The following is a 72,089-nucleotide window of genomic DNA, read 5'->3' on the forward strand; positions in this document are numbered from 1 at the left end:
TGACCCCTAAAAATGTACGAAGACATTGAAGTCAATGGTGGTATCTGAAGATATTCACATTGAAGACTATGACAAGAGAAGACACCACGTGAAGCCTATGGAACTCGAAGACTTAGATCTTTCGCAGTTCTCTTTCTTTTTGTGTTGAGTCATAGGAACCACCGTACTGTTAAGTGGGGTCCAAGAGAACCAGTTAGAATGACTGAAGTGATGCCTAATTAAAAACCTATGTCTTCGAGTGAAGACTATGAGAGCTAATCTTGTCCAGAGTCGGACAAGTCAGCTTTACTTGTAGCCCAAGTAAAGTTGCTGTGTGAGTTTGAAATCTGACCGTTGGAACACGTGTCAGTTCCTTAGTGACTCAGGGTCATTTTGGACAAATCAGGTCGGGTTGCCAAGTGGCTATAAATAGTCCACCCCCTACAACCATAAATGGTTGGCTTCTCAGATTTAGTGCACGGCTTTTGTCATTTGAGAGCAACCCACCTCGAAGCCTTTGAGAGAGAATACCTAGCGAGGATAAAGCCCTAACCACCCAGAGCCAGAGAGAATTGGGCATCACTTAAGTCTTCTTGTCTGAGTGATCTGAAGACTTATTACAGTTGAGGACTGTGCATCCTCCAGCCGGTTAGGCGTCGCGTTCTGAGCATCCAAGAGACATTGTGGATTGCCGGTGAACGAAGTCTGTGAAGGTTTGGGAGTCTACCTTGAAGACTTACCAGAGTGATTGGGCGAGGTCTGTGTGACCTTAGCTCAAGGAGAATACGGTGAGGACTGGGTGTCCTGAGCTGCGTGTTCAGGACTGGGTGTCCGGGACTGTGTGTCCTAAGGTTTAAATACCTAGCCACTCCAACTAGACGTACAGTTGTCACAGCAACTGGAACTGGTCCAACAAATCATTGTCTTCAACGAGTCACTGGTTTCATCTTCACTTCCTTTTTACTTACTATTACTCATTGTGAAGTCATTGCATGTTTGCTCTATCTTTTGTCTTCACAACGTGAATGTATGATCTGTTTGGCTTCATAATATCTTCCTACCTGATCCTCATTACACTGCAGCTGTTTGTCACTATGCTTTCACTCTATTGAATACTTGAACATGGCTTGCCTAGTGTAGTCTACCTTCCGCTCCATAGTAATAGGCATATGTCTACTGTTTGTCTTCATAACTTCCACGTTTTGAAGACTTTCATAAAAATCGCCTATTCACCCCCCCTCTAGTCGATATAACGCACTTTCAATTGGTATCAGAGCAAGGTGCTCCCTTGTTCTGTGTGATTCGGTTTAACCACCTGGAGTTTTAGCTATGTCGACCGCAGGGATAATTAAAGTCTCCGCTGCGTGCCCCGTCTTCGATGGAACTGAATATCCCTACTGGAAGAATAAGATGCGCATGCATCTTGAAGCCATTGACGTCGACCTATGGTATGTCGTCGAGAACGGCGTTCCCAAGGCTGGAGAAGGTGTCACTGCTGCTGATGTCAAGAAATTCACTCAACTAGACTCTACTGCCAAGAATATCATCTGTGGTCATCTGACCAAAGGACAGTATGGCCGTGTGAGTGCTTTGAAGACATCCAAGCTGGTCTGGGACTGGCTCTCCAAGGTTAATGAAGGCATCTCAACCCAGAGAGATCAAAGAATCAGTGTCCTTCGCAACCTCTTCAACCGCTTCAAGCGAAATGACAATGAGAATGTCCAGCACACATTTGATCGACTCACTGACATCACAAATGAGCTTCAAGCCCTCGGCGCCACTGAGATCACCAAACATGAAGTCGTCAAGACGCTGCTGAGATCACTTGATAGTTCGTTTGACATCCTAGCCCTGATGATTCAAGAACGTCCCGATTTCAAGACACTCGATCCGTCTGACATACTTGAGAGGCTCAACACACATGAGTTTCAGCTTTCTGAGAAAAGAGATATCTACGGTCCAAACTATGGGCGAACACGTGCCTTGAAGGGAAAAGCTGTTTCCTCATCTGAAGAAGAATCTGACAACAGTTCTGATGATCCTGAAGACATTGGAAGGGAACTTGCAATGCTTGTGAAGAAGTTCCAAAAATTCACCAAGAAGAAAGGCTTCAGAAAGTCCTCACGATCAAGCTCAAGGAATGATGAAGCTTCTGCTCATGACTACAAGAAGAAAACATGCCACAAGTGCAAGAAAACTGGACACTTCATCTCTGAGTGTCCACAGTGGGACAATGAGAACAGAAAGAAGAAGAAGAGCAAGGAATATGACTCTGACGACAAGAAGAAGAAGAAATACTCAAAGTCTTCTTCCAAGTCTTCCTCAAAGTCTTCATCACACAAGAAGAGCTCATCTGGCAAGGCACATGCGTTTGTTGGCAAGGAAATGAATTAAAAGGAGGAGTCCGCTTCTGAGGAGGCAGAGGTGGAGTCTGAGGAGGAGTCTGATTCTGGCATTGCAAGTCTGACTACAGCATACGTCGCCAAGTCCATCTTCAACACTGAAGACAATGACTTCATCACCGACACCAATGCAAATGACAAGGACTACTCCACTCCTACCTACTGCTTCATGGCACGCGGTGCCAAGGTAAACACACGCACTACTCACTATCAAACATCTAGTGACGATGACTCTGATTGTGGTTCAAAACCCAGCTACAAAACACTTGCTAAAATTGCAACTGAACAACAGAAAGCTATGGAACATATTCAAAAACTGTTAGACAGAAGCGATGATCTGTTGGGTGCTGAAATGACTCGGTCCGAATCCTTAATTGAAGACATAAAAAATCTTCACGTTAAGTATCAGGAACTTGAAAGTCGTCATGATACTCTCTCAACAGCTCATGAAAAGCTTTCCTATGATTATCTTCAAAGGAAACACGATCTTGAGAAATTGAGAGCGGCTCATGAAGATCTTCAAAAGGAAAATGAGTCACTTCGCGCCAAACAGATCAGTTCCGCTCAGGAAGGATTTGAACCACCATGTCTTAAATGCATTGAGCGTGATAATGCTACTTCTGTTGCTGAATGTTCCACTGCTACTGCTGTTGCAATATCTTCCACTGTTGATGTGGTAACTAACCCCTCTGCTGAGGATACCATCGCTATTGCTGATGAGAATGCTAGGTTGAAGACATTGCTCGAAACAGGGATGTACAAAAGTCTTAAAGGGCATCAGACATTATGTGATGTCCTCAAGAAGCAGATTCTGAACCGAAACCCTAGGAAAGAGGGTGTTGGGTTCGTAAGGAAAATGAATGCAGATGGCTCTTACTGGAAACCTGAGCAGTACCCCAAAACCAAGTGGGTTGCTGCAAAGGAACCTTCAGCAGATCCATCCAATTTATTTGGATTCACTTGTGCTAACCCCATTATCATTGATGAATCCTTTGATGCAAACGATGTACTTTTTAAGAATCAGAATGGTGAAGTGTTTGCAAGGTACATTGGTACTAACTGCAGGAATGGACCGCCTATGAAGAAGATCTGGGTTCCGAAAAGATGTCTGGAAAATCTTCCTGTGAGTGTCTTCATGACACCTCACATGAAGAAGACAAACCTCAGGCCAAAGGCTTCATACGGTCCAAAGGCTTCATACAGACAGAGGACTCACCTGAGTCGCACTAACGCAAATGTTTTGCAGGGAAACCACACTCAGGCATATGAATATGAGAGCGGTTCATCAAACCGCCATGTTCATATGACCAAGAATTATTCTACCTATTCTTATGAGTACTATTGTCCACCTGCTAGACTGTTTGCTCGGGCTCCAAAGCCAAAATTCTCAGATGCTGCACTTAGACTTATTGCTTCTAAGCCACCCTTGAAGATGTGGGTGTCTAAGAAAGCTTAACTCTCTTTTGCAGGGAAAGGTCTCCAGCAGAAAACCAAAATCTTCTGACGCTATTGCTGGGGACCTTAAACATCTTGTAGGACGCAAGATAAAATGCCCGAATGGCATCACTATGTACTTCGTTCCTAAATCGCATGCTACTCTCCCTATCAGTCCTAATCTGGATCTAAGTTTTCATAAACCACTGGTTCGTCAAATGTTTTTGCTTCACAATTCTCTTCGTGAAGCCTATCCCCCTCACTGCATTGTAGGGTACGACACCAGCGTCTTCAGAATGGATTATTGACAGTGGGTGTACAAATCACATGACCGGCAAAAGAAGCCTTCTTATGGACTCAACCTTACGTCCATCTGACAAGAGCCACATCACATTCGCTGACACCGGTAAAAGTAAGGTATTGGGTCTAGGTAGAGTTGCAATCTCAAGGGATCAACATATGGATAAAGTCATGCTTGTTGAATCCCTTGGCTTCAACTTAATGTCTGTCTCAATGCTTTGCGATTTGAACATGATCGTAATATTTGAAAATATCGTTGCCTGGTACTAATGGAATCTGACAAGTCCCTAGTGTTTGAAGGGTATCGGAAAGATGATTTGTATGTGGTAGATTTCTCAGCAGGGCCACAGCTTGCAGTATGTCTTCTGGCAAAAGCTTCAGAATGCTAGCTTTGGCATCGGAGGCTTGGGCATGCTGGCATGAGGAACCTCCACACCCTTGCAAAGAAGAAGCATGTCATAGGCATCGAGGGCGTCAAGTTCAAGAAAGATCACTTATGCGGTGCTTGTGAAGCAGGGAAGATGACAAGGGCAAAACATCCCTCGAAGACAATCATGACCACTACTCGACCCTTCGAACTGCTTCACATGGATCTTTTTGGTCCCACTCACTACTCAACTTTTACCACTACTGCTTGCCTCTATGGCTTTGTCATTGTTGATGATTACTCTAGATATACTTGGGTGCACATAATCCTTTACAAGACTGAAGTGCAGGATGTCTTCAGATGCTTCACCAATCGAGCTATGAACAATTACGGCGCCAAGATAAAGCACATCAGAAGTGACAATGGCACTGAATTCAAGAACACTGGACTTGATACATATCTTGATACCTTGGGCATCACACATGAATTCTCAGCCCCGTACACGCCACAGCAGAATGGCGTCGTCGAACGCAAGAACAGAACACTCATTGAGATGGCCAGAACGATGCTAGATGAATACAAGACTCCAAGAAAATTCTGGCCTGAAGCCATTGACACTGCATGCCATACAATCAATCGTGTTTATCTTCACAAGCTTCTGAACAAGACATCTTACGAACTCCTAACTGGCAAGAAGCCAAATGTCAGTTACTTCAGAGTATTTGGCGCAAGGTGCTGGATCAAGGACCCACACCACACCTCAAAGTTTGCACCAAAAGCACATGAGGGTTTTATGCTTGGATATGGAAAGGATTCACACTCCTACAAAGTCTTCAATCTGTTTCATTACAAAGTGGTTGAAACAGTGGATGTGCGGTTCGATGAGACCAATGGTTCACAAAGAGAGAAACTGCCAAATGTGCTAGATGAAGTTCCATCTAGTGAATCAATCAAGCTAATGGGAACTGGAGAGATTATACCTTCTGAATCTCATCCTGAAGAAGAACATATCATCTCAGCACCTAATCCACATGAAGACAATGCTCAGCCTGAAGACATTCCTCCCAACAACAACACAGATCAGCAAGAGCAAAGTCTTCGCCCTGTACATCCTCGTGTTGCCAATGAAGTGCAGATTGACAAAATAATTGACAGCATCAATGCACCTGGTCCACTCACTCGTTCAAGGGCAACTCAGCTGGCAAAATTTTGTGGGCACTTCGCATTCGTCTCAATTACACAACCCAAGAAAGTTGAAGAAGCCTTCATGGAACCTGAATGGATTGAAGCTATGCAAGAAGAGCTTCAACAGTTTGAGCTGAACAATGTATGGGAACTGGTTAAGCGTCCTGATCCACGGAAGCACAATATAATAGGCACCAAATGGATATACCGCAACAAGCAAGATGAGAATGGACAAATTGTCAGAAACAAAGCTCGTCTCGTTGCTCAAGGATATACTCAAGTGGAAGGCATTGATTTCGATGAAACATTTGCTCCTGTGGCTAGACTTGAAGCTATACGTATACTGCTGGCCTATGCAAATCATCATAACATACTTCTATATCAAATGGATGTGGAGAGTGCCTTTCTCAATGGCAAGATTGAAGAAGAAGTGTATGTTGCACAACCGCCTGGGTTTGAAGATCCAAAACATCCTGACATGGTATACAAGCTTAACAAGGCACTGTATGGCCTCAAACAAGCCCCTCGGGCCTGGTACGACACAGTCAAATATTTCCTGAAGAGCAAAGGCTTCATACCTGGTTCCCTAGATCCCACTCTCTTCACGAAGACATATGATGGTGAACTGTTTGTGTGCCAAATTTATGTGGATGACATTATCTTCGGCTGCACCAATCAGAAGTTCAGTGAAGAGTTTGGCTATATGATGCAAGAGCAATATCAGATGTCTATGATGGGGGAGCTGAAGTTCTTCCTCGGTCTTCAAATACGACAACAACGCAACGGCATCTTCATATCTCAAGAGAAGTATCTCAAAGAGTGCCTGAAGAAGTTTGGTATGCAAGACTGCAAAGGCTTCACAACACCAATGCCAGCCAAACATCATCTGGGTCCCGACGACAATGGTAAAGAGTTCAATCAAAAGGTATACCGCTCCATGATTGGTTCTTTGCTTTATTTATGTGCATCTAGGCCAGATATTATGCTTAGTGTTTGCATGTGTGCTCGATTTCAAGCGGCACCAAAGGAGTCGCATCACTTAGCTGTGAAGCGAATTCTTCGATATTTGGCTCACACCCCAACTCTCGGATTATGGTATCCAAAGGGCTCAAAGTTTGATCTGGTTGGATTCTCGGATGCTGATTATGCTGGTGACAAGGTTGATCGGAAATCTACATCAGGCACATGCCACTTTCTGGGACGATCACTTGTATGTTGGTCTTCAAAGAAGCACAACGATGTATCCCTCTCCACTGCTGAATCTGAATACATTGCTGCTGGATCTTGCTGCGCTCAGCTTCTGTGGATGAAGCAAACTCTCAAGGACTATGGCATTCATCTGAAGGAAGTGCTACTTTACTGCGACAACGAAAGCGCCATCAAGATTGCCAACAACCCAGTTCAGCACTCGAAGACAAAGCACATAGAAATTCGTCATCACTTTCTCAGAGATCACATTGTGAAGGAAGATATTGATATCATACATGTCAACACTGAAGAGCAATTGGCAGATATCTTCACCAAGCCCTTGGATGAGAAGAGATTTTGCAAGTTACGATGTGAGCTAAATATCCGGGAATCCTCAAATGTCCTGTGATCAGGCACACATCCTAACACTTATGCATATTGATGACTTAGATGTGCAACACACGAAGTAACGTATATCTTCAATCAATGAAGACATACATTCTAAGTGTGAATACATTAATGTGGAATTTTACTTCGGAGCGCCACGATAATTGTGCGCCATGTTTGGGTCTAATACTTCCTATACGGTGGGTAACGCCACCACCAAACGTTCTATTTTGAAGTGTTTCACTCATGGCGTTACCTTGCAATGTCTTCACATTTGGTTTGGCTTCAATCTCAACATGTCTTCATGATTATCTTCACTATGTTGATTATATATATATATATACTAGTGTTCTGTCCTCTACAACATTCACTTATAGCTATGTCTTCTTGTTTGAATCTTTTGAACTAAGTGAATGTGATCGGACCCTAACCTCTCTATGCTTTCTATCTCAAATTCTATCTCTCCAAGTCATATGCATTCTATTGAAACTGTCGAATGTCTTCTCTGCGCCCTTGACAGCAGAAGACACAGAGACAACCTTTAAGTCTGTTTTCAATGCTCATTCATCCACATGACATCCGGAGAAGTAGGAACGACCACCCGACAATCCAGGCGTGCGTGGGATGTGGAACAAACCCCAAAATTCCGCATGATGGCCACGTGTCACTCAGATGCGAATCGCCAGGGGCACCTGTGTAATAGTGCAGTGCCGCCCCTGTACCTATAAATACACACTTACAGCGGTCATTATCCCTTCTTCCACCCTCGCATGAACCCTAGCGCCACCGCTAGCCCTCGACGACGCCGGCGATAAAGCGCTTCGCTGCCGCAACCTCTCCGACACCGTCTTCACGCCGATCGCGGACATCGTCCTCTCCGCCGTCGCCGTAGGTGTCCTCCGTCGCCAAGTTAGGGCATGGAAGATTGTACTGCTCGGCCTCATCTCCCACTCCGTCTAACAGTTCTTGGTGTGGTAAATAAAACTCCCTTTTACAGCACTGTTGATCCTATGAACTTATCACTTTCTACCACAAGCAGTTTCTGTTCACACAAGTTAGATCTCCCTCATACTACATCTCATAACATGCCTAGTATATTCACTTGTGCTTCACAAAGTAGTTAGATTCCTCACTTGTACTGATCCGTGGATTCGTACAAATCTGGAACCAACTTATTATCTATGAGTGAATGTCTTCGCACGATGAGGTCAATGTCTTCTAAACTGATTTATCTTCCAAATCTTCTGAGAATGCATATGACCTCTTCCCCTTCCCTCGCACCTTAATGCTGTCACAGGTACATGTCCGTGGGAGAATCCTTTGGTTCTTATAGTCTGCATTCATTTGCAGAATTCTTACAGCATCACATAAATTCTCCTGAAGCCAGTTCCTGTTGGTCCAGCAAGAGAAAGCCTTTGAAGCCTTTGAATGTCTTGAAGCCTTTCAAGTTAAAGTTTATGGCTTCAGAGAAAGCAGCAAGAAAGGGGGGCAGACAGCGTCGTGGCGGAACATCCATAGATCTGCCAGATGAACTCGCAGAAATGTACAAGACAGATCCTGAAGAGGATTACAGTCAGCGCAAGACCCGAATCCAATGGATTCGACGATATTGGGTAGAACAATGGTTCAAATACCGCTTCACAACCCAAGAGTATGCTCAGAAAAGTGCCATCAAAAGACCGTGGGGAGACATCCTATACAAGAATCTTCTACCCAGGTCCAGAGATGAAGCCATTGCCCAAGGCTTCTATCCATGCATGGTCCGTGGGCCACAGCCTGCTAATGCACATCCGTCGTCCCTACTCTGGTGTCGTGATGACAATCTGTTCAAGCGCAACTTTCAGTTTGCCCAAAACTCAGCGAAGCAGAACAAGAAGAAATTTGGGTTAGACTTCAACCCTGGTCCCTCCGCACCAAGGGTAGATGGCACACGCGAGGCAGAACCCAATGTCCTCGGTCCTTATGCCAACCTTGAAGGCCTCATCACCCGCATCTTAGTTCAAGGGACCGCAGTGAATGAGCCTCCAGCTGACTCTGAATCAGAAGAAGCTCCTGCAGTGCTGAAGCCAAAGAAGATGAATAAGCCTAAAGCTTCAAAGCCTGCCCCTTCACCCAAAATTTCAAGGGCAAAGCCACTGGCAACTGCACCTCCTGAATACAGTGTGCCGTCTGAAGACTTATCATGCATCTCAAAGCCCCAGAAGGCCAAGGCGCCTCTGCCACACAGCGGCCAAGAGCTCACAGCTGCTGCCATTCTGCGCAATGATGACATTGACCTGTCAAGTGATGAAGACCTAGCAGATGACGCTCTTGAGCAACTCATCAAGAGCAAAGAAGAAGCAGAAATCTTCAATGATTTGCCGCTCTTTGACGTCACTATCATCCACAACTTCATTGACGAGTGGTTTGACACGTCAAACATCAGCTTTGATGATCTGCAGCTGCCCATTGGCCTCAGTGTCGCCTTCCAAGGAGCCATTGCTTCAGAACTAGCCATCGCCCAGCGCATTGTTGAACTAAAGCAGAAGATTGACTATAAAAAAGCTCAGTTCAAGAAGCATATGGCCAAGCTCAGCGTGCAAGAAGTGAAGAACTTCAAGATCATGATGCACGAGCTCAAGGAAAACTTTCTAAAGAAACGCGCCGAAGCTCAGGGTTCACGTGAGCGCATGAAGACTCTGGCTGACAGATGTGTGCAAGCCTATAATGAGGCTGAAAAACGCAAGGCCCTTAGGCGTCCTGGCATCGACCCCAGGATGGCCGCAAAGAAGAAGAAGTAGCCCGTTACAGCTGAACCCGATGCACAAGGGCAGGAAGCAGTTCTGATTGTCTTCCCCACAAGAATGACTGGCTCGAAGCCAATAAGCAGGTCAACAGCTTCAGAGGTCAAGAAGACGAGGACTGCTGAGGCTGAAGCGAGGAAAAAGGAAATATCCTGAAGCCTCTCCTACTGCCCCCTCTAAGAAGAAAAGGAAGACCAAGAAAGATCGGGCTGTTCCCGCAGAGCCTTGATGGTTGAAACCCTTTCTGTGGTCTATCCTGAAGCTGAACGCCAACTGACTGTCCATGAGCCTGCTTCCACAGAGGCTCATGAAGCTGAAGACATTCCAGCAGCTGATCCCATCACTACTGAAGACATTGGTCAACATGACAATGTAGAAGATGATGCAGTACTTCCTCAGCAAGACAATAGCGAACTCATCAGCATTGGTCGTCCATTGACGCCAATTGCCCAGGATGCCTCATGGGCGGATCGCCCACAAGAGGAAGAAGACAATGAGGCCCAGCCCACTCAATATCCACAGGCGTCGCCCGGGTTGCACAGGCTTCGCAAAGGTCCAAGGCCTCAAGTCTCTGCTGAAGACATTCCGGCTGCATCAGCCGAAGACGATGAAGTACCCCAAGTTCCCCCGTCTCACCAAGAAGCAGTTCTTATGGAGAACGTGCTTGTGTCCGACCCTCCAGCTCGTCAAGTGGAGGATGAAAATCGTGAGGCTGCCACAACTAACAGTGAAGCTAATGTGGAGCCCTCCCCACCAAAAGCATCAGAAGAAAGCGAAGCCACTGATCCTGACACTTCTGTTCCTGAGTCTGCTGCCGGTCCCCAGTTCGACTATCATGTTGAGCACAGGCCTCAAGTACAGAAGCCAATCCCAAGACTGCCAAGGTTCCCAGGTCCTGCATCAGCACCTGGCTCCTTCAACATCAATGGCTTCAGGGCATACAATACATTCTTCAATAGCTCCAAGAACCCCTACTCAAGGGAAAGGATTTCATCAGATCGGTTCTGGAGGTATCCTCAGCAAAGCTATTACTCATGCATACTATACAACCAAGGTTGCATCTTCCCACACAAGCGCCTTGACATTGAAGCTATAGCTGGTCTGCCCTGCCTAGAAGAAGCTTTGGATTGCTTCAAGCAAGTTGGACTGCTGCCATTCATAACTGACCAAGAGCATTGGAATGAAGAGCTGCTGCTCCAATTCTATGCCACACTCCACATCTGAGGGTACAACAGGGATCCGAAGACTTGGGTCCTGGAGTGGATGACCGGAAATGTTCATCACGAAGCCAATGCATTTGACATCATTGAGCTCACTGGCTTGCCCACTCGTGGGGATCTCTTCGAGCAAGGCTATCAGCTGCATACTGAAGCTATTGAGAGCATCTTTCAGAGGCCTGAACCTGATATGAGTCAGATGCTCAGCATGATGAAGCCATTGCCCCAAGATGCTGCTTATCCCATAGCATTCTTCGTCGAAGACCTTGAGTATCTGCCAAGAACCATCTATCACATCATCAGGCGGACTCTCTGACCCATTAAAGGCCACTCTCCAAATGCCAAGATCGAGGGTGCAATGAAGACTTTGATATTCTGTATCCTTCATGGCAAGTGCTTCAATGCACAGGACTTCTTCATACGCCAACTTGCTACATCAGGCTCTGATCTGTTTGGTTTGAAGTTCTACGCCCCTTGGGTAATGCGGCTGATCAAACTTCACTCTGCTATCTCGTATCAGCCCTCAGCCCGCAACCATCGTATCTTCTTGCCTGATGTGGATACCTCTGCTGAAGCCATCTATCCCGAGCCTGCCAAGCAACCTCTAAGTCTTCAGAATGCAGAACACCAGAGCTTCACTCAAAACATTGAAGGAGTTGAAGCAGTCTCTCGGGTGTATCCGTTGGCTGGCACTACACGTGCACCACGCCCTGCTTCCACTGAAGCCACTGACAGCACAACTGCTCCAAGACCCAAGAAGCGCACTCGTGTTCTCAATGACCGAGAGCTTCTTGTGGCCCTTCATCAAAAACAGGATAGGCATCATGACTGGCTGAAGCGTCAGATGAAAAGCCTCTTGGTGGATGTTAATCGCATTCGAAATCTTGCCACCAAGAATGCTTTCGTTACCCATGAAAGCTGTCGCCATACATGGAAAGGGCTAACGATGATGTGTTCTGAAGCTGATCTTCAAGAGGATGGCTTCACCGAGCGATTCAAGTTTGACTCCACACCTCCTAGAAGGGCTGTGTTGCGAGGAACACCATCCCTTGAAGACTCTGAATTTTCTTCCTCTGCTGCCACAGTGACTGCCAGAGTTATCGAGGATGAAGATGATGCTACTTCACCGCCACCTCCTCCAGCACACATTGATACTGTTCCAAGTTCGTCTGCACCGCCACACACCACCGAAGACCCTGCTACATCACCTACTCCTCATGGGACCAAGTAGATGCTCTATGTCTTCAAACCTTTTTGGTCCTCACTGACAATAGGGGGAGAAGCATATGAGGTTGATAGTCTTCAAGCGGGTCCATATGGGCGGGTGCTTTATATTTTGCTATATTTTGCTTTGTGCTTACAACTCTCGTTTTGCTACATTTGGTTCTTTGAGTTGTAACACTTAAACTCGAGGGTCGTCTGCTACTTACTTGCCAACTTGTTTTGCGATGATAAATTCCGCATGTGCGACGATAAATTCTGCACTTAGATCATTCTACAGACGTCCATTTTTCATTATGCATGTCATTATCTTCATATACTTTCACATGCATAGTGGAATGTCATCATAAGGTGAAGTGGATCTCCACAAGTACAACCTGCCATGTGCATTTACATTCCAAAAGCAAATTACTCATATGCACATCTTCAGGGGGAGCCCTTGCAACTTATGAAGACAATTTCTTATCCTTTAAAATTTCACAGACTATATTCCCAGTTGAAAACTTCAACTAGTTTGTCATCAATCACCAAAAAGGGGGAGATTGTAAGTGCATCTAGTGCCACCCCTAGTTGGTTTTGGAGTATTGACGACAAACCTAGTTGAGGGACTAATGTGTTTGTGAGAATTGCAGGATAACACAGGTAGAAGTCCCTCATTGATTCGGTTTTCCTACCAGAGATGACCCCTAAAAATGTATGAAGACATTGAAGTCAATGGTGGTATCTGAAGATATTCACATTGAAGACTATGACAAGAGAAGACACCACGTGAAGCCTATGGAACTCGAAGACTTAGATCTTTCGCAGTTCTCTTTATTTTTGTGTTGAGTCATAGGAACCACCGTACTGTTAAGTGGGGTCCAAGAGAACCAGTCAGAATGACTGAAGTGATGCCTAATTAAAAACCTATGTCTTCGAGTGAAGACTATGAGAGCTAATCTTGTCCAGAGTCGGAGAAGTCAGCTTTACTTGTAGCCCAAGTAAAGTTGCCGTGTGAGTTTGAAATCTGACCGTTGGAACACGTGTCAGTTCCTTAGTGACCCAGGGTCATTTCGGACAAATCAGGTCGGGTTGCCAAGTGGCTATAAATAGTCCACCCCCTACAACCATAAACGGTTGGCTGCTCAGATTTAGTGCACGGCTTTTGTCGTTTGAGAGCAACCCACCTCGAAGCCTTTGAGAGACAATACCTAGCGAGGATAAAGCCCTAACCACCCATAGCCAGAGAGAATTGGGCATCACTTAAGTCTTCTTGTCTGAGTGATCCGAAGACTTATTACACTTGAGGACTGTGCATCCTCCGGCCGGTTAGGCGTCGCGTTCTGAGCATCCAAGAGACATTGTGGATTGCCGGTGAACGAAGTTTGTGAAGGTTTGGGAGTCTACCTTGAAGACTTACCAGAGTGATTGGGCGAGGTCTGTGTGACCTTAGCTCAAGGAGAATACGGTGAGGACTGGGTGTCCTGAGCTGCGTGTTCAGGACTGGGTGTCCGGGACTGTGTGTCCTAAGGTTTAAATACCTAGCCGCTCCAACCAGACGTACAGTTGTCACAGCAACTGGAACTGGTCCAACAAATCATTGTCTTCAACGAGTCACTTGTTTCATCTTCACTTCCTTTTTACTTACCGTTACTCATTGTGAAGTCATTGCATGTTTGCTCTATCTTTTGTCTTCACAACGTGAATGTATGATCTGTTTGGCTTCATAATATCTTCCTACCTGATCCTCATTACACTGTAGCTGTTTGTCACTGTGCTTTCACTCTATTGAATACTTGACCATGGCTTGCCTAGTGTAGTCTACCTTCCGCTGCATAGTAATAGGCATATCTCTACTGTTTGTCTTCATAACTTCCACGTTTTGAAGACTTTCATCAAAATCGCCTATTCACCCCCCTCTAGTCGATATAACGCACTTTCATTAGGCTTCTTCAGTTTCTTTGGCTTCGGCGGTACAGGCGCTTCATCAGATTCAGCGTCATCTGCAGGCTCATCCACGGCTGTCCCCTGAACCATGATATGAGTTATGAGACCTTCCAGGTTGTAAAAGGGCCCAACAAGATTGGGTTCAGATTCGCGTGTGCCATCAACACGAGGATCAGAGGGGCCTGGGTTGAAGTCTAAGCCTCGTGACTTCTTGTTCTCTTTGGCCGAGTTCTTGGCAAACTGAAAGTTGCGCTTGAACAGATTATCAACGCGGCACCACAGTAATGAAGATGAGTCTGCATCCGCAGGCTGCGGTCCACGGACCATGCAAGGATAGAAGCCTTGTTCAATGGCTTCAGCTCTGGACTTGGGTTGAAGATTTCTATATAGAATGTCTCCCCATGGTTGTTTGATGGCATTATTCTCAACATACTCCTGGGTCATGAACATGTACTTGAACCACTGTTCTGCCCAATATCTTCGAATCCATTGGATTCGAGTTTTTCGTTGATTGTAGTCCTCCTCTGGATCTGTCTTGTACAGCTCATAGAGGTCAGGAGGCAAATCTCTTGAGGTGTTGCCATGACGCTGTCTGCCACCCTTTCTTGTAGGTTTCTCTGGTGCCATGAAGCTTAAACTAAAGGGCTTCAACACGTTTAAAGGCTTCAAAGGCTTCCGCTTTCTGGTCAAATAGGAACTGGCTTCGGGAGAGTTAATGTGATGCTGTAAGAATTCTGCAAACAAATGGAGACTATGAGAACCAAGGGTTTCTCCCACAGACATGTACCTGTGACAGCATTAAGGTGCGAGGGAAGGGGAAGAGGTCATATGCATTCTCAGAAGATTTTGAAGATAAATCAGTTTAGAAGACATTGACCTCATAGTGCGAAGACATTCACTCATATATAGAGAGTTGGTTCCAGATTTGTACGAATCAACGAATAAGTACAAGTGAGGAATCTAACTTCTTTGTGAAGCATAAGTGAACATACTAGGCATATTATGAGATGCAGTATGAAATAGATCCAACTTGTGTGAATAGAAACTTCTTGTGGTAGAAAGTGATGAATCTATAGGATCAAAGGGGGCCGTAAAAAGGAAGTTTTATTTACCACACGAAGAACTGCTAGACGGAGTGGGAGAGGAGGCCGAGCAGTTCGATCGTCCGTGCCCTAACTTGGCGACGGAGGACACCTACGGCGACGACGGAGAAGACGATGTCCGCGGCCGGCGTGAAGACGGCGTCGGTGAGGTCGCGGCAGCTAAGCACTTCGTCACCGGCGTCGTTGAGGGCTAGCGGTGGCGCTAGGGTTTGTGCGAGAGTGGAAGAAAGGATAATGTCTGTGGTGAGGCGTGTATTTATAGGGATAGGGACGAAACAGAGTTATTACACAAGTGCCCCTGGCGATTCACATCTGAGGGACACGTGGCTATCATGCAACACATTGGAGGTTGTTCCATGTTCCCACACACGCCTGGATTGTCGGGTGGTCGTTCCCACTTCTCTGGGTTTCAGGTGAAAGGATTTAGCATTGAAAACGGATTAATGTTTGTCTTTGTGTCTTCTGCTAACATTGAGGCAGAGAAGACATTTGACAGTGTCAATAGAATGTATATGATTTGGATAGATAGACTTAGGAAAGAAGCATAGAGGGGTTAGGGTCCGATCACATTCACTTAGTTCGAAAGATTCATCAAGAAGCCATAGCTATAAGTGAATGCTGTAGAGGATAGAAACCAAACCAAATCAGTATATACCAGAAGATAATCATATCAACATAGTGAAGATAATCATTAAGACAAGTTGAAAATGAAGACAAACCAAATGTGAAGACATAGCAAATGTAACGCCATGGGTAAAACACTTCAACAGAAGAATTTGGTGGTGGCGTTACCCACCGTATAGGAAGTATTAGACCCAGACACGACGCACAATTACCGTGGCGCTCCGAAGTCAAATTCCACGTTAATGTATTCACACTCAGAATGTAAGTCTTCATTTATTGAAGATATACTTTACTTCGTGTGTTGCACATGTAAGGCATCAACATGCATAAGTGTTAGGATGTGTGCCTGATCACAGTACATTTGAGGATTCCAAGATATTTAGCTCACACCGTAACTTGCAAAACCTCTTCTCATCCAAGGGCTTGGTGAAGATATTTGCCAATTGCTCTTCAGTGTTGACGTGTATGATATCAATATCTTCCTTCACAACATGATCTCTGAGAAAGTGATGACGAATTTCAATGTGCTTTGTCTTCGAGTGTTGAACTGGGTTGTTGGCAATCTTGATGGTGCTTTCGTTGTTGCAGTAGAGTGGCACTTGCTTTAGGTGAATGCCATAGTCTTTGAGTGTTTGCTTCATCCATAGAAGCTGAGCGCAACAAGATCCAGCAGCAATGTATTCAGATTCAGAAGTGGAGAGGGATACACAGTTCTGCTTCTTTGAAGACCAACATACAAGTGATCGTCCCAGAAAATTACATGTGCCTGATGTAGACTTGCGATCCACCTTGTCACCAGCATAATCAGCATCCGAGAATCCAACTAGATCAAACTCTGAGCCCTTTGGATACCATAATCCTAGTGTTGGGGTGTGAGCCAAATATCTGAGAATTCGCTTCACAGCTAAGTGATGCGATTCCTTTGGTGCTGCTTGGAACCGGGCACAGATGCAAACACTAAGCATGATATCTGGCCTAGATGCACATAAATAAAGCAAGGAACCAATCATGGAGCGATATACCTTTTGATCGAACTCTTTACCATTGTCGTCGGGACCCAGATGATGTTTGGCTGGCATTGGCGTCGTGTAGCCTTTGCAATCTTGCATTCCAAATTTCTTCAGGAAATCTTTGAGGTATTTCTCTTGAGATATAAAGATGCCGTTGCGTTGCTGACGTATTTGAAGACGAAGGAAGAACTTCAGCTCTCCCATCATGGACATCAGATATTGCTCTTGCATCATATATCCAAACTCATTAGTGTATTTCTGATTGGTGCAGCCGAAGATAATGTCATCCACATATATTTGGCACACAAACAGTTCAACATCATATGTCTTCGTGAAGAGAGTGGGGTCAAGGGAACCAGGTTTGAAGCCTTTGCTCTTCATGAAGTCTTTGACTGTCTCATACCAAGCCCTAGGGGCTTGTTTGAGGCCATACAGTGCCTTGTTGAGCTTGTACACCATATTAGGATGTTTTGGATCTTCAAATCCAGGCGGTTGTGCAACATACACTTCTTCGTCAATCTTGCCATTGAGAAAAGCGTTTTCACATCCATTTGATGCAGAAGAATGTTATGATGATTTGCATAGGCCATCAGTATGCGTATGGCTTCAAGTCTAGCCACAGGAGCAAATGTTTCATCGAAGTCAATCCCTTCAACTTGAGTGTATCCTTGAGCAACGAGACGAGCTTTGTTTATGACAACTTGACCATGCTCATCTTGCTTGCTGCGATATATCCATTTGGCGCCTATTATATTGTGCTTGCAAGGATCAGGACGCTTAACCAGTTCCCATACATTATTCAGTTCAAATTGCTGAAGCTCTTCCTGCATAGCTTGAATCCATTCAGGCTCCATGAAGGCTTCATCAAATTTCTTGGGTTCGGATATTGATACGAATGTGAAGTGCCCACAGAAATTAGCTAGCTGTGTTGCCCTTGAATGAGTGAGTGGACCTGGTGCATTGATGCTATCAATTATTCTCTCAATCTGTACTTCATTTGCAACACGAGGATGTACAGGACGAAGATTTTGCTCTTGCTGATCATTGTCATCATTAGAAGGATTGTCTTCAGGCTGAGCATTGTCTTCAGGTTGATCATGTGCGGAGATGATAAGTTCCTCTTCAGGCTGAGCTTCAGATGGTATGATTTCTCCAGTTCCCATAAGTTTGATTGATTCACTAGATGGAACTTCATCTAGCACATTTGGCAGGTGCTCTCTTTGTGAGCCGTTAGTCTCATCGAACCGCACATCCACAGTTTCAACCACTTTATAGTGAAAGAGGTTGAAGACTATGTAGGAGTGCGAATCCTTTCCATATCCAAGCATAAAACCTTCATGTGCTTTTGGTGCAAATTTTGAAGTGTGATGTGGATCCTTGATCCGGCACCTGGCACCAAATACTTTGAAGTAACTGACATTTGGCTTCTTGCCAGTAAGGAGCTCATAGGATGTCTTGTTCAGAAGCTTGTGAAGATAAACACGGTTGATGATATGGCATGCAGTATCAATGGCTTCAGGCCAGAATTTTCTTGGAGTCTTGTATTCATCAAGCATCGTCCGAGCCATCTCAATAAGTGTTCTGTTCTTGCGTTCGACGACGCCATTCTGCTATGGCGTGTACGGAGCTGAGAATTCATGTGTGATGCCCAAAGTGTCAAGATATGTATCTAGCCCAGTGTTCTTGAATTCAGTGCCGTTGTCACTTCTGATGTGCTTTATCTTGACGCCATAGTTGTTCATGGCTCGATTGGCGAAGCGTCTGAAGACATCCTGCACTTCAGTCTTGTAGAGGATTATATGCACCCAAGTATATCTTGAATAATCATCAACAATGACAAAGGCATAGAGACAAGCAGTAGTAGTAAGAGTTGAGTAATGAGTGGGACCGAAAAGGTCCATGTGGAGTAGTTCGAAGGGTTGAGTCGTTGTCATGATTGTCTTCGAGGGATGCTTGGCCCTCTTCATCTTTCCTGCTTCACAAGCACCGCACAAGTGATCCTTCTTGAACTTGACGCCCTCGATGCCTATGACATGCTTCTTTCTTGCAAGAGTGTGCAAGGTCCTCATGCCAGCATGCCCTAGCCTCTGATGCCAGAGCCAGCATTCTGAAGCTTTTGCTAGAAGACATACGGCAAGTTGTGGTCCTGCTAAGAAATCTACCACGTACAAATCATCTTTCCAATACCCTTCAAACACTAGAGACTTGTCAGATTCCACTAGAACAAGGCAACAATATTTTCCAAACATCACAATCATGTTTAAATCGCAAAGCATTAAGACAGACATTAAGTTGAAACCAAGGGATTCAACAAGCATGACTTTATCCATGTGTTGAGCCTTTGAGATTGCAACTCTACCTAGACCCAATACCTTACTTTTACCAGTGTCAGCAAATGTGATGTGACTTTTGTCAGATGGACATAAAGTTGAGTCCATAAGAAGACTTCGCTTGCCAGTCATGTGATTAGTACACCCACTATCAATAATCCATTCTGAAGCAGCTGGTGTCGTACCCTAGAGTGCAGTTGGGGGGATAGGCTTCACGAAGAGAGTTGTGAAGCAAAAACATTTGACGAGCAAGTGGGTTATGAAAGCTTAGATCGAGGTTAGGACTGATAGGGCAAGTAGCAAGCGACTCAGGAACAAAATACATAATAAGACCATTTGGACATTTGATCTTGCGCCCTACAAGATGTTTAAGGTCCCCAGCAATAGCTTCAGACGATTTTGGTTTTCGGCTGGAGACCTTTCCCTGCAAAAGAGAGTTAAGATTTCTTAGCCACCCACATCTTCAAGGGTGGCTTTGAAGCAATGAGTCTAAGTGCAGCATCTGAGAACTTTGGCATTGGAGCTCTAGCAAAAAATCTTGCAGGTGAACAATAGTACTCATAAGAATAAGCAGAATAGTTCTTGGTCTTATGAACATGGCGGTTTGATGAAACGCGCTCATATTCATAGGCCTGAGTATGGCTTCCCCGCAAAACATTTGCGTTAGTGCGACTCAGGTTAGTCCTCTGTCTATATGAAGCCTTTGGAACATATGAGGCCTGTGGTATGGGGTTTTTCTTCTTCACATGCGGTGTCATGACGACATTCACAGGGAGATTCTCCAAACACCTTTTCGGCACCCAGACCTTCTTCATAGGCGGTCCATTCCTGCAGTTAATACCAATATACCTGGCAAATACTTCACCCTTCTGATTCTTAAACAGTTTATAGTTTGCATCAAAGGATTCATCAATAACAATGGGACTAGCACAAGTGAAGCCAGATAGGGTGGATGGATCCACTGAAGGTCCCTTTGCAGCAACCCATGTGGTTTTGGGGTACTGCTCAGGTTTCCAGTAAGAGCCATCAACATTCATTTTCCTTTCGAACCCAACACCCTCTTTCCTAGGGTTTCGGTTCAGGATTTGCCTTTTGAGGACATCACATAGTGTCGGATGCCCTTTGAGGCTTTTGAACATCCCTGTTTCAAGCAATGTCTTCAACCACTACTAGGAAAAGGGCTACTAATGGCGCACCAGTTTTGCCTACTAATGGCGCACTACTGGTGCGCCATTAGTATCACGCCACTAGTATTTCTTACTAATGGCGCACCACGCAGTGCGCCATTAGTATAGAACACCATGCGCCATTAGTATCTGGCATACTAATGGTGCACTGTTGGGTGATGCGCCATTAGTATGAATATTATGTTTTTTTACTTTTCAGAATTTTGCATAGGTTACAAAATATATTATTGGACAGAATATAGACAGCACCCCATAGCAAGAGCAGATTCATCGAATACAATAGAAGATTAGTCTCCAAATACAATTCATCATATTAGTCTCCGAATTCAAAAGACCGAACAAAGATAGAACATTACAAGTCTCGAGACCGCAAGTAGCGAGTTTGTCCAAAGTAATACTAATCCTAACAAGTCCTACTAATCATCATCATACAACTTCTACTCGTTATTAATAACAAGTCATACGATCATCATCTTGATAGTCATCGAACCAACCCTACTTAATTGTTCTTAGCACATGATCATCAGCATTAGGTAGGACCTAAATACCCTATTTAAGGTAAAATAGCATAAAACAATATAGACCCTGACTCTCCATTATGGAGAATGGAGAACATCCTGTCTCCAATTCTTGCACTTCACTTCCTTTTGCTTCCAAGAACCTCCTTACGACTGTCCATACATTTTTTCCATCCTTTGATTTGCATGTCTCCACTTCTTTTAGAAATCTCATATGGACAGTTGAGATTCGTAGGATAACCTGGCTGTATGTTCAAAACATTAAGACTACCTTTCTTATACATCAAATGAGGCACACAATTCTCTGGGATTATCTGTTGAAAAACATAGTAATAACTTCATAGTTAGCAATGATGTACTAGTTTTAGAAGTATGCAAAAGATGCATGGATGTCGTAATAGTAAAAATCTTACCAGGGTATCTCCATGGTAGTTACCGTAGTTGAACACGTGCACTAGTGGCACGTATTTACCATAATGTTGAGGAGTTTGATTGTGGATATTGTAATTCTCAATGTCAGTACAAAATCCGACCAGATGATTTTTCTCCTTGTAAGTTGTTAATTCGGAGCCATCGGTGTGTGGGTTTTGTCTACCATCTCCCGCACATTCTTTGAACAATAAAAATAAGCTGTCAATGGAAATAAGTTGTCAACTATTTTGAAATAAACAATATATAGCTAATAACTATGTTTGAGAAACTCACATAGCGGTAGAACTGGAGGCGTATCAAAAAGGACCCAAATGTCCATATTGTCTTTGTCGATGTCAGGATTACCAAGATCCATGGTGATAAGCATACCCTCATCAAAACCATACATCTTGCAAAATGGTTCCCAATTTTTGCAACCAAAATGGGTTACGCTCTCAGAATTATATAGATTTACTTCAAAGTCCACATCGTGATGAGTCCTTAGGTGAATTTTCTTTGTTTCTGAAATTTCATGGTCTTCAAAATCCATCCTCTCCAAGACATAGCGTCTTGCATGGCATGGGATAAGCTATACTCGAATTGTAAGAGATGAAAATTACACGTTGAAATAGCTGAAGTCATGCTTAATTATGAAAATAACACTTGTCGTCGTTGTGTACCATTTCAACTTCGAAGGTCTCCTCAAGCTTAATGCTGAAGCACCGATCATCATCCAGGTGAGGCATGTCGCACAGACCTCGATCGTCGTGGCACCAGTAGCACTCTCCCGGGAGACTTTCATCGTCCGATGATGATGACGACATATCCTACGTTCATAATTCAAAACTACACCATTCAGGGTTTGTCAACACCGAGGCATCCTAAAAGCTAAGATTTTATCATTTAGGGTTTGTCGACGCTGAGGCACCCTAAAAGCCTAAGCTTTCATCATTTAGGTTCTTATCAACACCGAGGCACCCTAAAAGCCAAGGTTTTATCATTTAGGGTTTGTCGATGTCGAGGCACCCTAAAAGCCTAAGCTTTCATCATTTAGGTTTTGTCGACGCCGAGGCACCCTAAAAGCCTAAGCGTACATCATTTAGGTTCTCATCGACACCGAGGCATCCTATAGAAGCCAAGTTAAGTTTTCATCATTTAGGGTTTATCGATGCCGAGGCACCCTAGGTTGGGCCTAATCACTTGGCTCTATTGCCACTTATGTAGGGTTTATCATCTAGGGTTTATCGATGCTAACAAGAATTCTAAGTTGGGCCTAATCACTTGGCTCTATTGCCACCTATGGTTTAATGCAGCAAGAATGACGGGGCAGTTGATCCTACTTAACTAAGTACTAAGATACCCCGACCCATGCATTAGTCGCAAGTACCCCATATGTCCTATTTTTAGCAAAGTCATGCTAAAATTCACGGAAAAATTTGGCATGACCTTTGCTGAAAATAGGACATATGGAGTACCCGAATTTGCCGGAACGGAAGTTAATCGACATTCCGGCAAACTCAAGGGCCTCTCGGGGTACAGTAGCAGCATCACAAGTTGACAAAATTCCCAAGTAGTACAGGAGCAACATCACAAGTAGTACCAATGAACATATTGTCCAGCAACTTGAAAAAGCAGAAGTTCTCAGCATGAAGTAAACAAGAGTATCCAGAATAGTTATTTGCTTGATCTCAAGTTTGACATGTACGATAGTGATAGATGTAAGGAGCAGAACAATGCCAAAGCCACAACCTCAAATCAGGAACAAATAAAAACACAAACTACAAATTGGTGCAATCTAAATATACTTTTCCCTTACAACAAAATAGCACTGTGATTTACAATGTAATACTCCAAGCTGAGCTGAATATTTTCAAAGGTAGGACTATTTAGTTCATGAAACATAACATAAAATTTTGTTTCCATTTGTTCAGTAATAATTAGTTTTTTTAATGAGTAACAATGGCATTTAATTTCTGCTAGTTTATTTAGAAACAATAGATCCCCAAGTCAAAAAACCAGAATCCTGGAACACTTCAGGAGCACTTGAATTTCAAATTCTGCTGGTTTCTGCTGTTTATATTTAAATAAACAGCGCAACATCAGTAACATGGAACTAAGAGCAGAATAGTTATTTGGGGTACTAGCTAGCCAGACACCACCAATTATCAAACTTAGTTGTTAGCTGAATATTTCAAAGCAGACTTAGGTACAGATGTCACCCATACTACCTTGGTTGGAACAGTCAATGCAATCTACTAGGACAGTAATAAGGCATGCATTTACAAGTTTAAGAAAAGTTTATAGATCTTGCTTCAGTTAATCTGCAAGGAAGCCTATAGATCTTGCTCGAATGTAGTAGCAAACTGAAGAGGATAAACTGAAGATTACTGTGAATAACAATGTACAGTAGCAAACTCAAACTGAATCCAGTAACCATCTGAATTTACAGTAGATTTTCTACTCCAAGTTCAAGCCCAAACATCTGAATTACTTTAGCTAAGACTGTACATTTCTGAACTTGTTTCAATTGTTGAACATGTTTCAATTGGAAACCTCGACGGTGCACCAGGTGGAAGAGGAGAGCAGCAGGGGGAGAGGGGAAGCTTACCGGGTGGCACAAGGAGGCTGGCGAGAGCTTAGTAGCAGCAGAGGGTGGCGGTGCCCGAGGAGGAAGACAAGGGCGATGCAGCGGAGACGAGCTCGAGGCCGGGGTCGGGAAGGACGAAGCGGAGCTCGTGGACTTGCCGCCGAGGTGCGGGGACGGCGATGGCCGCGGCTAACACGGCGACAAGGCTCGGGATCTGGCGGAGAAGGCGAGCGGGGGAGAGGGCGAGAGGGCGAGGAGGGTGGCGCGGCTATGGCGTCGGCCGGGCGGTGGAAGGAGGGGGCGCGCGTGAGGGTGTGGCGAGCGGGGATCGAAGTGGATCTGGCGAGGGAGGGACGAAGGGATTGGTCGAACTAGCAATGGCGCACCCCAGAGCGGTGCGCCATAAGTAATCTTTTTTTTTGATAGCAGTGGCGCACCACCCAGAGGTGCGCCATAAGTAACTTTTTTGCATAAGTAATTTATTATTATTATTATTTGTTGCATCTAATAATTTTTTAGAAAATGTATATGAATATGAAACAGTAATATTTTTTTTATAAAAACAGTAATAATTTTTTAAAAATATCATCAAATTTGTTATTTGAAAATATTTATGAATCGAAAAAATATCATCAAATTTATTATTTGAAAATATCATCAAATTTTTTATTTGAAAATATAAACAAATTTGTTTTTTTATTTTTAGTTGCATTCATTTGTGACGGTGGAGCGGGGGAGGGTGCGGGGGGTCGTTGGCGGCAGTGGAGCGGGGGGTCGTCGGTGGCGGTGGAGCGGGGGAGGGTGCGGTGGGTCGTCGGCGGCGGTGGAGCGGGGGAGGGTGCGGTGGGTCGTCGGCGGCGGTGGAGCGAGGGAGGGTGCGGGGGGTGCTCGGTGGCGGTGGAGCGGGCTGGGGAGGGTGCGGTGGGTCCGCGGCGGCGGTGGAGCGGGGGAGGGTGCGGGGGGTGCTCGACGGCAGTGGAGCGGGCCGGGGAGGGTGTGGTGGGTCGTCGGCAGCGATGGAGCGGGGGAGGGTGCGGTGGGTCGTCGGCGGGGTGGAGCTGGTCCCAGGTTACTAATGGGGCACCACACAACCATGCGCCATTAGTAACCCAACATACTAATGGCGCACCCCCTGGTCGTGCGCCATTAGTAGTTTTCCAAAAAAGTAAAAAATATATACTAATGGCGCACCGTGGCATAGTGCGCCATTACTAGTTAAACTAGTAATGGTGCACTTTGCAACGGTGCGCCATTAGTAGTTTTGCAAAAAAAGAATAAAAAATACAGTAGTGGCGCACTCCATGGCTGGTGCGCCATTACTAGTTAGAACTACTAATGGCGCACTTTGCCAGGATGCGCCATTAGTATGTTTGGAAAAATGAAAAAAAATGTTACTTGTGGCGCACCTTGTGCCTGGTGCGCCATTAGTGTCTTCCACACTAATGGCGCATCACCACATGGTGCGCCATTAGTATATAGTAGTGGCGCACCACTTCTTTGGTGCGCCATTAGTGTCAATTTCATCTATAGCCCGTTTCCTAGTAGTGGACCTAGCATTCTCATCAGCAATAGCAGTGGCATCCTCAGCAGAGGGGTTAGTTGGCACATCAGCAGTTGAAGATATTGCAATAGTAGCAGCAGTAGAACAACCAGCAACAGAAGTACCGTTGTCATGCTCAATACATTTAAGACATGGTGGTTCAAATCCTTCCTAAGCGGAACTGATCTGTTTGGCGCGAAGTGACTCGTTTTCCTTTTGAAGATCTTCATGAGCCGCTCTCAATTTCTCAAGATCTTACTTCCTTTGAAGATAATCATAGGAAAGTTTTTCATGAGTTGTTGAGAGCGTTTCATGACGACTTTCAAGTTCCTCATACTTAACGTGAAGATTTTTTATGTCTTCAATTAAGGACAGAGATCAAGTCATTTCAGCATCTAACAGGTCATCGCTTTTGTCTAACAGTTTTTGAATATGTTCCATAGCTTTCTGTTGTTCAGTTGCAATTTTAGCAAGTGTTTTGTAGCTGGGTTTGGAACCACAATCAGAGTCATCTTCACTGGAAGTTTGATAGTGAGTAGTGCGTGTGTTTACCTTGGCACCGCGTCCCATGAAGCAATAGGTAGGAGCGGAGTAGTCCTTGTCATTTGCCTCGGTGTCGGTGACAAAGTCATTGTCTTCAGTGTTGAAGATGGACTTGGCAACGTATGCCGTAGCCAAACTCGCAACGCTAGAATCGGACTCCTCCTTAGACTCCACCTCCGCCTCCTCAGAAGCGGACTCCTCCTTTGAATCCATTTCGTTGCCAACAAACACACGTGCCTTGCCAGATGAGCTCTTCTTGTTTGATGAAGACTTTGAGGAGGACTTGGAAGAAGACTTTGAGTATTCCTTCTTATTCTTGTCGTCAGAATCATACTCCTTGCTCTTCTTTTTCTTCTTGTTCTCATTGTCCCACTGCGGACACTCAGAGATGTAGTGGCCAGGTTTCTTGCACTTGTGGCATGTTCTCTTCTTGTAGTCATGAGCAGAAGCTTCATCATTCCTTGAGCTTGATCGTGAGGACTTTCTGAAGCCTTTCTTCTTGGTGAATTTTTGGAACTTCTTCACAAGTTCGCCCATAGTTGGGACCGTAGATGTCTCTTTTCTCAGAAAGCTGAAACTCGTGTGTGTTGAGCCTCTCAAGTATGTCAGACGGATCGAGTGTTTTGAAGTCAGGACGTTCTTGAATCATCAGGGCTAGGGTGTCAAGCGAGCTGTCAAGTGATCTCAGAAGTGTCTTGACGACTTCATGCTTGGTGATCTCAGTGGCGCCGAGGGCTTGAAGCTCATTTGTGATGTCAGTGAGTCGATCAAACGTGAGCTGAACATTCTCATTGTCATTTCTCTTGAAGCGGTTGAAGAGGTTGCGAAGGACACTGATTCTCTGATCTCTCTGGGTTGAGACGCCTTCGTTGACCTTGGAGAGCCAGTCCCAAACTAGCTTAGATGTTTCCAAAGCACTCACACGGCCATACTGTCCTTTGGTCAGATGACCACAGATGATGTTCTTGGCAGTGGAGTCCAGTTGAACGTACTTCTTAACATCAGCAGCGGTGACACCTTCACCAGCCTTAGGAACGCCATTCTTGACGACATACCATAGGTCGACATCAATGGCTTCAAGATGCATGCGCATCTTATTCTTCCAGTAGGGATATTCAGTTCCATCGAAGACTGGGCACACAGCGGAGACTTTGATTATCCCTGCAGTCGACATAGCTAAAACTCCAGGCGGTTAAACCGAATCACACAGAACAAGGGAGTACCTTGCTCTGATACCAATTGAAAGTGCTAGTGATCGACTAGAGGGGGGGTGAATAGGCAATTTTTATGAAAGTCTTCAAAACATGGATGTTTCGAAGACAAACAATATAAATAAACCTATTACCATGCAGCGGAAGGTAGACTACACTAGGCAAACCATAGTCAAGTATTCAATGAAGTGAAAGCACAATGACTAATAGCAGCTAGGCAATAAAGATCAGGTAGGAAGATATTGTGAAGCCAATCAGAAAAAGCAGTCACTCAATGAAGAAAAAAGATAATGCAATCAGGAAATGACTTCACTAGGGCCAACAGTAAGTAAAGGAGTGGGAAGGATGAAACCAGTGACTCGTTGAAGACGAAGATTTGTTGGACCAGTTCCAGTTGCTGTTTCAACTGTACGTCTGGTTAGGGAGGCTGAGATTCAACTCAGAAGACCGCGTCTTCACCTTATTCCCCTTGAGCTAAGGACACCCAGTCCTTGCCCAATCACTCTGGTAAGTCTTCAAGGTAGACTTCCAAACCTTCACAGACTTCGTTCACCGGCGATCCACAATGACTCTTGGATGCTCAGAACGCGACGCCTAACCGGCTGGAGGATTCACAGTCCTCAAGTCTAATAAGTCTTCAGATCACACAGACAGGAAGACTTCAATGATGCCTAACTCTCTTTGGCTCTGGGTGGTTAGGGCTTTATCCTCGCAAGGAATTCTCTCTCAAAGGCTTCGAGGTGGGTTGCTCTCAAACGACAAAAGCTGTACACTAACTCTGAGCAGCCAACCATTTATGGTTGTAGGGGGTGGGCTATTTATAGCCACTAGGAAACCAGACCTGATTTGTCCGAAATGACCCTTGGTCACTAAGGAACTGACACGTGTTCCAACGGTCAGATTTCAAACACACACGACAACTTTACTTGGGCTACAAGCAAAGCTGACTTATCCAACTCTGGACAAGATTTGCTCTCATAGTCTTCACTCGAAGAGATAGGATTTTGGTTATGCATCACTTCAGTCATTCTGACTGGTTCACTTGGACCCCACTTAACAGTACGGTGGTTCCTATGACTCAACAAAGAAGAAAAAGAACGACGAAACAACTAAGTCTTCGCGCTCCATAGTCTTCATGCGATGTCTTATCTTGTCATAGACTTCAATGTGAATGTCTTCACATACCACCTTTGACTTCAACGTCTTCATACATTTTTAGGGGTCATATCTGTTAGGAAAACCGAATCAATGAGGAACTTCTACCTGTGTTATCCTGCAATTCTCACAAACACATTAGTCCCTCAACTAGGTTTGTCGTCAATACTCCAAAACCAACTAGGGGTGGCACTAGATGCACTTATAGCTGATGTGTTCCCTATATTTGCACTGGTGGCAAACTTTGATGCCCAGTGGATGTAATATGTGTAATAGCCGTCATAGCCTAGTGTAAGTTGCTTGCTTACTTATTCCTTGTTGTCTTGTTTATTTGTTTGCTTGTAGTCAGTGCAGTTTTTTTCTGCGGTTTGCTAGTGGTTGCAATAACGTATTTTTTAAAACTAGGCCACAATAACCATGGGCTAATATTTCCTGTAGTGACACTGGGCCTCCTACAGGCCGTATAAACAGTGGGCCTTCTACGGGCCGTAGAAACAGTGGGACTTCTACGGGTCATAGAAACAATGGGCCTTCTACGGTCGTATCATTAATGGGCCTTCTACGGGCCGTATCATCAATGGGCCTTATATGGGCCGTATGATCGATTGGCCAAACATGGGCCAAACAGACTGCATTCTGGCCGTAAACGGGCTAGAGTTGGAATCGTCCGTTCATGGGCCGACCATAACGGGCCATCGTTAATAGGCCATATTTGATGACGCTATGAAAACGGCCCAACGTATTAATGGACCACAAACGGGCCGACTGTAACCACGGGCTGGATTTGGCCCACAAGCAGAAAATGACAGTAACGGGCTGTAAGTAAACGAATGCTTGAAGTGAGCCCAAGAATAAATGGGCTGTGAGAAGGCCGAAAGATAACATGGGCTGGAGACGGCCCAACGGAATAACGGGCCGTCAATGGGTATAAAGTGATACACTATTCATTATGGGCCAGTTTCACCACGGGCCGTTAATTGGTGTAAAGTGATACACTGTTCATTACAGGCCAGTTTCACCACGGGCCGTTAATAGGCCAAGAGTTACATAGGGCCTCATATGGGCCGAAAGACGTCATGGGCCATACATGGGCCAGAAGTGAAAACGGGCTGGAATCATATTGGATGGCCCAGATGATGCTACTGGGCCTAATTCGGATAGGGTGTAACGGGCCTTGGGTTAGCGGGCTGTAAATGGGCTATATGCAAACACGCCGTTAACAGGCTTTCCATGGGCCGGCCCGCCACCTTTTGACCAAGTCAAACGGTCCGGCCTTTTCATAGGAATGGGCCTCTGTTGGGCCGTGCCACGTGTCAATGTATCATAAGCGCCTTATGTCCAATGAGTGGATGACATCTTTCCCGACGATAAGCCAACACGTGTTTCCTCCAGCCAATGATGATTTTACACGTGGAAAATCTCCATTGGTCGGGGCTGTTAATGGGTTATCGGATCCAAAACCCGACCCGATAGCTTAACGGCGTTCCGTTACGGTGGATGCCACGTGTTGGGCACCCTTGATGAAAGCACTTCTGTGACGCGTGATTTATCATCATGGAAGTGGACACTTCCGTGATGATAATTTTGGTAATGTCATGGAACACTTTTACAACAGCACAGGTATGACTATCTTGATTCTGTCATAAATTTGTCATGGATGTACATGCATGACAAAAAACGCTACCTACTGTGACAAACACGTATCATCATGGAAGTGTATTTTTTTGTAGTGTAACCTGAAAGATTGTAGTCGTCAGCTTCAGCCCCCACACATATAATGCAGGGATGTTCGCAAAAGACGCGTATTCACACTTAATCCAACGTCTTGGTCCTAAGAAGGAGGTGATAGCGCAGCGAACTAGGCAACCGGACTATAATGCTTTAACACTTTCACTTAGCCATAGGAGTTTGATAGTGGGGCTAATATATAGCCCCTGGTGGCTCCGCACTCATCCGGATTCGGGGTGCGTACATGCCTGGCCGGGAAACGGCCCTTCGTTAATGCGGAGGAATCCCGAAGATTCCAATGAGTCATCGAGTGTTTGACCAGTCTCATGCTATATCATGACAGTCAGTTTTTGGCTTTCTCTACTGAGGTGCTCATCCGGATGAACCAGGGCACAATCGCAGTAGTTCTCCTGGTGCCTCCTTAGCCGATAGAGCGGAACGTAAGGCAGCAAAACACACACTACAAAAAAAAGTCACACCCGTGACATTTTGGGCCAAACGATTTTTTTTGTCATACATATGACACTTCTGTGACGATAATTGTTACAAAACCCGGTATCATCATAGATGTGGTGGGCTCCTACTTCTATGACACAAAATCATGACAGAAAATGGGCTTTTCGTCCTAGGCGGGTCGGAGATGCAGCTGCATGACATTCTTTGGGCCGTCCATGACAGAAAAAACCGTGGTAGAAGCGAGGGTGAGGAAAATTTCGGGGAGTTCCCGGTTACGGTGGGAGGTCGGGGCCGAGCGATGCGCGTTTCTCACGTACACGTACGCGCGTGTGTGCGAGGCATTGGCTCTAACTGAACCCGAGCGAGGCGTTGGGCTCTAACTGAACCCGAGCGATTGCAGGCTATGCGTTACTGAACCGGAGCGATCGATCGATGGCTGTTAACTGAACCCGATCGAGCGATTCCTTCGCTACTGCTGCTAACTGAAGCCGATCGATGCTGCCTCTGGATGAACATTGAGCGTTGCCGGGGGGGGGGGGGTTGGATGAACAGTTCCTGGTTGGGTGGATGAACAGGACCCCGTGGTGTTGCCTCTGGATGAACAAGACCCCGATCGATCGAGCCGGTTGGGGATGGATGAACAGTACCCCGTGGAGGGCTGGATGAACAGGACCACCCCGTGGAGGGCAGGATGAACAGTAGATAGTGGAGGGCATGACGAACAGTAGCCCGTGGAGGGGTGGTTGAACAGGAGCCCGTGGAGAGGGCTGGTTGAACAGGAGCTGGTGGAGTAGCGCGCGGTGGAGGCTGGATGAACAGGAGCCCGTGGATGAACAGTCGCAGGTGGAGGCTGGACGAGGTCGATGGTGGATGAACAGTAGCTCGTGGAGGCTGGAGGGGGTCGATGGTGGAGATGAACAGTATCCCGTGGAGTCCCATTTTGCGGTACGCCACAACGTTCCCGATGAACAGGACCCCCGTTTCGAACGTAGGAGGTCCGTTTCATCCGTTTTGCGGTACGCCACACCCCTCCCGATCAACAGGACCCCCGTTTCGACCGTAGGAGGTCCGTTTCTTCCGTTTTGCGGTATGCCAGACCCCTCCCTATCAACAGGACCCTGTTTCGAACGTAGGAGGTCCGTTTCCTCTGTTGTGCGGTACGCCAGGCCTTGTTTCCATCGCCTGTTCCGTCCAAGCCCTCCCGATGAACACGACCACACATTCCGTTCTGACCCAGCCAGTTGGCTCCCACACGTTCCGTTGCCTCCCCATGAACACGACGCATTCCGTTGCCTCCCCATGAACACGACGACGATGCTGTTTCTCTATTCCTACCCAGCAATGTACACGATCCCTGGCCGTACGTATGCGCGAGTAGGCATTCGGGACCCCGCCCGTATGTACACATACGTGGCCATATTTTCTTTCTTGCACCCTGGCCGCTGTACGTACGTGTAGATGCTACGTGCGCGCCTCTACTACGACACGTGCTCGCCTCTAGTACGACACATGCGCGCCTCTACATCGACCAGTATGTATGTACACGTTCGCGACCAGAATGACAACGCTACGTACGCTTCGACCAGGTGGGTCCCGGCTGTCAGGCACTTCCTTGCCTGCGAAGATGTAGCTGGTGGGTCCCAGTAGTCAGGGGCGAATCGTTTTTTTTGCCCGGACACACTTCCTTGCGTGCGAAGATGTAGCTGGTGGGTCCCAGCAGTCAGGGGGAAACATTTTTTTTCACAAAATACAGTGGCCCGTCCGGTGGGTCCCAGCTGTCAGGTGGAGGAATCATTATTTGCCACGTAATAAGGAGGCACTTCCTTGCTACAGCCGTGGACCCAGTTGTCAGCCTCTCCACGTACAGTCCACGTCCGATGGAATTCATTCCTTGACCACGTTTACCACGCCGCGCCGAGAGCACCAGGGCGGTGCACGACACGGAAGGGGACGACACGGAGGCAAGGAAGACTCGGCAGTTGTTTCCCACATGGAGGGAGTACGACTGTACGAGGGTATACTGGTTCGTCTGGCATCGCTGGAGAATAACAACAGGTGTGGGTGAGTAGAGGGATGGCTAGGCCAGCGATGGGAGTACGATCGGGCGGTGAGGCCTGCGCGGTAGCACAGCCGGCCGCGAGAAGGAGGGAGCAGGCAGTCCCGCCAGCGCTTGTTTGAGCGGCCGGAGCAGGAAGAGCAGAGATTGAAGAAGCACGACGGCCGTTGGATGGACATCCAACAGTCAGTGCTTGTGCGTCAACCTTTTTTTAGGAAAGCCTCAAATCTGTGGAAAACAACATAGAACCCATCTGCCATTATTTCTAATAATTTACAGCCCATTTGCTAATTGTTAAGGTTTTTTTGGAGCCCATATTCTTTTTGTTAGCATTACAGCCCATATTGTGGCAATGGTTAAAAAATTATAGGAAATTTTGCATATTTCGATGCGGTCCGAACTGTTTTTAATCTCGAAATTTCAACTCACATTCAAACTGATTTTAAAAATAAATGTATATCAATATAAAATCCAACAAATTCTCCACGCATAAAAATTAATGTAATTTAAAATCTTGAAATGAAAAAAAAGATATTTGAAACTAATTGCCGGTTTGATGTGTTTTAAAAATGTACAACCCATTTCTCATTACCGATGGGCCATTTTCTCAGCCAGCCGAATGAAAGCTCTCCTCATCATGAAAGATTTGCAGCCCAACAGGCCTGACAAAGTGACTTACTTTGCAAATCCCAAAAAAAACTGTGTTGTGGCCATGGACCCAGCTGTCAGCCTCTCCACGTATAGTACTCTTCCGATGGAAGTCTCTCCTTGACCACGTTGACCACGCCGCGCGGAGAGCACCACGGCGGTGGACGACGGCGAGGCCTAGGAAGGGGACGGCGTGGCAGTGGAAGCCCGCGCGGAGAGGACTACGAGGGTTCACTGGTTCGGCTGCGGTGTGAGGCTGCCGTCGCCGCAGGGCCTGGCCAGCAGTGGGAATAGTAGTGGGCAGTGAGGCCTCTGCAGCAGCACAGGCGGCCATGGGAGGCAGGAGCATCGGCACGACCGGCGGTGCTTTGGGCGGCTGGAGCAAGAAGACCAGAGGTTGAAGAAGCACTACGGCCGTTGGATGGATATCTTACGGTCACTGGAGCTAGAATCGTTCATATTGACTAAGTTGACAAAGCCCTTCATCCCCGTCAACTTAGTAGGCCCACAAGTCAGCCTCCCAGCAAGGTGGGTCCCAGCTAGCCGGGGGAGTATTAATTTTTTTTGTGCGTAATAAGGAGGCACTTCTGGTGGGTCCGAGCTGACAGCGGGGGGAACATTTTTTTTGCGAAATACGGTGGCCCGTCCGGTGGGTCCCAGCAGTCAGGGGGAAACGATTTTTTTCGCAAAATACTGGTGGCCCATCCGGTGGGCCCCTGCTGTCAGGTGGAGGAATCATTATTTTCTGCTTAAAAAGGAGGCACTTCCTTGCTGCCGCCATGGACCCAGCTGTCAGCCTCTCCACGTACAGTCCATGTCCGATGGAAGTCGTTCCTTCCGCATTGACCACGCCGCGCCGAGAGCACCAGGGCGGTGGATGACGGTGAGGCCTAGGAAGGGGACGACGCGCAGCCGGTGAAGACGCGGCAGTGGATGCCCACGCGGAGAGTAGTATGAGGGTTCACTCGTTCGGCTGCGGTGTGAGGCTGCCGTCGCCGCAGGGCCTGGCCAGCGGTGGTAATAGTAGGGGCGGTGAGGCCTCCACGGCAGCACAGCCGGCCACGGGAGGCAGGAGCAGGCGGCACGACCGGTGCTGCTTTGGGCGGCTGGAGAAAGAAGACCATAGGTTGAAGAAGCACTACGGCCGTTGGATGGACATCGTACGGTCACTGCAGCTAGAATCGTTTATATTGACTAAGTTGACAAAGGCCTTGGTACGTCAACTTAGTAGGCCCACAGGTCAGCTTCTGAAACGGTGCGCCCCAGATGTCAGGGGGTGGAATCATTTTTTGGGCGGGTGAAGCTAGAATATCCGAGATTGAAGAAGAAGCACGGCCTCCGTTGGATGGACATCCAACGGCCACTGCTGCTAGAACCGTGTGTTGACTATAAGTTGACAAAGCCTTGCATAGGCGTCGACTCTATTTTTTTAGGGGACGCGTCAACTTAGTAAGGCCAGAAGTGTGTGGCAGAGAACTTTTAGCCCATTTGAGATTTGTAAGAATGTGTAGCCCATTTTTGAATTCTAATGGAATTTACTACAGCCCATTTACAGTTTGTTAAAAGTACAGCCCATTTCAACCAACTGTTCAAAACAGAATTCAATGAAATTTCAGAGGCAATATTTACTTCACAACTAAAGAATAAAGAAAAAATTGATCAACGCTGCTAACAGGAAGCGTGTCCCATTCAAAAATATCAAACGCATGTCTTGCTAAAATCAATGAGCAAAATTTGACAAGGTTGTCCCATTCCAAAATATCAAATGCCTACGAATATGGAATGGGCAGGGTTTTCCATCAGTTCAGACATTGACATGGCACCTCGTGCTAAATAAACCAGCTGTTCTTTTTGTGCAGTTCCACCAAAATCAACCAAATTCGTGTGTAGCTTGTATGATTTCTCCCTTATATGTTGCAACACCTTGAACTTATCGGCACCTCCTTTCTTGTGGTGGAAATGAATGATTCGATGTATTCATTAACATTTTGTGCAGTTCCCATTGAAATCAAGCTGAGTACCCCTGTTTGCACAAATACAAAAAAGTGATTAGTATAGAGCAAACTGTACTATGAATTGACAGTTTCAACAGGCACATACATGGTCCATGTAGAGCACACTTTTAGAAAAATGGAACTCACCAGAAAGAATCCTAGAACAACATTGTACTCGCGTATCATAGCAAAAAATGGAGATTTTGTCAGTCCTTCTGAGCTGAAGTTAGTTTGGTCTTGTGGGGAGTAATGTAACCATCCTTCAACTGCTCCTTCTGATGATAAGATAGACAGGGCTTCTTCATCCTCGCATAATCGGAACTAGTCACTTCACATACTCCATATTTTTCTTCAGAGGAATATGATCTGTTGTGCAAAGACAAGAGGACTACTAAATGCTAGCATCACTGTTTGCTCGAAAAAAAGGAAAGGAAATATTTAAAACAACACATATGAAGCACTTCTCAAGGACAATACCACTTTTTCATGACAGTATCTAAACAGTAGCACAACACTAATAGAGATGACAAAGCTCAATCATATGGATGAAATCAGTGGGCGAGTACCAACCTTTGTCAGGAGGCTTATTGTGTAGAGCATAGAGATGAAGCAATTCTCCGGAACCATCTGTTGCAATCTACAGTGGTGGCCATGCTTACTATATACTCCTCGATTTGTTTAATGTTTCCAACATCTTCTTGTGCAGTTCCACTAAAATATATGGTATCTTCAAAGAAGATCCCTGTTTGCACAAGTAGAGATAACTACATATTACATTAAGAGTGGCATCAAATTAGTGGCAAAACAATTGCTCGTTCCATCCATAGCAATAAATTAAGATGCAAAACTATATCATTACTTGTGTCATCACAGTTCCAGTGCTTCATTACAGCACCAAGAGTAGATTTTTGTTTTTCTTCCCCTTGTTCTTCCCCTTCATCACTTGGTTCAATAACAAACAAGCTTCGCCTTCAATGTAAGATTTGGCATGTCAATTAGGGAGCACAAGTATAGTACTAAACTTAATTTTCGGATGAAAATGCAAAATATAGGCCAGTAGTTGTGAAATATCCTTATCTTACCTCAATGGGATATTACGGTGCACATACAGATTGGAAGTCTTGTCTCCATTTGTGCAGTTCACCAAAATCAAGCAACATTGTCGTACAAGTAGCACAACATATGAATGCACACTACAGAATCATGTGAAAGAAGGCTAGTACTGACCTCTCATGATGCGGAATTCAAACAACTCACAAGAAGAAGATCTGAACCAAATTCGCCTTAGCGGATAGGAAGTAAGATCTCCTCTTGTGCAGTTCCACTAAGATCAAGCAATCAAGCAACATTGTCAGTGTGACATTTTGGTTGAACTGCACAAAACACTCTTAAAACAAAGTGTTTTGTACAGTGCAACAAAAGGTCACAATGTCAACGAGGTGAAGCGGATAACCCAGTTTACACAGAGGTGCAAAGGAAACAATTAGTGGTCAATAACGGTGGATGACACAGAAGCCAACAAAAAGAAGCATCTACCTTATATAATGGGAAAGAAAGCAAGATAGTAGCATTTCTGAAACGGTGGCATTGATTAATATTAACATAGAGATTATATTAACAATAAAATTCATTAAACATGTAATTTTCTTTTAACTGTGGCATTGCATCAATTTTCCAGCGGCATTATTAGAGGGTGTTTGTTTACAGGGACATTTTGGTGTAGGGACTAAAAAAACTCCGTGTCAGTCCCATCTAAACCAAAGAGAAGGGACTTTTAGGGACTAAAAGTGGGCATTTGGGACTAAAGAAAGAAGACCCAGAGGGAGTCTTTTTGGGACGTTTTCCAACAGTTGCCCCTACCACGCATCGCCCCTTGTCTCTATTAGTTCATTACTAGTGGTAACATGGTCTTTTAGCATGTCATTTAATAACCTCTAGTCCATGTTTAGTCCCTGGAACCCAGCAGGTAGGGACTAGGGAGTTTTTAAACAAACAGGGCCTTAGATTAACAACAGCTAATGAGTTGCACGGGACAGTGGATGCACCAGCACCATGTGCATCTACCGATGTACTGTGGTCATGCACAGTCTGTTGCAACAAAGAACAAGCAACCAAGGAGCATATTTGTGTTGGTCCCAGTTTTGTTATCTTTAGACGCCTTTCCCTATGTGAGCGCATCAAATCTAGTCCTGCTCAAACTCTACAACCTTGTCCCTTCCTTTCCTTTTTGAACTAGTACTTTCGCCCTTTCCTTTCCTCTTTGAACCACGTCCTAGATTTATGGATACAACTTTCCCCACAACTTTCCCCCATTCCTTTCCTCTTTGAACCACGTCCTAGATTAATTCTATACAACTTTCCCCCTTCATTTCCTCTTTGAACCACGTCCTAGATTCATGCTATATACAACTTTCCCACTACTTTCCCTCACTCCTTTCCTCTTTGAACCACGTCCTAGATTCATGGTATACATGCAGCTAGAGCAATGCATGTGGAGTAAGTAAATTACACCTTAAGGTTCTTGGGGCGTGGTTCGGTGGGCGACGGGACGGCGGTGAAGAAGAAGGGGTTGGAGGCCCTCCCGCGCCGCCGCTGGGTGGAAAGTGAACAGCTGCGCCGGTAGTCCCCCGCTGACAGCGACAGCGTTAAGCCTCCTTCCCTTCCCGGCGGACGGATCCTGCCGGCTCTTTGAGCAGCAGTGAGGGGAGAGAGAGGCCAACAAAGTCTTGTTTAGATCTGGAGAGGGCGAGAGAGTGTGAAGAGATAAATTACAAGCGCTGAGGCTCCAGCTTGAGAGGGCGAGAGAGTGAGCGAACAGGCTAACTAGCTAGACAACCCTCCCGTTATGTTCAACGAGAGGGAAATAACCTTTTACACATTCCTGCATTCGTGTGACAAGCATGCCGTGTTTTTTTGTGTGTGTGGGAGTGCTACGTCTTGAGCTTGCGTTGGTTTTCCCCGAAGAGGAAGGGATGATGCAGCAGAGTAGCGTAAGTATTTCCCTCAGTTATTGTGAACCAAGGTATCAATCCAGTAGGAGCCCACACTCAAGTCCCTCGTACCTGCACAAAGCGATAGCTACTCGCAACCAATGCGATTAGGGGTTGTCAAGCCCTTCACGGTCACTTACGAGAGTGAGATCTGATAGATAGAATATTTTTTGGTATTTTTGATATAAAGATGCAAAGTAAAAAGTAAAAGCAAAGTAAATAGCAAAACAATATAAAAGTGATGGAGATTGATATGATGAGAATAGACCCGGGGGCCATACGTTTTACTAGTGGCTTCTCTCAAGAGCATAAGTATTCTACGGTTGGTGAACAAATTACTGTTGAGCAATTGATAGAATCGAGCATAATTATGAGAATATCTAGGAATGATCATGTATATAGGCATCACGTCCGTGACAAGTAGATCGAAACGATTTTGCATCTACTACTATTACTCCAATCATCGACCGCCATCCAGGATGCATCTAGAGTATTAAGTTAAAAACAGAGTAACGCCTTAAGCAAGATGACATGATGTAGAGTGATAAATTCATGCAATATCAAATAAACCCCATCTTGTTATCCTCGATGGCAACGATACAATACGTGCCTTGTTGCCCCTTCTGTCACTGGGTAAGGACATCGCAAGATCGAACCCAAAGCTAAGCACTTCTCCCATGGCAAGAACTACCAATATAGTTGGCCAAACCAAACGGATAATTCGAAGAGACTTGCAAAGATAACCAATCTTGCATAAAAGAATTCAGAGAAGATTCACATATTATTCATAGATAGACTTGATCATAAACCCACAATTCATCGGTCTCAACAAACACACCACAAAAAGAAGATTACATCGAATAGATCTCCACGAGAGAGGGGGAGAACTTTGTATTGAGATTCAAAGAGAGAGAAGAAGCCATCTAGCTACTAACTATGGACCCGAAGGTCTGAGGTACACTACTCACACTTCATCGGAGGGCCTAGGATGATGTAGAAGCCCTCCGTGATGACGGCCCTCTTCCGGCGGAGCTCCGGAACAGGCCCCAAGATGGGATCTTGTGGATACAGAAAGTTGTGGCGGTGGAATTAGGTTTTTGGCTCCTGTTCTGATTGTTTGGGGGTACGTGTGTATATATAGGAGGAAGGAGTACGTCGGTGGAGCATCGAGGGGCCCACGAGGCAGGGGGCGCGCCCTAGGGGGGGCGCCCCCCACCCTCGTGACCACCTCTTTGATCCCTTGCAATAGGGTCTAAGTCTCCTGGATCAGGTTCGGTGAGAAAATCACGTTTCCGAAGATTTTATTCCGTTTGGACTCCGTATGATATTCCGTTTATCCGAAACACCGAAATAGGCAAAAAACAGCAATTCTGGGCTGGGCCTCCGGTTAATAGGTTAGTCCCGAAAATAATATAGAAGTGGAAAATAAAGCCCAATATAGTCCAAAACAGTAGATAATATAGCATGGAGCAATCAAAAATTATAGATACGTTGGAGACGTATCAGGCATCCCGAAGCTTAATTCCTGCTCGGCCTCGAGTAGGTAAATGATAAAAAGAGAATTTTTGATGCGGAGTGCTACTTGGCATAATTTCAATGCAAATCTTCTTAATTGTGGTATGAATATTCAGATTAGAAAGATTCAAGATAAAAGTTTATATTGACATAGAAAATAATAATACTTCAAGCATACTAACAAAGTAATTATGTCTTCTCAAAATAACATGGCCAAAGAAAGTTATCCCTACAAAATCATATAGTCTGGCTATGCTCCATCTTCCCCACACAAAGTATTTAAATCATGCACAACCCCGATGACAAGCCAAGCAATTGTTTCATACTCTAACTTTTTCAAAACTTTTTCAATCTTCACGCAATACATGAGCGTGAGCCATGGATATAGCACTATAGGTGGAATAGAATGGTGGTTGTGGAGAAGACAAAAAGGAGAAGATAGTCTCACATCAACTAGGCGTATCAACGGGCTATGGAGATGCCCATCAATAGATATCAATGTGAGTGAGTAAGGATTGCCATGCAACGGATGCACTAGAGCTATAAGTATATGAAAGCTCAAAAAGAAACTAAGTGGGTGTGCATCAAACTTGCTTGCTCATGAAGACCTAGGGCAATTTGAGGAAGCCCATCATTGGAATATACAAGCCAAGTTCTATAATGAAAAATTCCCACTAGTATATGAAAGTGATAACATGAGAGACTCTCTACTATGAAGATCATGGTGCTACTTTGAAGCACAAGTGTGGTAAAAGGATAGTAACATTGTCCCTTCTCTCTTTTTCTCTCATCATTTTTTTGTCTGGGCCTTTTCTCTTTTTTTATGGCCTCTTTTTTTATTTTTTATTTTTCGTCCGGAGTCTCATCCCGACTTATGGGGGAATCATAGTGTCCATCATTCTTTCCTCACTGGGACAATGCTCTAATAATGATGATCGTCACACTTCTATTTTTCTTATAACTCAACAAGTACAACTTGATACTTAGAACAAAATATGACTCTATGTGAATGCATCCGGAGGTGTGCCGGGATATGCAATATGACAATGATGAAGTGTGTCATGATGAACTAGATGGTGGAAAGTTGCATGGAAATATATCTCGAAATGGCTATGGAAATGCCATAATAGGTAGGTATGCTGGCTGTTTTGAGGAAGGTATATGGTAGGTGTATGATACCGGCGAAAGTTGCACGGTATTAGAGAGGCTAGCAAAGGTAGAAGGTTGAGAGTGCGTATAATCCATGGACTCAACATTAGTCATAAAGAACTCATATACTTATTGCAAAAATCTAGAAGTTATTAAAGCAAAGTATTACGCGCATGCTCCTAGGGGGATAGATTGGTAGGAAAAGACCATCGCTCGTCCCCGACCGCCAATCATAAAGAAGACAATCAATAAATAAATCATGCTCCGACGTCATCACATAACGGTTCACCATACGTGCATGCTACGGGAATCACAAACTTTAACACAAGTATTCTTTAAATTCACAACTACTCAACTAGCATGACTTTAATATTATCAGCTCCATAACTCAAAACAATTATCATGCTTCAATCTTTTCTTAGTATTCAACACACTCAAAAGAGAGTTTCACAAATCTTGAATACCAAGCATATTATTATTAGGCAAATTACCATGCTATTAAGAGACTCTCAAATTAATTTAAGTGAAGCATGAGAGATCAATAGTTTCTTTAAAACATATCCACTACTGTGCTCTAAAAGATCTAAGTGAAGCACATAGAGCAAAATTATAACGCTCAAAGGATATAAGTGAAGCACATAGAGCAAAACTACTTAGCTCAAAAGATATAAGTGAAACACATAGAGTATTCTATCAAATTTTAATTCATGTATGGCTCTCTCAAAAGGTGTGTACAGCAAGGATGATTGTGCCATACTAACAAACAAAGACAAAAATAATACAAGACGCTCCAAGCAAAACACATATCATGTTGGTGAATAAAAATATAGCTCCAAGTAAATTACTGATGGAAGTGGACGAAAGAGGGGATGCCTTCCGGGGGCATCCCCAAGCTTTGACTTTTTGGCGTCCTTGGATTATCTTGGGGGTGCCATGGGCATCCCCAAGCTTAGGCTCTTGCCACTCCTTGTTCCATGATCCATCAAAAGAATTCACCCAAAACTTGAAAACTTCACAACACAAAACTCAAAATAGGAAACTCATGAGCTCCGTTAGCGAAAGAAAACAAAAGACCACTTCAAGGTACTGTAATGAAATCATTCTTTATTTATATTGGTGTTAAACCTACTGTATTCCAACTTCTCTATGGATTATAAACTATTTTACTAGCCATAGATTCATCGAAATAAGCAAACAACACACGAAAAACAGAATCTGTCAAAAACAGAACAGTCTGTAGTAATCTGTAGCTAGAGCAAGATCTGTAACCCCACAAATTCTAAAATAAATTGCTGGACGTGAGGAATTTATCTATTAATCATCTTCAAAAAGAATTAACTAAATAGCTCTCTTCAAATAAAAATGACAACAGTTCTCGTGAGCGCTAAAGTTTCTGTTTTTTACAGCAAGTTCAACAAGACTTTCCCCAAACCCTCCGGCTAGGTGGTTTCCTCATGACCGCCTGTTCGGCTGTTGTGCCGACGGTGACCTCTTGGGTCATCAAAAGCAATCTACGCGTCAGCGCGGAGCTCGTCGAGAACTTAGATCCAATGGAGCTCTCTTCCGTAAACGGGCTCTTGGATCGCATCGCCGCCCTGGGGGTCGCTACGGATTACGACCAGGTTGGGCTTAAACCCGATCTAAGAGAAATTAACTCTCCCCAAGTCACCCACCACGTTGCCATGGTAGAGGCGCAGTGCGGCGACCCTTCATCTATTTTAAGGACCTGTTACGTCCGAATTCCCGATCCCTCCAGGCCGGATACCCGCGGAGGGGAGGATGTAACTCAAGACCTGAGCTTAGAATCAGGCAACGGGCCGGATTCGTTGGATAACGTCCGGGAATCCGAACTTTAGAATTCAGAAACTCTTCGGCCTCCGAATCTTGGATTGAGAGAGGTTTCAGATTCAATGACACCCACCCACCTGAACATAAGCGATCTCTCCCAAGTCAGGCAGAGGCCCGACGAAACAGTACATCATTTCTGGGCCAGATTCCTCCTGGTTATGAACAGGATAAAGGATTACCACGAGAGAGACGCAATATCAATCTTCTGCAGTAATTGCACGGACGAGGGAATCCTTAACGCCATAAGTCGTCGTTATATTACACGCTTTGCTGACTTGGCGTCGATAGTACAAAAGTACTGTGCGATGGAAAGTGCCTGGAAAACCGAAATAAAATTTTGGGATTATCCGGCCTTGAATAATAACCCCGTCCGAACTAAGAGGGTGCATCACCATGAGACACCCGGGATAAAAAGCAAAAAACCAAAACCCTTTATAGGGCATGGAACTGTACTGGAAAAGTGGCTTGATGGACCCTGTAAAATTCACAGTACAGAGGACGGCACACCAACTCACAGCCTTAGAGCATGTTGGATACTCCGGCAGGTAGCCAAAATTGGCGAGGACCTCTTAAATCGGGAGGCCGCAGAAAGCCAGCCTGAGGACACCAGTACCATTCTCACAGTCTTTGAGACTTTCACATCAAACAATATGCGAAAAAGAACACTCCGCAACCTCGCCGAAGTCTATCAAGTTGCAACAATAAATCCATGGAGCGACACTACTATCACCTTCAACGCAAGTGATGAACCTAGATTCCGAACAGCCCGAGGACCAGCCGCATTGGTCCTCAGTCCCATAGTGGACGGCTTTCGCCTCACCAAGGTGCTCATGGATGGAGGCAGCGGACTGAACCTCATTTATGAGGAAATCCTTCAAAAAATGGGAATAGACTGGAACCGCGTCGAGCAAAGTAGTACAACCTTTAGAGGAATAATCCCCAGTCGAGAAGCGCGCTGCACAGGAAAAATCACACTAGATGTGGTGTTCGGCACGCCAGATAATTACAAGTCCGAAGAAGTCACATTTTAGGTGGCACCATTTAAAAGCGGACATCATGCCTTACTAGGGCGGGAAGCATTCACAATCTTCCAAGCGATACCCTATTACGGGTACATGAAGCTTAAGATGCCCGGGCCGACTGGAATTATCACTCTAGCTAGTGATCCGGACATAGCACTCCGCGCCGAAAACAAGACGGCCACATTAGCCCTTGAGGCACTATCCGAAGCCTTAGCAGCCGAGGAACTCACCACGCTACGCTCCACGGTTAACAGGTATGACGTGATACTCGACAAAAGATCCAAATCCACATCCTTCAAGCCAGCTGACGAAATAGTCAAATTCCAGGTCCATCCAACGGACCCGAATAAAACAGCTTCCATCGGGGCACGACTGAACCCCGATGTTGATGCCGCACTGCGAGAGTTCCTACGAGAGAATTGGGACATTTTTGCCTGGCACCCTTCAGACATGCCAGGGATCCCACGCAGGCTGGCTGAACACAGCTTAAGTATCCTAAAAGGATTCAAGCCTGTCAAACAAGCCCTTCGGCATTTCTCCGAACCCAAGAGACAGGCTATGGGAGAAGAGCTAGCCAAACTATTGGAGGCCGGATTCATTAGAGACATAAAACATCCGGACTGGCTAGCAAACCTGGTGATGCTACCAAAGAAGGACAAATCCTAGCATCTGTGTGTCGACTTTAAAGACCTTAACAAGGCTTGCCCAAAGGATCCCTTCCCCCTCCCCCGTATCGATCAAATCAGCGATGCCACCGCAGGACACGACTCATTGTGTTTCCTCGACGCATACTCCGGTTACCATCAAATCAAGATGGCGGATTCAGACCAAGCTGCAACAGCATTCATCACACCATATGGCCCATTCTGCTTCAACACAATGCCCTTCGGGCTAAAAAACGCCGGTGCAACATATCAGCGCATGATCCAGACATGTCTGGCAAATCAGATTGGCAAAACAGTGGAGGCATATGTGGATGATGTGGTCAGCAAATGAAGACATGTCGAATCTCTAGTAGACGACTTGAGGCTCACATTCGATAACCTCCGAAAATACGACATCAAGCTCAACCCGGAAAAATGTGTCTTCGGCATTCCAGCCGGAAAGCTCTTGGGCTTCATCGTATCCGGTAGAGGAATTGAAGCAAATACGGCCAAGATCCGAGCTTTGTCACAATTGGATATCACGAAGGACCTCAAACAAATACAAAAGCTAACCGGATGCGTGGCGGCTCTAAGCCGCTTCATCTCCCGCTTGGGAGAAAAGGCACTGCCCCTTTATCGCCTACTCCGGCGCACCGAACACTTCGAGTGGACGGACGCCGCCACGGCCGGACTCGAGGAAATAAAAGCCATACTGGCAACAAACCCAGTCTTGGCCGCGCCTAACACTGGCGAACCAATGCTATTGTACAATGCAGCAACACATCAAGTTGTTAGCGCAGTGCTCGTTGTCGAGCGGGAAACGGACGGACACAAACTCCCCCTTCAAAGGCCGGTCTACTACGTGTCCACTGTCCTCACTCCATGCAAATCACGGTACCCGCATTATCAAAAAATTGCATACGCAGTGTTCATGGCATCTCGAAAGCTACGACACTACTTTCAAGAGTGTCCCATAACAGTAGCCTCGGAAGTACCACTTAACGATATTCTCAACAACCGCGATGCAATGGGCCAGATCGCAAAATGGGCCATCGAGCTCCTCCCGTTCGATATAACCTATAAGCCACGATGAGCTATCAAATCGCAAGTTTTGGCCGACTTCGTCGCAGAATGGACGGAGGCCGAACTCCCTAAAGAATACGGCACATACTCAAACTGGATCATGCATTTCGACGGCTCCAAAATGTTGGCCGGACTGGGGGCTGGCGTCGTTTTAACGTCCCCCACAGGAGACACAGTCCAGTATGTACTCCAAATTATGTACACGGACTCCAACAACGTAGCCGAATACGAGGCCCTTCTACATGGCCTCCGGATGGCAGTATCCATGGGCATTCAACGCCTAGAGGTACGCGGGGATTCGAACCTCGCAATATCCCAAATAAATGGCGACTTCGACGCCAAGGACCCAAAAATGGCAGCTTATCACAACGCCATCCTAAAAATGTCAGCTCGGTTCGAAGGGCTGGAATTTCATCATATAGCCCGAGAAAACAATCAAGCAGCGGACATCCTGGCACGCATCGGAGCTAAACGCGATGCGGTCCCCCCCAACATCTTTTTGGAAAGATTGTTCAAGACATCTGTAACATGGGAGGGGGAACCCGAAAATAAAAGCCCGGACCCAGCCGCACTACTCGACGCCGAACACTCTGACACAATTGGAGGCTCTGCCAATGACATTACACCTTCAGCCCACGTAATAATGGCGGTCATCGCCCCGTGGACAGAACCATTCCTAGCCTACCTTACTAGGCAGGAACTCCCGGAGGATCAAAACGAGGCCCGCTGCATAGTGCGGCGATCTAAAGCCTACAGAGTCCATGAGGGAGAGCTTTATAAGAAAAGCACTACCGGAGTCCTTCAAAGGTGCATCTCCGAAGAGGAAGGGCGGAACCTTCTGGCTGAAATTCATGCCAGACTCGGTGGTCACCACGCCGCTGCTCGGTCCCTTGTTAGCAAGGCTTTCCGTACAGGCTTTTATTGGCCAACGGCCCAGACAGATGCTCACGACTTAGTCCAATGATGCGCTGGTTGCCAACTTTTTGCCAACCAAAGCCATATGCCACCTACCGCACTCCAAACTATACCAATTACCTGGCCTTTTACGGTCTGGGGGCTTGACATGGTCGGACCCCTTAAAGGCGGGACCGATAGGAAAAAATACTTACTGGTCATGGTGGATAAATTCACCAAATGGATAGAACCCAAGCCTGTTAAAACAGCCAAATCCGGATCTGTGATAGACTTCATATCCGGGGTTGTACACCATTATGGCGTCCCCCACAGCATCATAACCGATAACGGTACAAACTTTACCGCGGACGAGGTAAAACTCTGGTGCAAAAACATAGGCATCAAGCTCGATTATGCTTCCGTCTATCACCCACAAACCAACGGCCAGGTCGAACGTGCAAATGGTCTCATTATGAGCGGCATCAAACCCAGATTAGTGCGGTCCCTTAAGGAATCTAATATGCACTGGGTAGAGGAGCTCGACTCCGTACTCTAGGGGCTGCGGACCACGCCAAATCGCACCACCGGATACACACCATTTTTCATGGTATACGGCGCAGATGCAGTTCTGCCTTGTGACATAATTCATGACTCACCTAGAGTGCGCATGTACGTAGAAAGAGAAGCCGAGCTCCATCGGTAGGACAACTTGGACGCCTTGGAGGAGGAGCGTGATGTGGCAAAAGCCCGTTCCGCATTTTATCAACAGCAGGACCGAAGATATCAAAGCAGAGAAGTCCGGGCCAAAAATTACAATGTTGGCGAAGTAGTTCTACGCCTGCCAGATAAGAAAAAGGACAAACTCAAGCCCAAGTGGGAGGGTCCATTCATAATCGACCAAGTCCTGACTGGCGGGGCGTACCGCCTGCGTGATGCGTCGGATAACCGACTCGAGCCGAACCCGTGGAACGCCACCCGTCTCAGAAGATTCTATGCCTAGCGCCGGACTCTGTGTTCGTCTCCTTCCTCTGTCCATTTTTTGCATTTTTTCTGTCTTACATTTCTCTCCTTCCCCTCTTTTCTTTTATAGCCCTTAAAGGCTTATCTAGTGATGCGCCACTCGCGCTCATTAAACCTGGGGGCTTCTTTAACAGAAGCTTATTTATACGGGCTTCATGCCCAACACATGCGTCAAACTTCCACATATACCTTTTTCTTCACCATTATATGCATCGATATGACTTAAGTTTTGGCCAAGCTGGGTTGCCTGGCTCCTGTGCTTACCCCTACGTTCCCGATTGTTCGGCTAGGCGGTAAAGGGAGCACCTCTGCGATTGTTACTGCCGGGTCAGCCGGATGTGTACCTCAGACTGGGTGAAGCTGAAAGCTAGCGTTCTTAAGGGAATATTCGGTCGGTGAGATAAAAGATGATCTTTTTACCCATTTTATGCGCCCCCAAATGCTTTTTTTCTGCGTCTTTCTATGCAGTCCGGACATGCACTTTAGGGCATGCCTCCCAGCGAAAGGAACCCCTAACGGAACTATTCTCTCTGGAAGATGTTTCTTACTAACCATGTAATATAACATGACTAGTTGGGCACTTGTCTGATAAAGCACTAATGACCCCTACGCCTGGTCTCCACGCATACCATGGTTCTTATATAACTGCTATGGTATTCGGGCACACTCCGGACCGTCAGGTCCCGAGGTTGAAGCGAAAAGGTCGGCAACGACAAACAATCTACAATCCGGCTAGAAGGCATTACACATGTCAATTCAAAATTACATAGTCATTCTGACTAATTGTATTCCTCTTCTATACCATCTAACAGGTTGTCTAGTTTACAGTCCTGCTGGGAATACTTCGCGGCCAACTCTACTTGGCCGTATACTAAGCTCACAGGGATCTCCTTCCCATCAGGCCCCACTGGTCCGACCTCGGCCATGTGGTTTGGGTCAGACTTCGTAAAACGGGTTTTCACCATGGCCCAGGCTTCCCGAGCGCCTTGTCGGCAGGCCGATATCTTCCACAAACGGAAGCGCCGCCGAGCTCCCTTCAGCTTCTCCGCAAGCTCTCCAAGGCCCTCGGGCACGGAGTGGGCAGGCCATAAGGCTTGGGCAACGCCTCGCATCGCCTGCCGAACTCGCTTGTGCAGTTGCATGAGTTCGGGAAGAAGATCACCCATAGAACCGGACATCTCCTCTGCAGGACGACCTGTGAGCACACCTACCGACATTACTCTGTTAGTCGACTTCCTCGCCGAACTCTTTTTTCAAGGTTCGTTCAAGCACTTACTAAAAATGCCGCGTCAAAGCCGCTGATTCTCCTTCGTGGAGTCCAAAAGCTGGCCGCGAACATCTTTAAGCTCGACGTCCAGCTTGGTGTTGGCATCCGGAAGATCATTCTTCTCTCGCCTCACCCTCGTCAGCATACTCTCACCGTCCTTTAGCTGACGTAAGAGTTGTTGCCTGTCCGGATCGAGTCCGACGCCATCTGCAATTTGATTTGTCAGATTTGCACCCACACCGCACAATACTAGTCTCTCAAAGTGTATTTTACCTGAGGGGGTCTCTTGGGGCTCCCCTGCTGCGGCTAGTGCGGCCTCTAGTTGGGCCTTGCACTTTTCTAGCTCCTGGGACAGTACATTATTCTTCGCTGTAAGAACCTGCATATTAAATGATCCTTAAATCAATTGTTCTAACTGTTTCAAGTCTCGGGGGCTACTGGCATGTGTACATATTTAGCCAAAGTTTTCTTACCCGTATGTCTTTCACATACTGCTCCGTGGCTCTGGTTAAACCATTTTGAGCAGCACGGAGGTATGCATCTCCCGAATTAAAGGCATCCAAAGCCTCTCGGGAGAAACAAGCGTCGCGTAGAGTTGTCCGGTGACGCCTGTGGTTCAAGGCACTCTCCACTTCTAAATTTGTGGCGGACAGCCTGTCCGCATCCTCTGTCGGAGGAACGTCCGGTGCGTGTCTTGTACTCGTCTCCGCTTCCTGGCCAGACGTTGGAGCCTGGCTGGTGGAGGCGCGATTGGCAACCTCTCCGGATGCAGTCCGGTGAGGTCTCTTTGTCCTGAAGATAGCACGAGCATTAATATAACCTGACAGAATAACTCCAGGGAAACAAAAGGTGCACTATACCTTTGCGCCGGCATTTCAGTCCGGACTTCATTTCTTTTTGCCCTACAGGGCTCTGCGGCCCCTCTTTGGCTGACCGCCGTAGATTCGGCCTCCTGCCTCGGAAATCTCCCCTGCAAAACACGGTTGACGTCAGAAACACCGAAATAAGCGAGAGTGGAATCCCTCTCAAGGGAATGAGACTCCGGTTTCCGTCACCTGGGAGGCCGGAATTAGCGCTGGGTAATCCGCCATGATGGCTACCAAGGTATTGTCCTGGTTTAGTTGATAGAACACCCCGTCGATAAGCTCCATCGATATATCCGGATCCTCTTCGGAGTCCGGATCGAGGGACCATTCTGGGTCCTCGGGTTGTGGAGGGCGGCTGATTATGTTCTTTACCTCCTGTCACAGTCCCTACATTGAAGTCGTTAGACTACCTATCTAACCATGGGGGTATAAATCAAACGGGCAAGCGCAGTTGTTCACTTACCCAACTTGGAGGATCGTTCATACTGAATCCGGCCCGCGGATTAACGCGGAGGAATTCCTCCTTTTCTCCCTTGTATAGAGAGGATAAGGTCTTTTCTAGAACGGCGGCCGAGTCCGGCCCCTTACGACCGTAAGGGGTGGTGTCATCCTCCCCGTTGAATTCCCACATTGGGTGGCCTCTATATTGAAGCGGCTGTACCCCCGCATGATGCATGCGGCCATGACTCCAATCATGGTTAGTCCGGAATGAGCTAACAGCCTTATCCGGCCCATCAGATAAAGGACGTCTCTGTCACTTTCTCTCTGAGAGCTCCGCGCACGCCAGCTCAAGCGTTTCTTCAATGGAGCACTGTTGAACTCGGGGAGACCAGCCCGGATAGGATCCGGTAGCGGGACGTCCTCTATATAAAACCATTCCGAAGGCCAGCCCACGGATGCTTCCTTTGGGGTTCCGGATAGGTATCCGGTCCCGGCGATGCGCCATACTTCGGCTCCGCCCACTTGGTATATGGACCCCTTCTGAGAACGGGTCACCAGGCAGAATAACCTCTTCCATAGTGTGAAATGGGCTTCAATGCCTAAAAATAGCTCGCAGAGAGCAACGAAACCCTCGATATGCAATACGGAGCCGGGCGTGAGATTGTGCAGCTGGAGGCCGTAAAACTCCAGAAGCCCGCGGAGAAATGGGTGAATCGAAATCCCAGTCCCCTTAGCAGATAAGGGACAAGGCACACCCGCTCTCCTTTAGAAGGATTGGGGGTGCTCTCCGCTTGTTTTCCGCCATTGTAGGTGGGGAGACCGGCTCGGACCAGGACCATGCATGCCTGAGGGAGAAATCCCTTGGCCTGAAGCGACGCTAACTCACTATGTGGGATGGTGCAACTCTCCCAGTCCCCGGGTTTGGGACCGGAGGGGCGAGGGGGGGAGCTGCGACGGCTGGTCCTGTTGGAATAGACCTTTGCTGGAGGCGCTCTGATGATTACTCGCGGAAGGGAGAAGGTGTGGTTTGGATCTAAATCCCCATTCCGTTAAATAGACGGCTTGTTTATGCGGCTAGGGGTGTGAATGTAAAAACGCCCCGACTTTTCGCATTTGTTTTACACGTGGAAGACGACCATTATTGGGCGGGGAAGCCGAGGAGCACTACATTACAAGAATTGGATATTATCCCTACAGGTACACAAGATTTGGAGAAGAACCCGACTTGCAATGCCGAACAATTTGCACGCCGGACTCGTCGTCATTGAAGCCTGGTTCGGGGGCTACTGAGGGAGTCCTGGACTAGGGGGTGTTCGGGTAGCCAGACTATACCTTCAGCTGGACTCCTGGATTATGAAGATACAAGATTGAAGACTTCGTCCCGTGTCCGGAGGGGACTTTCCTTGGCGAGAAAGGCAAGCTTGGCGATGCGGATATTCAGGATCTCCTACCTAACCGACTCTGTGTAACCCTAACCCTATCCGGTGTCTATATAAACCGGAGGGTTGTAGTCCGTAGGACAGAATCAACTCCATACACAATCATACCATAGGCTAGCTTCTAGGGATTTAGCCTCCTTGATCTCGTGGTAGATCTACTCTTGTACTACCCCTATCATCAATATTAATCAAGCAGGAGTAGGGTTTTACCTCCATCGAGAGGGCCCGAACCTGGGTAAAACAAAGTGTCCCCTGTCTCCTGTTCCCATCCGGCCTAGACGCATAGTTCGGGACCCCCTACCCGAGATCCGCCGGTTTTGACACCGACAATCGGTCTCAACAAACACACCGCAAAAAGAAGATTACAACGAATAGATCGCCACGAGAGAGGGGGAGAACTTTGTATTGAGATTGAAAGAGAGAGAAGAAGCCATCTAGCTACTAACTATGGACCCGAAGGTCTGAGGTAAACTAATCACACTTCATCGGAGGGGCTAGGATGATGTAGAAGCCCTCCGTGATGACGACCCTCTTCCGGCGGAGCTCCGAAATAGGCCCAAAGATGGGATCTCGTGGATACAAAAAGTTGCGGCGGTGGAATTCGGTTTTTGGCTCCTGTTCTGATCGTTTGGGGGTATGTGTGTATATATAGGAGGAAGGATTACGTCGGTGGAGCACCGAGGGGCCCACGAGGCAGGGGGGCGCGCCCTAGGGGGGGTGCGCGGCCCCCTCCCTCGTGACCACCTCTTTGATCCCTTGCAGTAGGGTCCAAGTCTCCTGGATCACGTTTGATGAGAAAATCACGTTTCCGAAGATTTTATTCTGTTTGGACTCCGTTTGATATTCCGTTTATCCGAAACACTTAAATAGGCAAAAAACAGCAATTCTGGGCTGGGCCTCCGGTTAATAGGTTAGTCCCAAAAATAATATAAAAGTGGAAAATAAAGCCCAATATAGTCCAAAACAGTAGATAATATAGCATGGAGCAATCAAAAATTATAGATACGTTGGAGACGTATTAGGGAGTCATTGGGATTTCAATCATAATCGTGTCATGTGGCTTTGTTGGTAAGACTATCCATAGTGGTGCAGAAATAATGCAGCCTTAGTCACCTTACCTCTCTCCATGTAGTACGTTGGGTCCCACCAGTCATAGGGTGAAACAAACAAATTAATAAGAAAAATTAAAAGCGCCAGCGGTGTATCTTACCTCACACATCTCGCTACTGCTCGGGAAGACTGTCCAATTGATCCCTCTGTTCGCTCACGTACTATTTTAAGTGAATCCTTATTATAACATGCACACAAATTTTGGCCACTTGTATTCGACTTAAGTCAGTGTGCCACCGTATCTCGTATACTTACTACTCCCTCCATCTAGGTGTAATAAGTCACGTTAGAAGGTGCAATGGGACCAAGGTGCGTGCGTGCGTGTGTGTGTGTGTGTGTGTGTGTTTAACACCATGTGTGTGTTAGAGAGAGTGACAGATCGACCTACTCCTACAGAGAGATGTTGTGTAGTGTACGATTTTAGCCGCGAGAGTCGGTGCATCCTCTCGTTTCCGGGCGTGTCCGGTAGGGACATGCGGACAGCTGCCACGCCCACTCCTGACCAGCCTGGCCCACCCAAAGCCCCTCCATCGCTCGCGCGCGCTTCCCGCCCGAAATGGTCAGTGCCGCTCCAAAGAATCGGTGCCGCATTCATGCCCGCGCAGAGCGGACGCGACCTCTCACTGGCGCAAGAGTGATGGTTGCTTCGTCCGTCCAACTTACTACTGGGTCTATGTGATTTGACGGCTGATTGGTCTTTATTACTGAGGTGGTAGGACTGCTGGATGTCCCACGCTTTTGGCAAAAGGAGGTATACTACTACTACTAGATTACAATTTTCTCCATTCTTACAGTGGAGGCGTGCAAGAGCAGTGAAAACACGCAGGCTCAGTGATTACATGGCCTACCTCACACTATCACCGTGTGACACCTAACTCTTTACATAGTACTCCCTTCGTTCCTAAATATTACTAGATGAGTCCCCGCGCGTTGGCGTGGAACAGAGGTATATCTCTCTGCGCAAAATTATCGATTTCATAGAACAAAAAAAACTCTATAACCGCATGACAAATGTGGTAGCCAAACTAAATAAACTCCCATCATCATTTAGATCATCCCACATAAGGAAAAAAGATCAGCCAACTGAACTCCTACTGCATAATGGGATTATATTTTTCTTTTTGACATGTTAATGGGACTTAAAACCTCACTTACATGCATGCTACCGGTGCATGCTTACATGCAGACATGTTGATGTGATTTAAAACCCACTCAGATGCATGTGGCACGGTATTTCTGCATGCTTGCATGTGGCTTAGTGCGGAGCCTCTCAACGTCAAGATCAGACGGCTATTATGGACTGATTTACTTCATCTAACGGCTATATCAATTTTGATGACGTGGCTCAAGGAGAGGATAGAGAATTCCTAGTAGTGGGGGCTAGCTATTACTAGTAGATATAAGTCTTTGTAGAGATTCCACTACATACGGAACAAAATGAATTAATCTACACTTAAAATGCATCTATATACATCCGCATGTGGTTCATGGTGAAATCTCTACAAAGACTTACATTTAGGAAAGGAGGAAGTACTAGTATAGTACGTAGTGTAATTTATCAGCGAGATAAATTTGTACAATGCTATGAAGCTTCCAACTTCTGTTACATGTATCTTGCGTCCAAGGTTGCCCGTTGAAACATTTCATCAAATACAAAGGAGACTAACATGCATGCTATTGCATCTCAATGATTGACAGATCATAGCAAATATGTACTCCCTCCGTTCCAAAATAAGTTTCTCAACTTTGTGCAAAGTTTAGTACAAAGTTGTACTACTACTAAAGTTGACACTTATTTTGGAACAGAGGCACCTAAAGAAAAAAAACGATCCAAACAGTCCCTAGCCCTTGAACCGTGAACCCTGACTAGGCTTCAATTTGCTGGCAACGTCTGAGCTTCCTAATAAATTAAGTTTGCAACCTTTTGACCATCGGATCATTTTGTGCAGTTTCACCAAAATCGAGATGAGCATCCCTGTGGCAAAGAAATTGAACAAGCGTGATTAGAATAAGATTACTGGGACTAGTTGATGATACATAAACTCATCACAAATACAGTACGTAGAAGCCAGTAGAGGTATGTGCGGGGCAAAGAAGTAGATAAATATCCACAAGGAGTGATGTGGGCAGCTGGAGCAGTGGTGAAAGCTGGCTGTAATGGGAGTTGTACCTGAGGGACGTAGCTCAACCTTGAGGAGGGCGGCGGGAGGCAGCAACTGCCCACGTCGCGGCAGTGAGCAAGGGATGAAGGCAACCTCACCGGCTTTGTGAGAGAGAACGGCGGGGACCCCTAATTGGGACGTGCCGACAGTGGGTTTTCGCCGTCGGCGATGGCCACCACATCTACACTAAGCATCCACCCCTTCCCCAAGCGGACGTAATCCGCCGGGATGTTAGAGATGTGGCCACAGTCGTTTTGTGTGAGAGAGTCTGAAGAGAGCAACCCCAGCAAGCAACCGTGTAGGCTGGCCCGTCCTGACTATGTACTCCTTTTCTCTCCATATGAACCTATCATATTGCGTACGTGCCTCTAAAGAAAAAAAACTTTATTTATAAATGACGCGGCACCTACTACTCGTTGTCCTATAACCTTGCGCTTGGCATCTCCAAATTATTGACCTTGCGATTGGCTCTTCGCCTCTTCGGGAAGTCGAGCAATAATGGTAGTGCAGTATATATCGTTCTAGCTATATGAGATCGAATGAATTGCTGCACGTCCACCACGTGGGCGAGGGTCGAGGGGCGAGGGAGAGTGCTACATACGGAGCAAAATGAGTGAATCTACACTCTAAAATATGTCTATATACATCAGTGTTTGGAGTATGTACTAGTAGTTCATATTGAAATCTACTAAAGGACATATATATTCCAAACAATATGATATAATCTCTATAACCAAGGTAGTAGGGATGAGGAGTAAACGGAGGGAGTAGTAAATTTTTCTCCTCATCCTGCAAGCCACCGCGCGCATGGGCGAGGGAGCGGGCGTAAAGCGTAGTAAGCAAGCTTCACCTCATCCTACGAGCCACCGCGCCCGTGGGCGGGGGAGACGACGTACTAAGCAAGCTTCTCCTCATTCTGCGAGTTGACGGGACACATCAAAAGTACTCCAGTGTATAGATCCTTGCCTCTAAGGTAGGCCCCACATGGTTTGCCTCTTTTTTAACATAACACGTCAAGTCGCAATTTGTTTGTTCACCCATGGTAGACGATCCTCCCTCCAACGAGTGGACACGTGCCAAATTACCACATGGGCTGCCTTTTTTGTACATAAATGAGCTCCACCGTGTACCCACACGGGTGTGGTTGGGAAAGAGACGGGAGTACGTGCGCCGTGCATGCGCCTCTTCTCTTCGTGCACGTCCCCCACCTACGTGGGTGTGTGTGAGAGATAAAACCGCGTTCGTGAGTGTTTTTTTGTCGGGGTAATGGGCCACGGGTAGGCCAACCGAGGCCCAGAACCTTTCAAGACGTTGGGGCAGACCGCGCCCCTAGAGGCCCTAGGACGAAGAGCCGCCTTCTGAGAGTCGGCGGCGAGGCGGCCGGCTGCTCACTCGCGGCCGAGTCCCAGGGACGACTTCGGGATAAGCCGATTCCTGACCGGTGACTTCCAGAGAAGCCGGCCTTGGGAAGTCGGCCCGCGACGCCAACAACCCCCATGCCCTCATAAAGAGGGACAGGACGGGGAGTGGCCACAGTGAGGACCACTCCCACCCCTTTTTCAGAGGGCAGGCGTGGCTACAGTACGCCATATCCGCGAAGATTTCCGCGCGGCGCAACACTGTTGCCATGCCGGCCCTGACATCAGCCCCATGGGGCGGAGCCCTGTGCCCACGACGGCCTGCTGGTATGACCCAGGGATGATGGGTCCCACCAGTAGGCGGGCGTACGAAATACGGCGAAAGCACCACCAGTCGGCCCGGATGGGAGTCGGCCACCAGAAGTCGGACGGCTCCTCCCACGAGCCACACGCGCCATTAATCAGACACGACAAGTAGTGGCCACAGTGATCGCCCTCCAGACGGCGGGGCTGTCGCCACGACCTCATGACCAAGCCTGCGTCATTAGAGGCACGGCTATAGTAATCTGCAGCCGGCAAAGACCCGCCCATAGCGGACGCAGCCTGTCGGCCCCACACCAAGCCAGCCGGCGGGGCCCACCAGTCGGCGGGCCCCAGGAGTCGGCGGATAAGACGGTGGCTAGAGGGACTGAGGGCTGGGCTCGCGCCCAGCCGGATTACCATTGTACCCCTGGGGGGTAGGCCTATATAAACCCCCAGGGCATCCATGCAAAGGGTTGGAATCCATTAGCACTAGACCAGATTATATGGGAAGGAGAGAGCTAGCCTTGCCTTCTCCTACCTCCAGGAAACAGCTCAAGGAGCAACTGTGTAAACACTTTGCCATAGTGATCATGCGGAGACCCCGTAGAGAAGCAGTAGGGGTATTATCTCCCCGGAGAGCCCTGAAGTTGGGTAAGATTCGCCGGCGTGCATGTCTTCGCCTTATCCTGTTTCTAGGCACCGGCGACGTTCTACTCGCCCCCACCATGATAAGCCATCCTTTGGCATATGTCGCACCCAACCCCCGACATTTGGCGCCCACCATGGGGCCTGGTGCACCGTCGTCCGGAGACCTGCTCTGGACGGGAACCCTTTTCCTCCTTGGCGAGCGCAGCCAGCCACACATGCCAAATGGAGTTTGCGCTGACGCGCAGCACGGCGTTGAGATCGCCTGTGCAGCCAGCTGCCTCGCCGAACTTGTCAGTGAAGTTCGCCTCTCCGACGAGCCTGCATCCAACGAAGGCACGGGCGGCCCCGAGAGCCTCCTCGCGGGCCTCCTCGACCAACTCCACGTCGCCGGTGAGCATGTCGTGGACTTGGAGTCTGTAGGTTCCACCGACCCGATGCTGGTCGACTCCGACACCGCGTCGCTCGACGCGTTCCCCACCAACGTGGTGGTCTACAACGAACCTCTCCCTCGTGCGGAGAGATACGGAAGCACCGTCACCGAGGTGCTCGTCATCGGTCATGACGAACCCCCGGCGGAGGAGCGCATGACCCACTTGGCGCAGCACTACAAGACCTGACTGCGCCCATTCCGGAAGACGCTGACGCGGAGACGTTGGAGGCGCCCCGCCTTCAACTCATCGAAGGCGCGAAGAAGCTGGCTAGCATGAGACGCTTGTCAGAAGCCTACCAGTGTGAGATAGATCGCGCTGTTGGTGGCTCGCCGGCCCCAGCTGGGACCAGCCGCCTTGTCATGGTCCAGCAGCGCGGCGTGGCCATCGCCAACCTGTTCCGGGCAAGTCGCCCTGTGTACGCCACGCCTACGGAGAACATTCGAGCCGCCCAGGCGGCGACGGACGAGCTGGACAACTTCAAGGGCGAAGAGCGCTGCCTGATGATGGAGCGAGTCCAGCGGCTCCTCGACGCGGCTGCCGCGCAGAATGAGGCCGGTTGCCGCACGGAGGCGCCGCAGCGGCAAAACGACGACCTTCGCCGAGATCAGGGCGCGACGTCTCAGACGCCGACTGGCGGCGCCCGAGGAAGAAAAGACAAGGATCCGGCTGTCAGCCATAGTCGGACTCACATTACCATAGAGCGCGACCAAGACGGCCGCCCAAGAGCAGTAGAACGACGGGACGACTGTCCGCCTCCTCCTCCTCGCAAGGAAAGGCGAGTCTCCCCGCCGACTGTTGACCATCCGACTCTCGGCAACCGCCTTGGCCGCCGAGAGGGAGTCGGGGAAAATGACACCCGCCACCGGATCGATCGACTTCACTGATCCCTGGCGCTAGAAGAAGAAGATGAGTTGGGTCCGCCTTGTTTGGGGCCCCGCATTCGAGACGAGCCCTTTCCCAAAGGGTTCACGCTCCCAAGAGACACACCCAAGTACACCGGCTCCGTGAAGCCGGAGGACTGGCTGGTTGACTACTCCACGACTGTCAACATAGCGAATGGCAACAAGCGTGTCGCCGTAAAATATGTTCCGCTCATGCTCCAGGGCACGACCCGGACATGGCTGAACAGCCTGAAGCCCCGCAGCATCAACAGCTGGGTCGACTTCACCGAAGCATTCGTCCGCAACTTCACAAGCACATACAAGCGTCCTCCCAAGCCTCGTCAGCTTTCCTTGTGCATGCGAGGCCCCAACGAGTCGACCTGCGACTACCTCACGCGTTGGGCCGAGCTTCGGAACTCCTGCGAAGGCATGCACGAGGTGCAGGCTATCGAGTATTTCACCGCCGGGTGCAGAGAAGGAACCCTCGTCAAGCACAAGCTCCTCTGCGACGAGACAGAAACCCTCGACGAGTTGCTGATCATAGCAGACAAGTATGCTACGTCCGACTCCTCCATGAAGGCGGAGATTCAAGTTAGCGCAACTGGCAAAGTGGCCCCTCAGGCTCCAAGAACCCCGGCAGGAGACGCCAGTCGGCGGCAACAGCAGAACGACCACAAGCGCAAGGCCCCGTAGCCGGCTTCCAGCAGCCGGCAGGTCGCGACAGTTGAAGGCCAGCAGCCGGATGGGCTGCCTCCAACCAAGCGATAGAAAGGTGGCAAGCCCAACTGGTTGCCGGCTTTCTCATACGAGCAGATCCTGGATGGTCCTTGCAAGTTCCATAGCGGTGTGAAGCCGTCAAATCACACCACCCAGAAGTGCCACTGGCTCACCAGGATCGCCAAAGGAGACGGCCTCCTACCTCCCCCGCCTGCTGGGCAGCAGCCTCCGCCTCAGCAGCCGGCTGTCAGGCCAATCGGCGCAGTACAAGACGAGTACCCCGAAGAGCACGGAGCCTACGTGATATTTACCAGCATGGCTGATGATCAAAGCAGCAAGCGGCTGCAGTGACAAGAGGTGAATGTAGTAGCGTTAGAGACGCCAGAGTACATGCACTGGTCCGAGAAGCCTATCAGCTGGAGCAGGAGCGATCACCCAGAGGTGATGCCGAGTCCGGGCTCTTATGCCTTGGTCTTGGATGCCACCTTTGCCACAGATAGACGAGCTACTCATTTCTCGCGAGTTCTGATAGACAGAGGCAGCAGCATCAACATCCTGTACAAGGACACCATGGAGAAATTAGGAATCAAGCAAAGACAGCTTCAGAACAGCCGGACTGTGGTCCATGGCATTGTTCCTAGGCTTTCCTGCTCACCAATCGGCAAGATCCTGATGGACGTCCTCTTTGGAGACAAAGATCACTTCCGCCGAGAGTCAGTTTGGTTTGAGGTGGTGGACCTCGAGAGCCCATACCATACACTACTTGGCCGATCCGCCCTGGCCAAGTTCATGGCGGTCCCCCACTACGCCTACCTCAAAATGAAGATGCCCAGTTCCAGGGGGATTCTGACCGTAGCCGGCGACTACCGGAAGTCGTCTGCCTGTGCGGCTGAGAGTAGTCGGCTGGCCGAGTCCCTGGTGATCGTGGCCGAGAAGCGGCTCCTTGACCGGGTTGTGGCGATGGCCGGCAAGCAGCTAGAGGTGTCGCCTGACCCAAAGGAGTCGGAGGCTGAGGGTTCGTTCAAGCCGGCCAAGGAGACAAAGAAGATACCCTTGGATCTGGAGCACCCAGAGAGGTACGCTGTCGTAGGTGCAAACCTCGACAGCAAATAGGAAGGTGAGCTCATTGATTTCCTCCATGAGAATCGGGAAATCTTCGCATGGTCCCCCAAAGACATGCCAGGTGTACCGACGGAATTCGCCGATCACAAGTTACATGTCCGATCTGATGCAAAGCCGGTCAGGCAGCCCTTGTGCTGCCTGCTAGAAGAAAAGAGAAGAGTTGTCGGAGACGAGATAGCCCGACTCCTAGCAGCCGGCTTCATTATGGAAGTATTCTTTCCAGAATGGCTAGCCAACCCGGTCCTGGTACTGAAGAAGAACAAGCAGTGGCGAATGTGTATTGACTACACAAGCCTCAACAAGGTCTGCCCCAAGGACCCGTTTGCTCTACCAAGAATTGATCAGGTGATAGACTCCACCGCCGGATGCGAGCTGTTGAGCTTTTTGGATGCATATTCAGGATATCACCAGATCAAGCTGAACCCGGCTGACAGACTGAAGACCGCCTTCATCACGCCGTTTGGAGCCTTTTGCTACCTCACCATGACGTTCGGCTTGAGGAATTCCGGCGCCACCTTTCAGCGTTGCATGCAGAAGTGCCTCCTCAAGCAACTCAGGAGAAACGCCCACGTCTACGTGGACGATGTGGTGGTGAAGACGGAAAAGCGTGGAACACTGCTGGAAGACCTCAAGGAGACCTTTGAGAACCTGCGCGGATTCTAGATCAAGCTCAACCCCGAGAAGTGCGTCTTCGGTGTACCAGCCGACCAACTCCTTGGCTTCCTAGTCTCTGAACGCGGCATAGAATGCAACCCTGTAAAGATCAAGGCCATTGAGAGGATGGAGGTACCCAGCCGACTGCTGGACGTGCAAAAGTTCACCGGCTGCTTGGCGTCCATCAGCCGATTCATCAGTCGGCTGGGCGAGAAAGCTCTCCCCTTATACCAACTCATGAAGAAGACCACTTTTTTCGAGTGGAACCACAAGGCGGACGAAGCTTTTCTCTAGTTGAAGAAGATGCTGACTACTCCACCCGTTCTGGCGGCTCTGACTCCTAAGGAACCTATGCTCTTGTACATCGCCGCCACCAGCCGGGTAGTCAGCACGGTCACTGTAGTGGAACGCAAGGAGGAAGGCAAGGCACTACCTGTCCAGAGACCGGTGTATTACCTGAGCGAAGTACTGTCGGTCTCCAAGCAGAACTACCCCCACTACCAGAAGATGTGCTATGGCGTGCACTTTGCCGCCAAGAAATTGAAGCCTTACTTTCAAGAGCATCCAATCACTGTGGTCTGCACGGCCCCACTTGCCAAGATCATTGGAAGCCGAGATGCTTCTGGCCGAGTGGCCAAGTGGGCCATAGAACTGGCTCCCTAGACCATCCACTACCAGCCCCGCACTGCCATCAAGTCACAAGCACTAGCCGACTTTCTCGTCGACTGGGCCGAGACCCAGTACCTACCTCCAGCGCCTGACTCCACCCATTGGCGGATGCATTTCGACGGCTCCAAGATGCACACCGGCTTGGGAGCCAGCGTTGTCCTCACTTCTCCTAAAGGCAACAAGCTCAAATATGCACTGCAAATCTATTTTGCCGCCTCCAACAACGTCGCCGAGTACGAGGCGCCATTCACGGGCTCCGGCTTGCCAAAGAACTCGGCATTCACCGGATACTGTGTTATGGCGACTCGGACTTAGTGGTCCAGCAGTCGTCTGGCGACTGGGACGCCAAAGGTGCAAACATGGCGAGTTACCGTTTCCTCGTGCAGCAACTCAGTGGGTATTTCGAGGGGTGCGAGTTCCTCCATGTGCCAAGAAACGACAACGACCAAGCAGACGCCTTGGCACGAATCGGCTCTACCCGCCAAGCAATACCATTCGGCGTCGCCCTTCAACGCCTCCTCAAGCCATCTGTCAAGCCTTCACCAAAATCAGACTCCATCTTCGTGTCGGCTCCTCCCGAAGAAGTCGGATCCGACTCCAAAGCTCCGGCAGACGGTACGGGGATTTTGGCGGATGGCTCCAAAGCCGCCACAGTCGAGGCTAGCCCAGGGACTGCAGAACCTGGCCCGGGGACTGTGGCGGCCGGCCCGAAGACTCCAGAGCTCGGCCCAAGAGCCGCTCCAGTCGGCCCGGGGACTTCATTAACCCAGCAAGCGGTTGTTGACTCCAACCCGCCGCCTCCCAGCCCAGCCGCCCTCGTCCAAGTCGCAGTTCTGGTAGTCGAAGAAATAGCAGCACCCTCATGGGCCCAGCCCGTCCTCAAATTTCTGGTGAGCAAAGAGCTGCCGACTGATGAGACCTTAGCTCCGCAAGTACAACACTGAGCGGCAGCCTACATCATAGTCAATAGAGAGCTGGTTAGGCGCAGCGTCACTGGTGTCTACCAGCGCTGCGTAGAGCCAGAGCAAGGCCAAGCAATTTTCCAACACATCCATCAAGGCGAGTGCGGCCACCATGCGGCTCCAAGAGCACTCGTCGCCAAAGCTTTCGGACACGGTTTCTTTTGGCCAAAGGCCTTAGAAGAGGCCAAGGAATTGGTCCAAACATGCAAAGGGTGCCAGAAGTTCCGCTCCAAGCCACATCAGCCGGCTTCTGCACTCAAGACCATCCCCATTGCTTGGCCTTTCGCAGTTTGTGGTCTAGACATGGTGGGACCATTCAAGACGGCACGAGGTGGCTTAACTCACTTACTTGTCGCAGTGGACAAGTTCACCAAGTGGATAGAAGCGAAGCCAATCAAGAAACTGAACGGTCCGACTACCGTGACTTTCATCTCCGACATCACAATTCGGTACGGCATACCACACAGCATCATCACCGACAACGGCACGAATTTTGCCAAAGGTGCCTTGGCCTGTTTTTGTGCGACACTGGGCATCCGACTGGACCTAGCATCCGTCGCCCATCCACATTCAAACGGCTAGGTGCAGCGAGCAAAGGGCCTCATCCTGTCCGGCATCAAGCCCCGACTGATCGAGCCTCTGGAGCGCTCGGCTGGCTGCTGGCTCGACGAGTTGCCAGCCGTCCTCTGGAGTCTGCGCACGACTCCAAACAAGTCAACCGGCTTCACGCCTTTCTTCCTCGTCCACAGTGCTGAAGCCATCATCCCAATGGACATAGCATTCGATTCCACGCGAGTCACCATGTACACCAAGGAAGAAGCAGAAGAAGCACAACAAGACGGCGTCGACCTGCTGGAAGAGGGCCGGCTGTTGGCACTCAGCCGGTCCAGCATCTACCAGCAGAGCCCGCGTAGAGACTACAACAGGAAGTTTAGGAAGAGATCTTTCTAGGAGGGCGACCTCCTGCTCCGATTAATCCAGCGAACAGCCGGCCAGCACAAGCTGTCAGCACCTTGGGAAGGCCCCTTCATCATCAGCAAAGTGCTGGGCAACGACTCCTACTACCTGATCGACGCTCAGAAGCCCCGAGCATGCAAGAGGGACGACTCCGGCAAAGAGACAGAGCGGCGATGGAATGCAAATCTCCTCCGAAAATTTTATAGTTAAACGCAGTATGTATCATGCTACCTTTTGTATTAAAAGTACTAAGACTTCGGGCCCCCCGAGAAGAGCTCGGGGACTGCCCTGTTTTATCTATATGATAAGAAATATGCCTTCGAGTATATTACTCTTTGTTATGCCGTTTGGCACCGAGTTCGACTAGTCGGCCCGGGGACTTGCCGACCTGCGCTATGAAATGCTTCCTGCAGCCGAACAAGTAGTGTGTGGTGTCTAAACCGTCTCCTGCCAGAAGCCGCAGCTCGCAGAGCGACTGTCTGGTGGGCAGAAGTAAGGAAGAATGGGCGTCCACATGAAAAATGGCTAAGGACTCAAAGCACAAACATAGCTTAAGGCCGGCTTCTAGCCTTTTTTCGCAAACCGATTCTTGAATAGTCAGCTTGCCGCCTTCTATCCGACTTGTTAAACAACCCTAAAAACGGCTAAGTACTTGCCTTCCCAAAGTGACCAAGAATTTGATCCAGCAGCAGTCCGCGAAGCGGCTGTCTGACTAACAAAGATGGCAACTAAGGGAAGACGGCAAAGGAAAAAGCCAAAAGAACAATGAGCAAGAAGGATAGAAGTCGGATGAATATTTACATAACAAAGGCCCTTGGCCGAATCTTTGAGCAAAATTTCAAAATACACCCCGTGGGTGGAATTGTGCAAATTAACAAGTTCTTCAAAAACTATTAGAACAGATAAAACAAAGACAAGGTGGAAGCCTAGGGGACGGCAGACGGGTTTGGTGGATCGGAGGAGACGGCTGTGTTGGACGTTGGGGCGGCCGGTTGGGCAGTCTCGGCTAGATCACCTCCGCAGTAGTCGGCTCGGGCGGGAACGGCTCGTTGTTGGAGGCGCGGTCGAGCTGAGGCTGGCCGTCCGCTCCGTCTTCCGGTGCCTCCGTCTCGCTCCCGTCCTCCGTCTCGTCTTCCTCCTCGACGCTGGAGTCGATCACCTCTGCCGAGTCCTCGCCGTAGTCGGGGTTCAACCCTAACCACTCCGGCGGCACCTCCTCGCCGTCTTCAGCCCGCTCGGGGACAAAGATGCTGGTGTCGGTGTACTCGGCGATCGCCACTGCACGCTTGACAAGGGCATCTTCCGCGGCTGCCAGCTCCGGATGGGCCTCTGACCGGAGTGTGGCCACCGGTCTAGATCCAGCCCCGGATACCACGCCTTGACGAATTCCAAGGCTCGGCGTGCTCCGGCCCGGGCCGAGGAACCCTTCCAGGCCTCAAGACGGCCAGCCGTGACCTCCAACCAGTCGGCAGTCCGACTAGGGGTGCGCGGAGCCTGCACGTCTAGCGACAGGGCGGCGATCTCTTGGGTGCCAACACGTTGAAGCCGGCGCAGCATCTGGTGGGCCGGCCGCAGGCGAGCCCCAATGCTCAGAATATGCTCGTCAAGAGTCGGAGGGGCATCAGCGGCGATCTCCGTGCCACCCGCCCTCCGCTCCTTGTGGTCGGCCTCGATAGCTTGAATGGCGGCCTGCGAGTGGCCGGGGAAGAAGTCTGCCAAGACGGAAAGAATGGAGAACAAGTCAAAAAAAACCAGGAGTCAGCTCGACCTATAGTCAGCGGCTCGAAGAAGGAAAGCAAAGAAGCTCACCGTCGACAAGGTCCTCGATCTCGTGGAAGCCAAAGACCAGCATTGCCTCCTTGTCGGTCCAGGAGGAGCGCTTGCTCACGAACTCGGCCAGGAGGGCGGCTTCCGCCTCTTCCTCCTCCTTCTGCGTCTTCGTAAGCAGCTCCTTCTGCTCCGCCAATCGTGCGGCCAGCAGATCGCGCTCTGCGGCAAGCTTGCCGCACTCCTCCCCCTTGGCACGCAACGCGGAGTTGGCTTCGCTCAGCTACTGTTGAAGAGCGGCGTTGGCCTCTGAAGAGAAAGACGAAAGAAGGCGTTAAGTTACCAACGAAGAAGGTCGCTGGGGAGATCCGGCCCGACTGCACAGCAGTCGGCCCGAATCTCGGGGACTACAGCCCGCGGGTGCGCCAGCGCGCCCCCGCAAATAAGAAAAAGGACTCACTCCGGCTCTCCGACAAGTCGATAGTCCGCTTGCCCAGCTCTTCAACGTTGCGGTTGAAGGCGGTGACACGGAGGTTGTGATAGTCCTGCAACAAGTATTTCAGAACAAAGGTTAGTACCCGGAACTTACCAATTGGAGTTCCGGGCCACCTGCTCTGCAGCCGGCCCAGAACTCGGGGACTACACCCAGGGGTGCGCTGGTGCGCCCCCACAGAGAGAAGCAAGAAAACAGGGACAAAGGAGAAAGCATACCCGGATGGCTGCCCGTGACGCCAGGTGCGCCTTGGTGCAGTTCTGGATGGCGTCGCTCTCGGCTCGCAGCTTCGTCTGGACATGCAGAAGCGCCTGGTTCAGCGGGCCCGTGCCGCCTCCTCGCACCCACCCAATGGGCGCGGCACTCGTCGCCTCGGCATCTGGAATCGTCGAGCTGGCGGTGCCAGTCTCCAAGGGGCGTGGCGCCGAAGTCGCCTTCCCAAGACGGCGGCATGTTGGCGAGCCGACTTGAAGGAGTAGCCTCGCCACGGCCTCGTCTTCAGTCGGCGGCAAGGGCGGATCTGCCATCTATTTCCCTGGCGTGCTTCTAGACGGCAACAGGGGCGGCTGTGGCGGCGCGACCATGTCCGGCACGGGGGCGTCGCCGCCGCCTCTCTCCGTGATAGGGAACTCGCCGCCGGCTTCCCCTGACTGCCCCGTGAACTCCGGGGGCGGCGGCGCGGAGTTCAAAGGGGTGACGAACACCGCCGACCGCCAGGGCGCGACTTCCTTAGCTGGTTGCTTTGTCGCAAGGGCGTCCTCGGCCGCCTCCAGCTTCTTCAGGGCGGAGGCCTCCGCCTTCTCGGCCTCCGCTTTCTCCCAGCGGGCAGCCTCGTCCTCCTCGCGCTTCTCTCGCGCGTTCCGCTCCGTCGCCTCCCGAAGGTCGGCGGCGGGGTCAATCCGCCGAGTGGTGGCAGACGTCTCCACCGACCCCATGACGGAGGCGGCGGCAACCCTCTCAAGAGTAAGGGGAGCCCTGAGGCGAGGAAAGCATATGAAAAACTCAGACAAGATTAACAAAGAGAAAAAAAAGATAAGGGACAGAGGCGCTTACGCAGAGACCAGCGGCGGCTTCTTCACCTCCTTGCGGAAGCAGCTGGCTTTCGCGACCGCCTCTTCCCGCTTGGTCGCGGCGGCCGCTCCCTTGAACTTCTTCAACCGGCCACCAAGCATACTCGGCCCGGCCCGACACTTCTTTGCACCACCTTGAGCGTCCAAGCTGGCGGAGGAACTCATGCTTGGCTGGCCGGCTTTTGGCTGGCGACGCGGGGCGAATTCTCCCTCGACATCGTCGTCAGGCCAGTCGGCAAAAGTGGCCGAAGGCCTGGAGCCGCCTGCCTCTCCTCCTCCTCCCTCGGCGTCGGCTTCCATGGCTGCCGCCCCCAAGTCGGGATCGTCGACGTCGCTCTCCGCCCGATCGGGGACAAACTGACGAGCCGTCCCCGCGGTGCCGACATAGGGAGGGACGATAGGATTCTGATTCAAGACAAAAACGGTCAGACTTGACAAGTTGAACTCGGCAGCAAAAGAAACAGAAGAAGAAGGAAGACGACTTACAAGAGGCGGGGGGTTGGCGCGCGAATACGGCTCCTTGCCGAACCGCCAGTCCACCGAGAGACCGTAGTTCACGATGTAGTTCACTGTGTTCACCACCTCCACGTCATGCATGTCCTTGGAGCACATCCGACTCGGGTCCCGATGACTGCTCATCTGGCAGATCAGGTGAGGTCGGCCTTGGAGTGGGAGGACTCGGTGCGCCACGAAGGCGGAAAGCAAGTCGGCCCCGGTCAGGCCCTCCAATTGCGTCAACACTCGGAGTCGCGCAACGGCAGCGGCACCAGCGGGAGACAGCGTCCTGGCTCGGTGTAACTAGCTGGGGAGCCTTCCAGCCGGCCCTCCAGCTTCGTAAGCCGGCAGGTTGACCCAGTCGCCTTCTGGGGCGACGTTCTTCACATAAAAATATGACCGCTGCCACATCTTCACCGACTTAATTAGTGCGATGGTGGGAAACGGATTGTCGGCCACTGATCTCCGCATCGCGATGAATGCACCGCACTGGGCCGGCACGCCGGCAACGTGTGTGCCAAGCTTGGATTGGAAGATGTCACCCCAGAGCTCAATGGTGGGGAGAACGCTGAGGAAGCCTTCGCACAGGATGGCGAAGGCAGCCAGCAGCACCACCATGTTTGGAGTAAGGTGGTGCGGGTGGAGCCCGTGGAACTCCAAGAAGGAGCGGAAGAAGCCGCTCGCCGGCAACCCCAGGCCGCGCATGAGGTGCGAGCGGAATATGACCCGCTCTCCCTCCTTCGGCGCCGGTGATATCTCTCCCTTCGGCGCGAGGCGGATCCGCACTAAGTCCCTGCCAGGCAGCCTTCGTGTCTGGCGGAGGATCTCGATGTTGTCATCGTCAACCTCGGAGCTGTCCCACACTCCGGAGCGAACAGCAAGAGGCGCGGTAGCGGCGGAGGAGCTCATCGCTGCGGGCACGGCGTGGTTTGGAGCAGTAGCGGCAAGAAGAAGAAGCCAGAAGGAGCGAAAGGAAGTGGGGAGAATGGGCGCGCACGCTTCGCCGCCCCCCTCCCCCCGCCTACTTGTAGGATCGTGGGCTGAGAAGTCGTGGGGGCGGACGTGGGATTAACTGCGCCCGGGACCCCACAACCCCCACGATTTACCACACGAAGTTACCACGCGCAATAACCGCGTGGGAACCCCAACCGTCCGTGCGGCCGCAACGGATCCGTTCACATGCCGAGGCGCGGTAGTGGCGGGCCCCGCCTGTAGGCCTGTCCTGTCGCGCGCGTGGGCGATCAGACTAGCTCCGCCATGTGGCGCCTCGCGACAGGTCAACCGCGGGTGGCGGCCCGGAAGCTTATCAGGGACGCCACCTGAACTCCGCTACAGCGTTCAAACTTTTTTAGGGGGCAAGTCGGCCTTGAGCAAGTCCGACTCCGACTAGTCGGCTTGACAGAAGACGGCTAGCGAAGCCCAGATCCGACCGCCGGACAGAAGAAACTATTAAGGCTCCATGACATGTCGCCCTCGGAGCCTCACCAGCTTCGGGGACTACTGTCGGAGTAATGGGCCGTAGGTAGGCCAACCCAGGCCCAGAACCTTTCAAGACATTGGGGCAGACTGCGCCCCTCGAGGCCCCAGGACGAAGAGTCGCCTTCTGAGAGTCGGGCGGCGAGGCGGCCGGCTGCTCACTCGCGACCGAGTCCCAGGGACGACTTCAGGATAAGCCGACTCCTGACCGGCGACTTCCAGAGAAGCCGGCCTTGGGAAGTCGGCCCGCGACGCGAACAACCCCCATGCCCTCATAAAGAGGGACGGGACAGGGAGTGGCCACAGTGAGGACCACTCCCACCCCTTTTTCCAAGGGCAGGCGTGGCTACAGTACGCCGTATCCGTGAAGATTTCTGCGCTGCGCGACGCTGTTGCCATGTCGGCCCTGAAATCAGCCCCATGGGGCGGAGCCCTGTGCCCACGACGGCCTTCTGGTACGATCCAGGGATGATGGGTCCCACCAGTAGGCGGGCATACAAAAGACGGCGAAAGCACCACCAGTCGGCCCGGATGGGACTCGGCCACCTGAAGTCGGCCGGCCCCTCCCACGGGACCCATGCGCCATTAATCAGACACGACAAGTAGTGGCCACAGTGATCGCCCGCCAGACAGCGGGGCTGTCGCCAAGACCTCATGACCAAGCCTGCATCATTAGAGGCACAGCTACAGTAATCTACAGCCGGCAAAGACCCGCCCGCGGTGGACGTGGCCTGTCGGCCCCACACCAAGCCAGCCGGCGGGGCCCACCAATCGTCGGACCCCAGGAGTCGGCGGATAAGACGGCGGCCAGAGGGACTGACGGCTGGGCCCGCGCCCAGCCGGATTACCATTGTACCCCTGGGGGTAGGCCTATATAAACCCCCCAGGGCATCCATGCAAAGGGTTGGAATTCATTAGCCCTAGACCAGATCATATAGGAAGGAGAGAGCTAGACTTGCCTTCTCCTACCTCCAGGAAACAGCTCAAAGAGCAACTGTGTAAACACTTTGCCATAGTGATCATGCGGAGACCTCATAGAGAAGTAGTAGGGGTATTATCTCCCCGGAGAGCCCTGAAGTTGGGTAAGATTCACCCGTGTGCATGTCTTCGCCTTATCCCGTTTCCAGGCACCGGCGACATTCTACTCGCCCCCACCATGATAAGTCATCCTTTGGCATATGTCGCACCCAACCCCCGACATTTTTGTTTTGGGGTGGAGGTGGGGTGGGGGGTTGATTTCCTGAATTATTTGTGGGAATATGTGTCGATGACATCTCAAACAAAATTTTGCATGCAATGTGTGTGAAATGGAGGCCTATCCATATCATACATAGAGGGTCAGGCAATCCACGAGAAGAGAGGGAGGGGTCATAGCTATCGATAGAGTCGAAGGGAGGATCAAGTGGGTGGGTGCGAGATCGATGAAGAGAGCCATCGAAATTGTGTGTGTGTACAAGTCAAAGATAGGGCGGCTGGCCTAATGGAACGTTAGAGGGCACATGACAAGTTTGTGTGTGGCAGGGAGACATGACTAGAGCACTCAATGTACTGTGTGTGGGGGGAGGGGGTGGTGGGAGGGGTAGGCAGAGGCCTAACTATAGAGGTAGAACGACTCGTATATGTGTTGGGAAGGAGAGACCCAGCTATGTCTTGAGGGAGATCGGTCGACATCCATACATAACTGAAGGACGGGAAATATGATGGGAGAGAGAGAGGAGAGAGGGAGGGAGGAAGAGGGAGGGAGAGGGGTAGAGTGTTGGATGGGTGATGGAGTTGCTTCTCGAAGATGGTGGGAGAGGCCTACTAGACAGACTGAGGGTGGAACTGCAATGTTATCAATAAGAGTGGGGATGTGTTTCTGTGTGTGCCTGTGCGTGATAGATCTGTCGGGACGCATCCATGGATGATGAAGGGGAACCATGTGTTTGGTAAGCAAACCTAACTAGATCGGTAGATCAATTGTTGTTTGTCGGAGGAAGGGAGAGACACAACTAATGAGGTAGATCGATTGACGTGTGGGTAAAAACGAGTTATAAGGACCTAGCTAGCTATATGTATAGCAAGAGATCGGTTGGTGTACGTACATTTGTTAGAGGCAAATAAGGCCCAGCGAGACGGATAGACAGAGATAATGGAGCTAGGAGGTGGTGCGGGAGGCCCAACTACTAGCTAGATAGGGGGAGGATTGTGCGGTTGTGAGAGCGATGAAAAGAGGGGCGAGAGTTTACACATGTGTCTGACTGTATGAGAGACACGAGGCAAGGACACATAAAGGAGGAGATTGAAAGTGTGTTTGTATGTTGTAGGCAGGCATCGCTGGAGAGGTTTATCGATCGGTGTGTGTTGGAAAGGAGTTGTGGAGACTCTGGGAGAACGACCTAAAGAAAAAAATGAATGTGCCCGGTGGATAGAATGTCGAGGGAGGGGGAGGGCGTGTGCATGCACGAGAGAAAGTTAGTGGTAGCTACAAAGGTTAGAGGATTGTGTGGGTGTAAGAGACTAACAAAGATCATAATTTGATATGAAAGCAGATTCATATATTTGAATAGGAGATCATAGTGTTTTAAACATTGCATGCATGAATATAGCGGTGATACACGTGCTGTGCACATGTTATACCATAATGTGAAAATGCATGGTGTTTGCAACTCACAGCTAAATGCCGAACAATCTAAACCATACTATACATCAAACAATCTCACATTTTATTTGAATTTGTGATAATGTGTGGGGTTTGCAGCTTACAACTAAATATCGAAAAATCTAAACAATACTATATATCGAACATTCTCACATTTTATTTGAATTTGTGGTAATGTGTGGTGTTTGAAACTCACATCTAAATACTTGTAGGTGTAGGGGCGGGGCACCATACATAATGTGATAAACACATTATACATATGAGACATGGTTTAGATTATGAAGATCTAGCTAGAGCTAGAAATGTAATGTGATTTGAAATCAAAATAAAGTGGATTCAAAAAATCTAGTTCGAGTTCATATAGTACACATAGTTCATATGTAACTCGAGGCTAATCATGTGGTGTGCTGTGAAGATAATACACAAACGATGGTTTAACTTGACAATAATGATGATTGTAGATCTTATTAAAACAGAGACACGAATTCAAATGCTTTGACTTCAC

This window comes from Triticum urartu, chromosome 1A, assembly GCF_056163025.1.
Source record: "Triticum urartu cultivar PI428250 chromosome 1A, HENAU_Tu73, whole genome shotgun sequence".
Classification (NCBI taxonomy): Eukaryota; Viridiplantae; Streptophyta; class Magnoliopsida; order Poales; family Poaceae; genus Triticum; species Triticum urartu.